The sequence below is a fragment of the Cornus florida genome, unplaced genomic scaffold, assembly GCF_030987335.1.
Source record: "Cornus florida cultivar Cherokee Brave unplaced genomic scaffold, ASM3098733v1 CherokeeBrave_3.0.0_Hap2_Chr06, whole genome shotgun sequence".
NCBI classification, from domain to species: Eukaryota; Viridiplantae; Streptophyta; class Magnoliopsida; order Cornales; family Cornaceae; genus Cornus; species Cornus florida.
Window position 1 is genome coordinate 60903135 of NW_026775576.1, and position 72089 is coordinate 60975223.

General features: G+C 35.7%; 2 protein-coding genes across 2 annotated transcripts; one reads left to right on the forward strand and one right to left on the reverse strand.

The window, feature by feature from the left end:
- The first annotated feature begins 35471 nt into the window (after positions 1-35471).
- On the forward strand, positions 35472-46260 carry LOC132311660 (probable UDP-arabinopyranose mutase 5). Its single transcript, XM_059809683.1, has 3 exons — positions 35472-35723; positions 44611-44740; positions 44962-46260. Exons 1-3 carry the CDS (start codon positions 35610-35612, stop codon positions 46014-46016), a joined length of 1299 nt encoding a protein of 432 aa, XP_059665666.1. The 5' UTR covers positions 35472-35609; the 3' UTR covers positions 46017-46260.
- An 11286-nt stretch (positions 46261-57546) lies between these two features.
- On the reverse strand, positions 57547-58356 carry LOC132314185 (agamous-like MADS-box protein AGL90). The gene is made up of 2 exons (XM_059813080.1): positions 57949-58356; positions 57547-57699 (listed from the first exon to the last, which is right to left on the reverse strand). The coding sequence occupies exons 1-2, from the start codon at positions 58354-58356 to the stop codon at positions 57547-57549; spliced, it is 561 nt and encodes a 186-aa protein (XP_059669063.1).
- Positions 58357-72089: the final 13733 nt, after the last annotated feature.

Below are 72089 nucleotides of genomic sequence, written 5' to 3' on the forward strand. Positions count from 1 at the left end.
CTCTTGGCCGGCATCCGTGGCAGCTGCCACCTTCTCTCTCCTCCTTTGGATCTCTTCCTTTTTGTAAAATGTTATGATGCCTTAGTGTTTATCGTAGGGCTTAGCGAGGCGGTCTTTTAACCCTTATTAGAATCCGTTTTCGGCCATTTTTTGCGTTTGGGTTTGGCGCCAAGTTAGGATTTTGGTGTGACTTCCTTGGGGTTTAATGTTTACCGTGTTATCCCCGACAAAACCCTGAAGTATCGTTGGATTCGGAGCACTTTTCATTTGGTGACTTTTAAGATTTTTATCTCAAATTGAGGTAGGGAATGTCTTAGGTTTATATAAATGTTGTAATGATTGTTTTACAAGCTTATACAACTTGTATGCATGCATTTTTTCAAGTTTTAGAATTTAATTTAATTATTTTCTATATATAAGATTTAATTCTCATGGTTGTGTATAGCTTAGAATTAAATTGTGGTATGCTATTAAATTAGGTCTTGATATATTGATTAACATATATTAAATTGGGATTATTTGAATAAGTAGTGAAACTTTTATTTAATCTTTCACTTGTAAGAAAGTTTAATTCACATGGTTGTAACTAGTATGAAATCAACTTCAAATGTGACATAAGAATAGACCTTGGTATGTTCTTTAATCTATGTTTATTTGAGGTCATTTGGAGTTGTTTAAAAATCTAGAGAAAATTAATTAATTAGCTTAATTAATTTTATTTTTAAGTGTTTTAGTTACTTAAATTGACATTGGATGTAATATATGTGAAGACCGTGCCATATCCTTTAACATATATTAATTTGAGTCTATTTGGAATTTAATTGAAATATAGAGACTTTTCATGTTAGGTTGATAACCTCTTGAAATTTAGTATGTTTAATTACCTCGTGAGCATGTTACTAGGCTTGTGTAGAATTAGTACTTGTGACCTCTTAAAATGGTAATTGAACTTAGCATGATAGAGGATATCATTGTCTTGTAAAGCTTGTTTAAATATTTCTTGCGTAGGTATATAGCTTAATTAGAATATTACAATTCATTACCTTGAAAGTTAGTCACTAAATTGTAACTTATTTAGTACTTGTGGCTTAGGATGGTAATATGGCTCAATTGTTGTAAAATATTTTTGCTTTGTGTATAAATTGTATATTGAAGACTTGACATGTCATATACCAATTAGACTTGAATTTTAGGACATGGTTTGTGTCGATTCAACTTTACTTGTGCATGGAAAATGACTTTTATGCAATATTTAATTTCTATAAGTTTGGTTTAGGTTATTGATTTTGCGTAAGTTTTGAACTTATTGATTTTGGAAAGCTTGTAAGGATATGAAATATGTGATGGCTAGCGTTTTGCTCTAGTAAGGGGACAAGAGTCTCTCTAAGTCATAAGTGCGCACTAGGTAGTTCCTTGTGGGTCGTAATTACCCGGAATAACTTGTATGGTCTTTGTGGCCGCATATCCTAGTCCTTCCATTATTTGATTTCGTAATCAATTCCAAGTTGTTAATCATGGATTATTTGTAGCTTGTGAATTGGTATTTGCCTTGTGTATTTAAATATCATTTAGTATACTTCAAACCGTATACTTGCTTCGTGTATTTAGATTTCATTTAGCTTAGTATACTTGTGCTTGTATACTTGATTTACGAGTTTTCCATATTAATTGTATATTCGTGTATGTATGCTTAGACATTGCATAACTTGTTTAATATGGTTTAGTATACTTGTAGATGTATGCGTATATGTTGTATATCATGTTTTAGCATTGTTTTGTATACTCGAGCATGTATATTTGTATGTCGTAATTCATTTTAATTGCATGAGTAGCTTGAGATGATCCCTTAGTTCACCTTGGAACATAGACGTTAGGTGGCATTACCTTTTGAATTGTTTCACGTTAATGTGATAAACTTGCAAAAAGTTTGGTCTATGCATGCTCATTCCCTACTAGTAACTTGTTTACTTACCCCAAAGTTATCATGTTATTTTTCAGGAAAGAAGACGTGGTTTCGGGATGCACAATTTTCTTAGGTCGTTTTGTTGATTTGAAGTTCCTTTAAATGTATTTTTGTTCACATGCAAGTGTTAGCATGTTCGAGTTTTACTTTTAAAGTTGTAATGTATAGTTAAGTTAAAGTGTCGTTTTTATCCTAAGACTTGTAATGTGTGCCTAAGCACACTTTTTGACATTTATTTTATGTATATGATATGTGGTCAAGGGCCAAACTTTATTTGAAACCCATGTATATTCATAAATGTAGAAATTTGTCTTTAATGTGAATAATATGAAAAACTAGGGTTTAGTATGTCATTTATGCACCAGAGTGTGCATTGTGTATGAAAATTATCATTTGGCATTCATTTACCATGTATGAGGTGTAGCCAAGGGCTAAACACCATTTTGTTTTAGGTTTTGCATTTTAGTTTCAAATATTGCATTTTTGGACTAAAATAAGAAAATCCGAGCCTTTAAGGGTTCATTTCCAAATTGGATGGTGTAAAGTGTGCATGAGCACATCCATTAGGACTCATTTAATATGCATGAAGTGTGACCAAGGGCCAAACGGTCATTTAATTGCATTAAATTTTGGTTGTTGCATTGTTTACCTTTAAAAGGCATTTTTCACGCATTGGAGGTTTGGCATATGATTTTGTGAATTTATCATGTATTAAGGCCATGAGCCATTGTTACACATTTCAATATGTAAGGTGCATTTGTTGGCATACTTGCACATCTTTAAATTTTGTTTTTGGACTATTTCATGATGGGGATTGAGGCTTGGGTGAAACCTTATCATTTCTGGTGCATAACAAGTGGTTTTGCATTTGTTCGAGATGGACCGAAATGCCATTTCGGTCGACCGGTGACTTTAGGATTTCATTTGAACAGTTTAAATGCATATTTTAGTAGTTTAGGTACTGTTTTGGCCACAACTAGTCGACCGATTCATTATTTCGGCCGACTGAAGTGTTTTTCCTCCATTTTCCAGGTTTGTGGTCATTTTGGGGTCATACAAAATGCCATTTTGGCCGACCTAAATGTCCTAGCTCTCTTTCTCCTTCAAGTTTTGTATCAACTTTGTTTCTCTGACTTCAAATGGTCATAAATCCTTTATTCTTAGTGCAAATTGGGTGATTCTTGAGCCTAAACTCAATGATTTTGAGTTAGCTTTCCAATGGTACTAACTCCATTTTCATATACAAATCACAGTGAGAGTTATGCCAGTTTTAGTGAGATAGGGTTGTGGTATCTCTTAATCGAAAGATGTCGTTTGGTTCTATCTTCATATCTTTTCCGTCCGGTCTCCGAATCAAGCGATTCTTAAGTCTAACTTTGCTTATTTTTCGTTGCCTTTCCAATGGTGTGCACGGTGGCACCTATTTCATTTTATAATGACTATTTTTCCTTTGGTCCATTCCTTGGAGGGTTTTAAAACCCTAACCTCGGTCTCACTTCCACTGAGTCACAGTATTCCTTGGAAGGCCACTCTCGTGTCTTAAGGATGATGTACATCTCTATAGACTTGTTTATGTTTAGCTTCCATATTTTGGATCCGTTTCAGTTCATCACAGGACACACTGGGTTTGCAAAATCTAGAGCCGTCATATGAGGTATCAGAGCATCCGGGTTCGAAAACCTTGGGACAATGGGTTTCGGGTGCAAATCATGCTTATGTTGCCATACTCTATGTTTTTAGTTGCTTTTTGATAATATGTTTACGTGCTTATATGGATGTCTCTTTCGAAGTTTACTTTAACTGTCTCAGTATGATATATATATGCTTGTTTACTGGAGCACATTGTATATGCCTGTTTACCTTATCGTATTTGATAAGTGCATAAATGTTACACATTTCAGTACCTAAGTTAGGGTATTTTAGTCTTTGCATTTATCTTATTTTAATGTTTTAGTCCTAATTTATGTTTATGTGTATTTCAGGGCAATAAAGTTCAAACGGATTTAAATCGGTGCATTACTGCATTTTTGGAGTCAAACCAGAAAATCAGGACAAGATTCAGAAGGAAGTAGAAAAATGCGTCCGGACACCATTCCTTGCGTCCGGACGCAAGCCTTCCATACACTACATCCGGACACCAAGCTTCTGGCAGCAATTTAAGTTATAGGTTTGACATGTTTAGGCTTATTTTTGTAACCTATTGGCTCTAATAGGGTTTGTATTAACGGGAAAACAAGGACCCATTTTAGAGGGGAGTTTTTATTATTAATTTATGAATTTTTTTGGAAGTCATATATCACGTTCTCTCTGGGAAAAAGGAGAAAGCTAGGTTTTCAAGAAGATTGACAGTGTCTCTGTCTACAATTGAAGGAAGAAGAAGAAAGAGACAAAAGATGGGGATTGGCCCACCATGATCATCTCCTTTATGAGCTAGTTCTTCACTTAGGGCTTGGATGAGCCCTAAGTTCATGTAACCTAAACCTTTGTATTTCTTTTCTTGGGGAATTATTCTGTTGTAATTAATTGTATAGCGTTGTGATTTATTTGTATATATATGCTTGATTTGACAAATTAGGGCTTGTATTGATGAATTCTTCCATTGAAATCTCTAAATTGATTGTTTATCTATATACGATTAATTAGGGATTTTATTCTTCATTAGATGATTAAGAATTAATTCTTTCATTAATTCTATATGTAATTTGCATGTCTATGTGCGATTACTTTAAAATTATATTCTATACTAGATACTTCTTGTAATTGTGTTTAGTGATGGCCATAGCATGATACTTATTTGATACAATTGTCAATTAATTTGATGAATAAAGGCTTAATCTTGATGGGTTGTTCTACAATTTAGCTTACTTATCATTAGCTAATTATAGTAAAGTAGGCAATTCGTGCTTGATTATGTTAATCCATGCTTCTAATTACAATTAGTATTATCCTTTTGATTGATGTGTGCTCTTATCGGATACATTTATGAATGTGTATGGTAGGTTATGATGTAGTCTTGAATGGGTTCTACACTTTAGTTTAATTGTCATTAGGTAGATAATTCATTCTTGATGTTGATAATCTATGCTTACAATTGTGATTTGTGATGATAATGTGACCACATCTATGATTACACTAATGATTACCCCATTAATTGAATGCAAATGGTTAATTGCATGAGCTTAGTGGTGAATCCTAACCCTAAGACTCTCTTCCTATCTCTTTAATTCTTAGTTTAATTTACTTATATTGTCATTTTTATTTCCATGCTTTCAATTGAATTCTAGCTTAATCACTTTACTAAAATCTTTTTCTCTCAAACTCTCTCTCTCTCTCTTTTATAATCTAACTAACTTTGAAACCAAGTTTAATCCCAACACATGTTCAATCCCTTAGGAACGATCCTTTATCACTTCATACTTGACGGTATAAGTGTTAAGCGGCTTTTATATAAATTTAAAGTATGATGCCCGTTTGATACCATTTCTAAAACTAAAGTGTGGTGCATTATTTTGTGCACATGCTCGGGTCGCATCAGTATTGTATGTGTTTGTTTGCCTTAGCATATCGTATATGTTTGTTGACTTTAGTACATTGTATATGATTGGCTGTCTTAGTTTGTTATTTCACGCTTGTTTGCTTAGCATGTTGGATATGCTTGTTTGCTTTAGCATGTTATACGTACTTGTTCATTTAGCATGACTGTATGTTGCGAGTATCAACATGCCTTATATGATTTTACTCCTTGTGTAAGTATGTTGTCCGTTGCTATGTTGCTTAGTAGCTGTTTATTTCTATGTCTTGTTTAGGCATTATGAATTGTCCCAGCTTGGTTGGTTGAGATAAATGCTAGGGCATTGTCTCTTGGAGTCCGTTATATCCCTTAGGATACATTCTTGTCTTGTGGAGTTTCCTCCTGGAGTAGGGGAAACTTATTTTGTGATGTCCTCACGACAGGAACCTTCTTGTCTATTTTGTTGGTTTGGGTGTTTCAAGACTTTAGTCTGTCGGTTGATACGAGTAAGGCTCGTGTGAGCGTAGAGTCATAGTCCTTGTCTGGTGGGATGAGACGTGGGCCAAGGAGGTACCGTTTTATCTCATTTTTCTTTATAGCTTCACGATGTGGTCGGGGATTGTCTAGGGTGTTAGTATCATCTCTTGAGGTTTCGTGGTGACCTTGATGTGATGACGTCATTGGGGTCTTGTTTCTAGTGTCATGGGACGATGAGTCAGATTAACTCGAGTCTTTCCTTGGGGATTGGGAGGTTTGTCTTCGTGAGCCTCAATGGCAAGGTTCTCGTGGCTCTTCTTCTTAGAGTGATGGTTAGGGATCTGATAGGTGCATTAACCTAGGATTCTTTTTGTCTTGCCTTGGACTATTCTTACGAGCTAAGGTTGGGGTGTGAGTGTTTCCATGTAATTAATTGCATAGGTAAAATTAATTACCCTCCCTCGTCATCGGAGACTTGGGGTGTGTTAGAGTTCTGATAGGATCCTGTAGAATTCCCATCGAACTCATTGGCGTCTTGAGGGGTATTCACTTGTTGATGTTTTGTAATGGCTAGTGTCGGAACTATTTATTACATCATTGGTTGTTTTATGTGGCGTTAGGATTCCACCTTAGGTTGAGCTAGTCTTGGGAAAGACTTGAAAATTTTTTATGTCGGGGACCTTAGAGTTCATTCTAGTAGACGATTCCTTTCCTCACGGTGAGAGATTGGAACTATTCAGGTTTTTGGGCTTTACTTTCAGTAAGTTTGTCCTTTTGAGAGGCATTTCATTCCTTCTTGCTTATGATTTTGCAGGATTGTTATTTGCATAATCATTCTTACATGTTTATATGCCTTGCTATTTTGAGCATGCCTTAGAAACATGTTTAGAGGATGTGACTATTTGGTAGTTATGTGCTGATATAGATGATGTGTTTTCCATTTACTGTATCTGTTTAACATGCTAGCGTCATAAGTGATGTGTAGCGTGTCTCTGATGCTTGACCCATGTGTGATAGGTAGCATATTTGATTGCCCTTGTACACTATGTGTTTAGTTGTATGGTGCGTATATTTTCATTTATGTTTAGTATACTTGTACCTAGTATGCTTGCGCGTTGTGTACTTCATTTCGTTTTGGTATAGTGTAATTGTGCCTATATATTTGTATGCCATGGATTTAGTACTGCTTAGTATACTTGTGAATGTATACTTGTACATATAAATTTTGTGTTTCCGTTTCAATATTGTGTAGTATACTTGTGAATGTATACTTGTATATATATATATATATATATATATATATATATATATGTTTTATGACTAATTGTTTTAGTTAGTTCATTTCTTTTATCATTCCTGTATTGCACTTGGGATTGTCAATTTTTCCAGTATTGAGGATTTGAGACCTTTAGCGTAGTGATGCCTATGACGTTATTGTCAGAGTTTTGGGATTGGCCAGAATGGTCCGGCCGGACATCTTTGGACCATATCTCAACTCTCACAAAATGCCTGGTTTCCGTGGTGCTTTTGGTAATGATCATTTTGACATTGATGTATATATATATATATATATATATATATATATATATATATATATATATATGTTTTATGACTAATTGTTTTAGTTAGTTCATTTCTTTTATCATTCCTGTATTGCACTTGGGATTGTCAATTTTTCCAGTATTGAGGATTTAAGACCTTTAGCGTAGTGATGCCTATGACGTTATTGTCAGAGTTTTGGGATTGGCCAGAATGGTCCGGCCGGACATCTTTGGACCATATCTCAACTCTCACAAAATGCCTGGTTTCCGTGGTGCTTTTGGTAATGATCATTTTGACATTGATGTCATTTGTATCGATAGGTTTCACGGGTAAACTTGTTGGGGGCAGGTGACGAATTAGGGCTTTATACTGTCATGCTTCCGTACAAGTGTGTGTGGTGGGCAAGTGCTAGTTAACGTCGATGCTACCTTGCATTACCTAGCTAGTAATGTGAGTGTGGGCAGGCATTTGATGCTGTCGATGCTACCGCACCTTGGGTACGTAGTGGGCGGGTTCCAGTCATTATTCGTGTTGCAATGTTGCTTCTGGTTGTGTTCCTTGTTTTGACTTGTAGTTGCCTTGGCCTCCTTTGGGTGGTTGATATTGGGTTAGTATGTTAATTCGTTTGGAGAGGTGCCTCACTGTTCATGGTTACATGTCTCTTCGTTGATTTTGAGACCTTTGGAGTTGTCCTTGGGTACTCTATCATCAATCATTCGGTGTGACCTTGTGTACAGTCCTTGCACGGTTTTTATGGGGATATTCCTGATTCCGGGGACAAAATCTCTTTAAAGAGGGTAGGTTGTAATGACCCGGTTATTTTCTTTCCTTTCCTTTTTTTTCCATTTTTACGGATTAATTTTTTTCGTTAAAATTTCCTTTCGCATAACCTCACTCTTCGTGGTCGGATTTGATTTTTGACTTCACGTACTTTTATTCTTGTTGGTTTCCTTGAAAGGCGTAACTTTACTTTGGAGAAAAGTTCACCGGTTGTTTCTTTTTCCCGCAAGGGCGTGGATGAAAAGATTCTTCAGAAACATTTTCGTTTCTTGAGGTGTTTTTCATAAATATCTTTTCAAGATATTTAGTTTTGGGGGTTTTTAAAAAAATATCTTTTGAAAGATATTTTTATTTGGGTTACTTACGTAGTTATCCTTTTGTGTAAGGGCCTTTGTGCAATTAATGAAAGTTAACTACAAAGTGTCTCTTTGGGGCTTGAATCCTCGTACGGGATTCATTTTCACATTTTGTCAAGTCATGTACTCTTAGAATTATCTTGCGGTCGATCTCCCTAGTTGCTGCCAAACTTATTTGGGGCATATCTCTCTGCTCGGGACTCGATTTTTTACATCGTTTCTTCCGTTGTTCATTTTTTCTCATTTCGGTTCATTTTTGTTCACGGTGTTTTGCTATTTGAGTACATCTACTCAAATTCCACTTTTCCGGACCCGACGAGGCTCGTTTGGGGTACTTTTAGGGTTTTTCTATAAATAGGGGGTTAGGAAATGAAAAATCAAATTTTCTCATCTTTTTCCCCTCTCTTGGCCAGCATTCATGGTAGCCCAAGGGGCTGCCACCTTCTCTCTCCTCCTTTGGACCTCTTTCCTTTAGTAAAATGTTGTGATGCCTTAGTATTTATTGTAGGCCTTGGCGAGGCAATCCTTTCCCCCTTATTAGAATCCGTTTTTGGCCATTTTTCAAGTTTGGGTTTGAGGCCACGTTAGGATTTTGGTGTGACTTCCTTGGGGTTTAATGTTCACCGTGTTATCCTCGATAAAACCCGAAGTATCGTCGGATTCGGGGCGGTTTCCATTTGGTGGCTTTTGAGATTTTCATCTCAAATTGAGGTAGGGAATGTCTTAAGTTTATATAAATGTTGTATTGATTGTTTTATAAACATATACAACTTGTATGCATGCCTTTGTTCAAGTTTTAGAATTTAATTTAATTATTTTCTATGTATAAGATTTATTTCTCATGGATGTGTATAACTTAGAATTAAATTGTGGCATGTTGTTAAATTAGGTCTTGATATGTTGATTAACATATATTAAATTAGGATTATTTGAATAAGTAGTGAAACTTTTATTTAATCTTTCACTTGTATGAAAGTTTAATTCATATGGTTGTAACTAGTATGAAATCAACTTGAAATGTGACATAAGAATAGGCCTTGGTATGTTCTTTAACCTATGTTAATTTGAGGTCATTTAGAGTTGTTTAAAAACCCTTTTACATTGAGTAGCCGGGATTCTAGCCTCATCAAACACTGAATTTCTCGCACTGAAAGGTGGAGGGCCGAAACTCTATGTTAATAATTGAACTTGCTACAAAAAAAAAAAAAAAAAAAGAAAAGAAAAAGAAAAAGTGAGGACTTCTCCCAAAAGGTGAGAAGTAGGAAATGATTAGATAGAGGTTATTTTGATTTGTAGCCTAGTTGATTTGAGCTTGTAAGTCCTTAGGGATGTTTGAACACCTAGTGCCCTAAAACCGTCCGGTTTAGGAGTCATTGACTTAACGCTCGACCTCATGGATCACTAGAAAGCTTAATAGATCAACACATTGCACCATGTTTCTATCTTTGATCCTCTAGGATAGTAAAAAAATAATAATAAAAAATAAAAATAAATCAATTTCGAGTGAAAAGAATAAGCGCACCTAAATCAATAAAGTTTTAATAAAATGTCCACTCTTTGTCTTGATGTTCGATACTAGATTTGTGTGCTAGTTTGAGGGTAAGGATGTGATCATTTCTTTAGTTGGCTTAGATAGCAACATATTTAATGCCGATTTACTCAAAAAGAATTCTAGAGTTGATTTGATTTGCATGATCATTTTCTTGATGTGTGGAGGACCATACTTGCTTGCTTAAAGTTGAAATTTTGGGAGATTGTTTGGAAATGGTTGAAAAATTGCATACTTGAGGTAGTTTTCTCCTAATGCTTGTTTGTAATATTGGTGCCTCTTTAGTGAGAAAGAGCTTAATGTTTGTGAGTATCATTTCTGGAAACCCTTACGAGACTTCACTCGTCCATTAGGGGTAACCTAGGGGTTTAAAAGGCTTGTTGCATATGCTAAATGCAATCGTGTTTCCTACGAAAGTGGCATTGTCCATTTATTGCTTTCTAATTCATAGTTAATTAGTTGTTCATTTCATTCATTTACTTTGTAGTTCATTGCTAGGGACTAGCAATATTTAAGTTTGGGGGTGTGATGAGCACTGAAAAGTGCGCATTTAAACCCCCTAAGCGAGGGTATTTTAGTTTATTTATCTATCTTTATTTACCCGTTTTAGTACTTATTTGTGTTTTTGTCTATTTTAGGTCAATAAAGTTAAAACGGGCTAAAAATGGTTTCTTAAGGCCATTTTGGAGTCAAACTAAGTGTTGGTGAGAATTTGGAGCAAAAGGAAGCTGATCTGGAGAAAAAAGAGACTGATGCTGAAAAGCTGCCAACAGAGATCGATCATAAATCGATCGAAGAAAAGTGAGATCGATCGAACTCTGATCGATCGAACTTTTCTCTGATCGATCGAACTGTTCGCGAAAGTTATTAAAAAACATATCTGAATCTCATTTCGAACCAACTCAGGCAGAGCTTGAAAGGGAAGATCCTAGGGCCGAGTTCTCACATATTTGGGCTCTTAAAGCCTTGTATATAAGAGGGATTCAACCATTTTTGTAGAGAGATTCATATATTTTTCATTGTAATTTTTATATTTTCATTACTTTTTCTCTCTAGAAAGTTAGAGATTAGGGTTAGAAGAAAAGAGTAAAGTGGAGGCACATCTCAAGAACACATCTCTAGATCCATTCACTCTCTCTCTCTAGAGCTTCAAAGAAGAAGAAGATGGAGCCATGTTTGGAGCTTACCCTTAAGGGTTTCATGACCACATCCACATCTTCCATGATTGGCTAGATCTACACTTAGGGCTTGGAAGAGCCCTAAGTCTTGTGTAATCTAAACCCTTGTATTTCTATTTTTGGGGATTTATATATATATTGTTGTGATTAGTGTTTAGGCTTGTGAGTATTGATTTAATTCTTCCTTATGATTCTCTATTTTAATTACATGTTGTCTTATGTGTGATTATTTGGGAATTAATCTACACACTAGATTCTATGTGTTGGTTGTATGTCTATATATGATTAATTAAGGATTTAGTGATGGTTAAGTATGGGTTTTCATTGAATGGGTTTGTCAATTAATTTGATGGATTATACTTAAGCTTGATGGGTTGTTCTACAATTTAATTCATGCTTGTAGGTAGGTAGACAATCTATGCTTGATTTGATATTCCATGGCTTATTATTGCAAATTCCATGATTCTTTAGATTAATGTGTGCTCTTATTAGACCCATTTGTTAATTAATTAATGAATTATGCTTTTGTCTTGGTGGGTTGTTCTACACTTAGTTTACTTGTTGGTTAGGTAGACAATTCAGTTTTGCATTAGATAGTCACACTTTTACATGCAAATTCTGTTTATGTTTGTGGCCACATCTAGATTGCAATAATGTATTCCCCATTAATGGAAAACAAGTAGTTAATTACAAGAGCTTAATGGTGATTCCAACACCCTAAGACCTCTCTTCATATCTCTTAGATCCCTATCTCTCATTAGTTTACTTTACTTGCATTTTAATTTCATTGCATCTTAGTTTAATCAACTAATCTCTTTCTTTGTAATCAATTGGTACATTAGAGTCGAAGTTAAATTCCAACACGTATAATCTCTGTGGATGACTCCTACTCACTATACTTCATTAGTTGTAGTAGTGGTTTTATAAATGTAAATTTGACTAGAAAGGCTTTTGAAACTACATTCATATTTTGACCTTGCGAAGCGACCTCTCGCATTAAAAAGTCTCGTTTTCTATCACATAGAAAGGGGCTCGTCAAATTTTGGCGCCGTTGCCGGGAATTAACGGTTTTGGTGGAATTAAACTAGACAATAGTGTTCATTTGATTGCTTCTATTTTTATTTTATTTTCCATTGTATATTATTTTCTTACTCTTGATATTATTTGTCAATTAGGTACTTGACTACAAGAAAGGCAAACTTTGGAACTTGAAGCAATTGTTGGAGCTTAAAGCTGACATTAAAATTTGAAGTTGCTTAAGGACCGTTGTGAGCAATTCTTGGAACTCTTGTATTTTAATTGTGCACTTCTTTGCATGCTTATGATAGCCTTTGTTGAGGCTCATTATATTACTTAAATCTTTGTCCAAGCAACAGCCCATGTGGAGGCCATATTATTTGTTGTATTTGGATTTTGAATGTGGATGGAGCTATTGTCTGATCCAAGTTTGGGGGAAAATTACTTCCCCTCACCTCATGTCCCTCCATCATATTTTGATCCTTATGAGGTTGAGTCCAATTCATTTCAACATGCATCATTTTATTATGGACTTGGCTATTCTCATTATCCTCCTTGTGACTATTACCCTCCCTCACCATTTTATGAAGAACCAAATCCACCACCTTCTAGGTACTCACCCGGATTTGAAGAAAAAGTGTTAGCTTTACTTGATGTGCATATTTCATAAACTCCACTTATTAATTCTCATTCTCAAATGTTAGCCAAGTTAGAAGCTCAAGTTGAGCAAATTGCAAGTACTCTTTCTCGTCAAGAGGAGGAGGAAGAGGTAAATGAAAAAATGGCAAGAACTTCAATGTATATAGATGAGGATGATGAGAGTGAAGAAGAGGATGAGATAAGTAAGTTAATGCCTAGCACTCTGTCTTGTATAGAGGAGGAAGTGGCAAGTGAGGTAGTGGCTAATCCAATAGAGCACAACATGATTAATGAGGACTTTTCTTATTTTGATCATGATTTTATCCTGGCCATTGTTGCTTTAGAGAGTGAGGAGATGTTGACCACTATAGAGGTAGGAGAGGAGGAGGAGGAACTTGTTGAAGAGAACCTTCCTTCTATTATCTTCAAAGACCTTCTTAAGACATGCCTTTTTTAAATGTATAAAAATTGTGGTTTTGACCTTGAAAGCTCCAAAAATGAAGTGAACTCTCTAATGGACTCCTTAACTAACTTGGAAGGTAAAGAGATGGTTATTTTTGAGGAAGAGAAGAGGGATAAAGAGAATGTGTTTCTTAATATTCCAAATGAGTCTTTGAAAGACATTACCTCACCAATTATCAAAGAGAATGATCATTTGAATGTGTTTCAAGAACATAATAAAGAGGCAAGCCTAACCATGATTGATTTTGTTTTTAAGACCGTGGATGAAAGGAATGAAATCATCTCTTTTAATTCTTTTGAAGTCATTCTTTTGGAGGATGTTTCATTGTCGTAAGTAAGGCATTAAATGAGAAATGTGAAAAGAGGATCAATAAGGATGTTTCATATCCAGTTTTTGATACGTTCGACTAGTGACTCGAACCAACGTCTTGCTAGAGACGTTAAACACTAGTATTCTTAGAGTTTCAAAACTTTATTCCTCCCTCATTTCTTTTTATTTTTCGTTCTTGTGTATATTCTTCCATTTATTTTTCAATCTCTATTCTTGTTACCATCATTGGGGCTTAGCATAGGATTTTTTGTACTTTCATCTCAAAATTAGGCATTGGTGCCAGTTCAATCGATCACAAGTGTCCATTCGATCGATCGAACCTCTCTGCAGTTAATTTTCTACAGAAATCAGTTCTTTGTGTATCGAGCGAATTTCTTTTCAGATCGATCAAGATTTTCCTCAGATCGATCTTCATTCCATACTTAGAAATTTTTTTGGAGCTCTGCATTTGTCACCTTTCTGTGTATCGATCGAGCTTGTCTGCAGGTTTTCACATCTTCGATTAATTGAGTTTAGATCGATTATCCTTAGATCAATCACAGCTTTGTCCCTTTGACTTTTTGACTTTTTCTTCTTTCTATTTTTATTTTATTTTATTTTTTCATTTTATTTTACTTTTGTTATTTATTTATTTATTTTTTAGTTACTTTTCTCTTTGAAAAAAAGAAAAAGAAAAAGATTTGCATTCTTTATTTCCTTACATTTTTATTTACTTGCCTTTTTATCTTTGTTTGTGTAAATATTTATTTTCTTTAGAAAATATAAAATAAATAAATAAATAAATAATCTTTCAAAGTAGCATTCCATCTTGCTAGAAACGTTAAACTTAGCACTCATTTTGTATATTATTTGCATTTTTTGTTTTTCTTTGTGTGATTAAAAAAAAAAAATTTAAAAAAAAAAAGAGTTTTTATTTTTTATTTTTCATTATTTTGTTCTTGCATCATTTCTTAGTTTTTGTTTTTCATTTCTTGCATTATACATATTATTTCATTGCATTTTTTCTTCTTTGTTTTTCTTGCATTTTGTATATACTTGCTTTCCTAAAAAGAAAAATATGAAAAATATAAAAAAAAAATCACCATTGTGCCCTTATGTGTAGTCATGCATACTTTATGCTTTAGTTAGGGCTTGATCTCATATCTCTTTTTCACCTTATGCTATATTATCTTAGAATGCACGATTTGATTGTTCTTATACCATTTGATATTTGATGTGAGTTTGTTAATGTGGTTATTCAAATAGGTTATTGATTCCAAGTTTGGGGGATACCCTTTTCATACTGGATCATTACTGAGCTTCATATCTTTCACCACCACGGTATACTCTTTTCATCTTCTCCATTGTTCTCATTGCACATTGAGGATAATGTACGGTTTAAGTTTGGGGATAAGGTGTCTTTGTTGTATTCTACATAAGTTTGAGACTTAATTACATAATTGAGATTTGAGATTATGTTAGCGATTATTTTAATATTTTGAGGACTATATTGTTTAAAATTTAAAAATTGCTTGACTTGAGAGGCCAATACTCCTTGTATGCCTTGTGGATGCCATTTAAAAGTAAATTTTTTGAAAGATTGATATTTTGCTTGCATTTGTGGTCCACATTATCCTGATTTGTGATTGTTTTGAGATTCACTTTAGGATTCTACACTAGCACAGGCACACACTAGCATTCATTTGTGGGGTGCATGCTTTGTTGATTATTGAATTGGTTGTATCCCAATTGAGCTAGTAGTGCATTGAAAGCTTTCATTCTTGATAAAGGTGGATAACAAACTCTTTTCATTAAGTAACCAGGATTCTAGCCTCATCAAGCACTGAATTTCTCGTGCCGAAAGGTGGAGGGCCCAAACTCTAGGTTAATAATTGAACTTGCTACGAAAAAAAAAAAAAAAAAGGTTGCAAAAAACAATAAAAAAGTGAGGACTTCTCCCAAAAGGTGAGAAGTGAGAAATGATTAGATAGAGGTTGTTTTGATTTGTAGCCTAATTGATTTGAGCTTGTAAGTTTATAGGGGTGTTTGAACACCTAGTGCCCTAAAGCCCTCCGGTTTGGGAGTCATTGACCTAACGCTCGACCTCATGAATCGCTAGAAAGCTTAATAGATCAATACATTGCACTATGCTTCCATCTTTGATCCTCTAGGATAGTAAAATAATAATAATAATAATAATAATAATAATAAATAATAAATAAATGAATAAATTTCGAGTGAAAAGAATATGCGCACCTAGATCAATAAAGTTTTAATAAAAGGTCCACTCTTTGTCTTGATGTTCGGTACTAGATTTGTGTGCTAGTTTGAGGGTAAGGATGTGATTATTTCTTTAGTTGGCTTAGATAGCAACATATTTGATGCCGGTTCACTCAAAAAGAATTCTAGAGTTGATTTGATTTGTATGATCATTTTTTTGATGTGTGGAGGACCATACTTGCTTGCTTGATGTTGAAATTTTGGGAGATTGCTTGGAAATGGTTGAAAAATTGCATACTTGAGGTAGTTTTCTCCCAATACTTGTTTGCAATATTGGTGCCTCTTTAGTGAGAAAGAGCTTAATGTTTGTCGGTATCATTTCTAGAAACCCTCACGAGACTTTACTCGTCCACTAGGGGTAACCTAGGGGTTTAAAAGGCTTGTTACATATGCTAAATGCAATCGTGTTTCCTACGAAAGTGGCGTTATCCATTTATTGCTTTCTAGTTCATAGTTAATTAGTTGTTCATTTTATTCCTTTACTTTGTAGTTCATTGCTAGGGACTAGCAATATTTAAGTTTGGGGGTGTGATGAGTGCTAAAAAGTGTGCATTTAAACCCCCTAAGCGAGGGTATTTTAGTCCATTTATCTATCTTTATTTACCCGTTTTAGTACTTATTTGTGTTTTTGTCTATTTTAGGTCAATAAAGTTAAAACGAGCTAAAAATGGTTTCTTAAGGCCTTTTTGGATTCAAACTAAGTGTTGGTGAGAATTTGGAGCAAAATGAGGCTGATCTGGAGCAAAAAGAGGCTGATGCTGAAAAGCTGCCAACAGAGATCGATCGAAGAAAAGTGAGATTGATCGAAATCTGATCGATCGAACTTTTCTCTGATCGATCGAACTGTTCGCGAAAGTTATTAAAAAGTAAATCTGAATCTCATTTCGAACCAACTCGAGCAGAACTTGAAAGGGAAGATCCTAGGGCCGAGTTCTCACATATTTGGGTTCTCAAAGCCTTGTATATAAGAGGGATTCAACCATTTTTGTAGAGAGATTCATATATTTTTCATTGTAATTTCTATATTTTCATTACTTTCTCTCTCTAAAAAGTTAGAGATTAGGGTTAGAAGAAAAGAGGGAAATGGAGGCACATCTCAAGAACACATCTCTAGATCCATTCACTCTCTCTCTCTAGAGCTTCAAAGAAGAAGAAGAAGAAGAAGATGGAGCCATGTTTGGAGCTTACCCTTGAGGGTTTCATGACCACATCCACCTCCTCTATGATTGGCTAGATCTACACTTAGGGCTTGGATGAGCCCTAAGTCTTGTGTAATCTAAACCCTTGTATTTCTATTTTTGGGGATTTATATATATAGTGTTATGATTAGTGCTTAGCCTTGTGATTATTGATTTAACTCTTCCTCATGATTCTTTATTTTAATTACACGTTGTCTTATATGTGATTATTTGGGAATTGATCTCCACACTAGATTCTATATGTTGGTTGCATGTCTATGTGTGATTAATTAAGGATTTAGTGATGGCTAAGCATGGGTTTTCATTGAATGGGTTTGTCAATTAATTTGATGGATTATACTTAAGCTTGATGGGTTGTTCTACAATTTAATTCATGCTTGTAGGTAGGTTGACAATCTATGCTTGATTTGATATTCCATGGCTTATTATTGCAAATTCCATGATTCTTTAGATTGATGTGTGTTCTTATTAGACCTATTCGTTAATTAATTGACGGATTATGCTTTTGTCTTGGTGGGTTGTTCTACACTTAGTTTACTTGTTGGTTAGGTTGACAATTCACTTTTGCATTAGATAGTCACACTTTTACATACAAATTGTGTTTATGTTTGTGGCCACATCTAGGTTGCAATAATGTATTCCCCATTAATGGAAAGCAAGTGGTTAATTACATGAGCTTAGTGGTAATTCCAACACCCTAAGACCTCTCTTCATATCTCTTAAATCCCTATCTCTCATTAGTTTACTTTACTTGCATTTTAATTTCATTGCATCTTAGTTTAATCAACAAATCTCTCTCTTTGCAATCAATTCGTACATTAGAGTTGAAGTTAAATTCCAACACGTATAATCTCTGTGGACGACCCCTATTCACTATACTTCATTAGTTGCAGTAGTGGTTTTATAAATGTAAATTTGACTAGAAAGGCTTTCGAAACCATATTCATATTTTGACCTCGCGAAACGACCTCTCGCATTAAAAAGTCTCGTTTTCTATCACATAGAAATGGGCTCGTCAAAATGGTAATTGGACTTAGCATGATATAGGATATCATTGTCTTGCAAAACTTATTTAAATATGTCTTGCGTAGGTATATAACTTGTTTAGAATATTACAATTGATTACCTTGAAAGCTAGTTACTAAATTATAACTTATTTAGTACTTGTGGCTTAGGATGGTAATGTGGCTCAATTGTTGTAAAATATTCTTGCTTTGTGTATAAATTGCATATTGAAGATGTGATATGTCATATGCCAATTAGACTTGAATTCTAGGATATGGTTTGTGTAGATTCAACCTTACTTGTGCATGGAAGATGGCTTTTATGCAATATTTGATTTGTATAAGTTTGGTTTAAGTTATTGATTTTGTATAAGTTTTGAACTTATTGATTTTGGAAAGCTTGTAAGGATATGAAATATGTGATGGCTATAGTTTGGCTCTAGTATGGGGACAAGAGTTTCTTTAAGTCATAAGTGCGCACTAGGTAGTTCCTTGTGGGTCGTAATTACCCGGAATAACTTGTATGGTCTTCATGGTCGCATATCCTAGTTTTTCCATTATTTGATTTCGTATTCAATTCTAAGTTGTTAATCATGGATTACTAATAGCTTGTGAATTGGTACTTGCCTTATGTATTTAAATCTCATTTAGTATACTTGAAACCGTATACTTGTTTCGTGTATTTAGATTTCATTTTGCTTAGTATACTTATGCTTGTATACTTGATTTATGAGTTTTCTATATTAATTGCATATTTATGTATGTATGCTTAGACATTGCATAACGTGTTTTGACATTGTTTAGTATACTTGTAGATGTATGCGTATATGTCGTATATCATGTTTTAACTTTGTTTTGTATACTTGAGCATGTATACTTGAATGTCGTAGTTCATTTTAATTGCATGAGTAGCTTGAGATGATCCCTTAGTTCACCTTGGAACATAGACGTTAAGTGGCATGACCTTTTGAATTGTTTCATGTCAATGTGATAACCTTGTAAAAAGTTAGTTCTATGCATGTTCATTCCGTACGAGTAACTTGTTTTCTCACCCCAAAGTTATTGGGTTATTTTTCAGGCAAGAAGATGTGGTTTTGGGATGCACAATATCCTTAGGTCGTTTTGTTGATTTGAAGTTCCTTTAAATGGATTCTTGTTCACATGCAAGTGCTAGCATGTTCGAGTTTTACTTTTAAAGTTGTAATGTATAGTTAGGTTAAAATGTTGTTTTTACCCTAAGACTTATAATGTGTGCCTAAGCACTCTTTTTGACATTCATTTTATGTATATGATATGTGGCCAATGGCCAAACTTTATTTAAAACCTATGTATATTCATAAATGTAAAAATTTGTCTTTAATGTGAATAATATGAAAATTAAGGTTTAGTATGTCATGTTTACACCAGAGTGTGCATTGTGTATGAAAATTATCATTTGGCATTCATTTACCATGTATGAGGTGCGGCTAAGGGTCAAACACCATTTTGTTTTAGGTTTTGCATTTTAGTTTCATATATTTCATTTTTGGGTTAAAATAAGAAAATCCGAGCCTTTAAGGGTTTATTTCCAAATCGGGTGGTGTAAAGTGTGCACGAGCGCATCCACTAGGACTCATTTAATATGCATGAAGTATGGCCAAGGGCCAAACGGTCATTTGATTGCATTAAAGTCCGGTTGTTGCATTGTTTACCTTTAAAAGATGTTTTTCATGCATTGGAGGTTTGGCATGTGATTTTGTGAATTTATCATGTATTAAGGCCATGGGCCATTGTTACACATTTCAATATGTAAAGTGCGTTTGTTGGCATGCTTGCACAACTTTAAATTTTGTTTTTGGACCATTTCTTGATGGGGATTAAGGCTTGGGTGAAGCCTTATCATTTCTAGTGCATAACAAGTGGTTTTGCACTTTTTCGAGTCATTTCGGCCGACCGAAATGGCATTTCGGTTGACCGGTGACTTTAGGATTTCATTTGAACAGTTTAAGTGCATATTCCAGTAGCTTAGGTACTGTTTTGGCCACAAACAATCGACCGATTCATCATTTTGGCCGACTAAAGCGTTTTTCCTTCATTTTCCAGGTTTGTGGTCATTCTGGGGTCATTTCGGCCGACCTAAATGCCCCAGCTCTCTTTCTACTTTAGCTTTTGTATCAGCTTTGCTTCTCTGATTTTAAATGGTCATAACTCTTTCATTCTTAGTCCAAATTGGGTGATTCTTGAGCCTAAACTCAAGGATTTTGAGTTAGCTTTCCAATGGTACTAATGCTATTCTCATATTCGAATCACAGTGAGAGTTATGCTAGTTTTAGTGAGATAGGGTTGTGGTATCTCTTAATCGGAGGACGTCGTTTCGTTCTATCTTCACATATTTTCTATCCGGATTCCGAATCCGGCAATTCTTGAGTCTAACTTTGCTTATTTTTTGTTACCTTTCCAATGGTGTGCACGGTGGCACCCATTTCATTTTGGAATGACTATTTTACCCTTGGTCCATTCCTTAGAGGGTTTTGAAACCCTAACCTCGGTCTCACTTCCGTTGAATCACGGGACTCCTCGGAAGGCCACTCTCGTATCTGATGGATGATATACATCTCTATAGCCTTGTTTATTTTTAGCTTCTACATTTTGGATCCGTTTTGGGTCATCACAGGACACTATGTTTGTAAAATCCAGGGTTGTCATACCACTACCGTGAGACTTGTGCTTAATATTACAGTGAGTAATGGTTGGTCTCTTCCTCAATTGGATATCAATAATGCCTTTCTTCAAGGCAGGCTTTCTGAAACTGTTTATATAGCTCAACTTCTAGGTTTTGTAGATTCTGATCATCTTACATATGTATGTAAGCTTCACAAAGCTATTTATGATCTTAAGCAAGCACCTCGGGCTTGGTATCAAGAATTGCACCAATTTCTTATGGATTTCGATTTCTAGATTTCTCACTCCGATACTTTTCTATTTGTTCTCAAAACCAGCCATCATATCTTGTATCTCCTGGTGTATATTGATGACATTATCCTTACCAGTAACAGTGATGATCTTATTTCTCAATTTGTTGATTGTCTTGCTCAACGTTTCTCTCTAAATGATCTTGGCTCTCTTTCTAATTTTCTTGGAATTGAAGTTGTCCCACATTGCCATGGTATATTGCTCTCTCAATGAAGATATATCCAGGACTTGCTTAAAAGGACACATATGGAGGATGCCAAACATGTTCTTACTCCTTTGCTAACAAATGCATCCTCACTCTCCTTAGCCTTGGGCTCTCCACTTTCTGATCCTACACAATATCGTGTTGTAGTTGGAAGCTTGCAATACCTCTCTCTCACTTGTCCAAATAATTTTTTTTTGCAGTAAATAAGATATCCTAATTTATGCACCAACCTGCCAATGAGCATTGGGTTTTTGTTAAGCGTATTTTACGGTATTTATGTGGCACGTTGGATAAAGGAATTCTTCTTTATCAAGATTCTCCTTTATTTCTTCATGGGTTCTCAGATTCTCTTCATGCATTCTCGGATGCAGGTTGAGCTAGTAATAAAGATAATTATTATTCTAATAATGCATATCTCGTTTATCTTGGTCAGAATCTTATATCTTGTATCTCAAAGAAGCAACACATCTCAAAGAAGCAACATACTGTTGCTCGTTCTTCTACTAAGGCGGAGTATCATTATGTTGTTGCTACTGCTACTGAACTTCGCTGGGGGTGTTCTCTGCTTGCAGAATTTGGTGTTAGTTTGATGTCCTTTCCTGTTATTTATTGTGATAATATTGGTGCCACTCAGTTAAGCTCAAATCTAATTTTTCATTCTCGAATGAAACATGTAGTGGTTGATTATCATTTTATTAGAGATCAAGTTTAGTCTGGTCTCCTTCGTGTGGCTCATATTTCTTCTAGTGACTAGCTTGCAGATTTTCTCACTAAACCTTTGGCTACTACTTAGTTTCAGTTGCTACGGAACAAGATTGGCCTCTCTACTCATGTCTGTTGTAAACATGTAAAGTGTAGATGTCAGAGTTTAGTTTGAATTTTGTATCTTAATTTAAATGAGTCTGTTGAGTCTTCCTTAAAAATAGAACTCTTTGAGTCATGCTGCTATTGAGGTGTTATTTATTATTCTTGTTGCATAGTTGTATTATATATACGTTTGAAATCTAATGAAAGATATGATTCAATTGCCAAAATATTAAACTCTTTAGGTTGTATCATCCACACACATATATAATGGTGTTTTTATGATAAATAGAGTAAGCAAGAATATATGTGTAATTATGTTATTTAATTGGGGCGGGGCGAGTTTAATACACACCCATCCCTGTTTGCCATCCCTAATTGTTTTAGGGAGAATGTATAAGAATGTTTGTGATGATAGCGGAGATCAATGTCATTTTACAAAAAATGATAAATTCTTGTTATACCACCAAACCTGCGAGGATATAAATGTAATTTACCAATAAACCTACCATTTTGGCTCTCATTATCTTCTTTCTCATTTCATTTTCATCCATTCAAATAATACTTCTAGTAACAATTGAGTTTAAGTCGTCATAGAGAGATAGGGCTTGCTTGGTTTGTAATTATGAAAACAGTAGAAAACTGTACAAAAAATTTGTTCAGTTTTCTGAAAGTTGTTTTCTAAAAACTCAATTATAAAAATGACTGTTTTTAAAGAACTATAAAAGATTGTTCTACAGTTTTCTGTTTTCTAAATTTTTGAGAACTGCTTTTAGAATTACAAATCAAGTAGCCCGATAGTAATTGTGTTTCTTCATGCATTACAAATGGTGAAGCTTATGTCTCAATACATGTGTGAATTTGACCACAAAAAAAAAAAAAAAAAAAAAAAAAATAGTGTTTAGTTAGTCACCTTTAAATATTTTTTCAATAATTATTTTTCACGTGATTCCTCCATAAAACACGCGAAAATTTTGAACTTGCTTGATTTGTAATTCTAAAAACATTTCTTAAGAATTAAGAGAACATAAAACAGTTTTAAGAGAACATAAAACAGTTTTAAGAGAACAATAAAAGACAGTACTCTGAAAACAGACCTTTTTATAATTAAATTTTCAGAAAACAAAACTAAGTAAAATTTTTTGTACAGTTTTGTAATATTATAAATTGTTCTATATATATAAATATATATATATATATATATAGATATACATATTAAATTAAAAGGTTAGGTATTTTAATTGTGGTGGGACCCACCAATTGATTTTAGTGGCCAAAGGGAATTCAGCCCCATTCTTTCTCTCTTCCCATAATCTGTTCTCTCTCTCATTTGTTCTTCATTTTTCTTTTTCTTTTGCTTCAAAAATTCAATTTTCAATTAATCTCTTATCCTTGGAGTTTTTGGGAGCCGTTTGCGGCAAAACGGAGAGCACGATGAGATCTACGTGTGAGTACAAACAATTTCAGCTTTTGGCCTCCACTAGGATTTCGAATTTGAGACCCATTTTGAGGGTTTTCCTACAAATTTGAGGTAGGGGTCTCTAATCCATGGTCTTCTTGTACTTTTGTGAATTTATTTCTTATATATTGTGTAATTGCATGCTTAATTAGTAAAAGTTCTTGGAAATTGCTTAAATGCCATATACGAAATTGTGACAAGGCGTAAATTGATTATATTGTGTTTAAGCATGCTTATGTGAAATAAATTTGTGATTTGTATGCTTAAATTGCTAGCAAAAAAAAAAAAAAAAAAAAATGAAAGCATGAGTTGTGTATTTTAGTAATTTATTTGTAAAAGCATGTGGGAACTTTATAGTTAAATTTATGCAATGATGTGTATTTTAGTAATTTATTTGTAAAAGCATGTGAGACTTTATGGTTGAATTTATGAAATGATGTGTATTGTACTAATTTATTTGTAAAAGCATGTGGGAACTTTATGGTTGAATTTATGAAATGAAGCATGAAACATTTATGCATCCATTAGGAAAGAAAAAAAAAATGTTTTAAAATAAATGAAATTGTTTTTGGGAAAATATTTTCAAATGTGTTTGCGAAAACTGGACACCTAGGAGGCGCCTAGTGGTCCGTGTTGTTAGTGTAGTCTAGAAGGGAGTATGGTTGAGCTAATTAGGCCAGATGTGACGCCTTGGAGGTGCCTTGTGGTCGTGGATAATTAGTCAACCCTTCCTTCGTGACGCCTTGGAGGTGTCTTGGGTCAGATTACACTAACAGTTTGGAAGTCGGAAATGTTTCGGAAATGGGGAGCGACATTTGTGGGAAATTTGTGATTGGTTAACATTTTCTACATACTTCTTGTTATGGTTCAGAATATGTATTTCCTATGGTATGACCCCGTTCCTTTTTCCCCATTCTTTGTGCGGAATTCACGGGGATATAAGACTTGTGTCTTAGACGCTTCCTACTGAGCTCACCCCATTATTTTTAACATTTTTCAAGATACAGAAAAGAGGTGGCGGACGACGATCCACCACAAGTGTAGATGAGATTGGAGATCTATTTTATTTTGCTATCTTTTGTATTAGAAATCTAATATTTTGTAAATCTAATCTTAACTATTTTGTGAAACTTTAGTTTAAATGGGTATAATGTTGTAAGCTATGGACTTCTAAATTTTAGCTATATTTATGGATTGTAACTCGATGTAACTAAGGTGTGTTCCTTGTTTGGACGAGGTAGAGGAACGGGACTTTTTATATGAATGTAATCATTTTGGAAATGTAATATAATAATTGTATTGTGCATTGAGTGCATGATAATTGAGTTTTAAGCCCAGTGAGGCCATTACATTTTTATGTATTTTTAACAGGTTGTAAAGGGACTTTTTCTGCAGAGGTCATGCCGAAATTATATATATTTTATTGTTATTATTTTGGTATCTTTTTGGGTCATTACAAATTTGGTATCAAAGCAATGGTTCGAATACCATTAGGACGACGAGTAGAGGCCTACCTAGGATTGCATGGGGAGTTGAGTTATTTGTTCACTTGCTTAATTGCTTACATGATTTCATATTTATATGCTTATGTGTTAAGGTGTTTAATTATTTGAAAGACATGCTTAATTGTTTAACTGCTTATACGATTACGCATTAAGTGCTTAGTGTTGTTGTATATTATTAGCATGATCATGCTTATCATCGGTTGGATTTCTTTTTTCGGAAGTATGGAAAGTGTTTAAGTATTGTCATTTCCTGTCGAGTTATTTGTGTGAGGACTTAGTTCTCGGAAGTATTTTAGTATCATCGTTTTTGACCCGTTTCTTTTTTCTTATAGCATCATGCCACCACGAAGGGATCCCGGGGAGAGTTCTAGCTCCAATCCCATAGAAAGGGATCAGAAGCAAGTTGAAGAGGATGTGTTGTTACGGGATTTGGTCCTACCAAGAGGGGGATAATCGAGGGGGACCGTTGATCCACCTCTTTAGATAAATGAGGAACAGTTGAAGTTGGCCGTTCAAGCAGTTCTTTTCGATGCATTTCGGCCAGCAGGGGCATCATCGTCATAGGTGGTGCCACCACCGGCACTACCTCCAAAGAAAAGTTAGTCGGATGAGACTCTTTACCACATCGCTAGGTTCGTGAAGTTGATGCCGACCTTGTTTGAGGGCGGTCCAGACCCGCTTGTTGTGGATGGTTTCATAGATAGGGTGGAGAAATATCTTAATGCCATGAATTTGGTGACAGATAAGTTGAAGTTCACTTTAGCAACTTACAACTTTGTTGGGGATGTAGAGATTTGGTGGAAGACCATTTCCCACACCCACAATTTGGACACAATGACCTATGCTACATTCAAGAAGTTGTACTATGAGAAGTATTTTCCGGCACCTAAGCGGAGAGAACTAAAGAAATAGTTCAATGGGTTGAAGTAAGGGAATATGACAGTTACAGAATATGAGAACAAGTTTACGACGCTTTTGAGGTTTGCACCTGGGATTGCTAATAATGAGGAAGGAAAGATAGAGAAATTTGTTGATGGCCTTGATCTTACCATCAGGCTAATTGTAGCTGCCTCAGAACCGATAGAGTATACAAAAGCAGTGTGAAAAGCCTTAGTAGTTGAGGCTGAAAGTCGGGACAGTAAGGCTATCAGGGAGTCCTATAAGCACAACAGGAGTATGGGTGCTTTCTCCGAGGGTCAATCAAGTAAGAAACAAAAGCATGAATAGTCAGGGTTTAGGGGACATGTAATACCCCGTATTTTATTAAAGAGTTTAGTTTATTTAAAAAATTCAATTATGTGAGGATTTCTTTACTTATTATTGTGCATGCTACATTATTATATTAAGTTCATTTAAATGTGCATGTAAATTAATTGTGTATGTTAAAATAGTAAATTTATTCATTTAATTATGCATGTATTATTATTAATAATTTTATTTGTTGGTTATGCTTATATTAATCATTATTAGTTAATTAAAGTATTATATTTGTGTTATAAAGTATTATAATGTTATAATGTATTCTTATGTAATAATAATAATAATAATAATAATAGTTTAATAATATAATAATAATAATAATAATATAATAATAATAATTATAAAAGTTTTATTAATAATAATATTAGTAATAATAATATTAGTATTAAATCAATGTAATGATGAAATTAAATCTTAGGATAGGATTTACCTTAGGACATCTTACTTGACTTGGCTTGCTTGCCTTAAAGCCATATGGTTGGGAATGTGGTTAATTAAATACAAAATAGATATTTGTATTATTTATATTATATAATTTGTATATAAATTAGCTAGCCTACCTTAGAAGGAAGGAAAGGGAGTTAGACACAAATTATAAATTTTAGTAAGCCATTGTAGAAGTGTGGAAAGGAAGAGAGAGAAAGAAAGGAGCTTGGACCGGTGTAGGGAATTTACCCGATTACGCGCAACCGGCGGATTTATTTTAAATCCAAAAAGGCAAGTTATTATCTACTTTTTCCCTTTGAGTCCATAAATTATTCATTACATTTATTCGGCTATTTTTTTTAGTTAGAAACCATGCTAGGACAATGCTAAATTAAATATTTAATTTATTACAATAATGTGATATTAAATATTTAAGGGTTAAATAATTTATTATTGGTCTAGGTAATTAATTGAATCTTAAGAATTGTTATTTAAAGCTTTAGAATTTTTTCTAGAATTTTTGGGCAATTTTCGGAATTTTTCTGTATTTTCCGGCGACCTTCCGGCGAGTTTTCCGGTCGCCGGCAGTGGGGGAGATGACCGGAGTAATCCGGTGTGATACGGCGCACTATAGTTACTGTGCGCATGGATATCCAGCCGTTAGATGAGTAACTAATCAGCAGATTGATTCGGTGTAGTCCAATACACCATAGGATGGTGCGCGCGCGAACCAGGACCCTTGGATTAGAAGAACTAAGATAGAATTATCCAGTGTAGCGCACCCACAACAAAGTCCATGCAACCACCGAATCAGGAGCCGCCGCGTCAGCAAGAAGCATTAGAGGGCGCGTGGAAGCGCGTGCGCGCGCGTGGCTGATGCAAGACGCGCGTGGAGGCGCGTATGAGCGCGTGAGAGAGTGGAAAACATAGGACTGCGCGTGGGGGCGCGTGAAGGGCCCTGTCAGCTGCTGAAAATTACCAGAATACCCCTAGGGCCTGTTTTGTAAATTCCAGAACCTTAAACTTGGATTTTTAGGTACTGGGTTGGTAGTTACGGGTTTAACGGGCCACGAAATTATTATTTTAATACCCGTTAATTATTCTTATGGCCGATTAGTCTTTTCTAAGCATTTATTTGCTCGTTTACAGTACGGATATTAATGTGATTTATTTAACGACATTGTTAAATATAGATGGTGTTAATAAATGGTATTAATCATTGCTTTGAAATTAAATAATGCCATGGTTTTCGTCATATAAATTATCCATTATATTATGGGATATTTATACTGTTAATCATATATCAACCATGATTATTATGCTGTGTGCATTTCAGGGAATAAATGGACTGTTTATTATGTCGCATTTATATTATATGGATGTGTTGCCATATAGAACCATGTGAGCTGGCTAATAAGTTTAGACTCATTTATACCTTATGCATTCGTTGCTATAGACAGATGTGTGGCTGTCGGGGTATGTGGTTTAATATTATTGGCATGTGTTGCCTAACTTATATGCTCAGTATATTCATCAGTACTTTGCGAGGTGTTATCACTGTGTAGTTCGTTATAGTCTGTGTTGTCAGTACCGTGCACCATGTATAATAGCTGATTTCCCGGGTGGGGAAAGGCGACACTTAACCACCTAGTGTGAGTCTAAGTGATCACCGTCTATTCTGGTTGAGGTCATGTTATACATGGGATAGTTCCCTTAGGATGTATACAGATATAGTACTCAACCGATTCATAATGATTAATTTATTTGATTCTCTGATTTGGGTCATAGTAGAGAGGATTTGCTCGTGGGATTGACCCACCATTGTTGTTATTTCAGGATACGGTCAGTACCCGTTCCAAGGTTGAGGTTAGCAGTGTGGGACCACCATCCGAACTCATCTACTCTTACGATCCAGTTCAGGGTAGAAGTTTTACGTATTACTTCAGTTTCAGTTTTTATTTACTTTTGACGTCGAACTCTCAGGTTTATATTTAGGGATCCTTGACATAGGATTTCCAAGTTGTAATGGAGGACTGTATTTAAATAAAGGATGGATGGATGTTGTATTATTTAATGTTTCTTTCCTGTCTAAATTCTTTTATTTCCATCATTTTGTATTCCATGCTTGTATATTGCCAATTGTTTTTGATATCCCTCGTTTTTCGTGCATAAGCCTGATCAACTTATGCGTGGAAAATGTGGGGGTGTTACAGGACAGCAGTCAGTCAGATCCGCACCCGTAGCTTTAGTGTCCATGGGGTCTTCTAGACCGAATGTTACTTATTTTAGATGCGGGCAGCTAGGACATTACGAGTCCCAATGCACTCAGACTCAGGTAGCTCAGGTGATTTGTTTCAAGTGTGGGCAGCCAGGGCATCACAAATCCCAGTGTACTCGGATTCAGGTGGCGTCTGGTGGGTGTTTTGGGTGTGGCCAGTAGGGTCATATGGTGAAGGATTGTCCATAGCGGGGTAGTAGTTCAGGCAGGGGTGGAAGTCCATAGTAGAGGCAGATGCAGTATGCCACAGCTCAGTCAGGGTTTCAACCGCCACCACCACCTCAGCCATCTTAGTCAGCTATGGTAGCTCAGAGTTCTCGACCAGGTATAGGGACTTCTTTGAGTGTACCCACTCAGCAGTCGGGTTATCGGACAGGTGGTTCTCAGGGGCAGAGGGCTCAGGGTCGTGTGTTTGCACTCACTCCAGCCGAGCAATCATCCAGTCCTTCAGTTATCAGGGGTATGTTTCTTGTGTCCCATTCTTGGGCTCGTGTATTGTTTGATTCTGGTGCTTCATATTCATTCATTGCTTCATCATTTGCACAGGCATTGGGATTGGAGGTCAGTTAGTTAGATATACCACTTTGTGTTGACATGCCTATTGGGGGTTCAGTCACTCTTGGTAGAGTTTGTCGGGTTTGTTCCATTACCATTGCTGAACGAATACTGGAGTTCGGTCTCATCCTTTTTGAGATGACAGGGTTTGACGTCAATCTTGGGATGGACTGGTTGTCGTCCTTCAGAGCTGTTATTGATTACTTTAGGGGCAGAATTTCAGTGTGTACCCCGGATAGGGATTGTTTCTGCTTTGTGGGAGATCGGTGTGATTCTCTCATTCCTGCGTTTTATGGTGTTAGAGGTCGGGATCGACATGGGTTCTTCTTGGCTAGCCTTTTTGCCAAGGATGATGTTGAGTTTTGTGGGGTTGATTATCCAGTGGTTGTGCGCGATTTTCTGGATGTGTTTCCTGAAGACTTGACTGAGTTGCCTCCACACTGAGATGTGGAGTTTGTTACTGATTTGATGTCTAGTACTACACCAATCTCTATGGCACTGTATCGTATAACACCGATTGAATTAGAAGAATTGAAGAAATAACTTAATGATTTAAGAGTGAAGGTTTCATCCAACTAAGTGTGTCACCGTGGGGTGCACCGGTCTTGTTCGCTAAGAAAAAAGATGGTTCTTTGAGGTTGTGCATTGATTACCGGAAGTTGAATCATGCCACTATCAAGAACAAATATCCTTTGCCAATGATAGATAATTTGTTTGATCAGTTGAGGGGAGCCAGTTATTTTTTGAAGATTGACTTGAGGTCAGGCTATTATCAGTTACGGGTTAGAGAGGAGGATATTCCAAAGACCGCTTTCCGTACGCGGTATGGACATTATGAGTTTCTTGTCATGCCATTTGGTCTGATTAACGCACCAGCAGCATCCATAGATCTAATGAATCATGTCTTCCACGATTACTTGGACTAATTTGTGGTAGTTTTCGTGGATGACATTCTTGTGTATTCACGGACTCGGGAGGATCACGAGGTCCATTTGAGTATAGTGTTGCAGATTCTACGGGAGCACCGTTTATATGCCAAATATGAAAAGTGTGTGTTTTGGCTACAAGAGGTGAAGTTTTTGGGACATGTTGTCTCGGAAAGTGGGGTTTCAGTTGATCCTTCAAGATAGAGGCAGTTCTGAATAGGGAGCAACCCAAGAATGTCTTTGGGATCCGGAGTTTCCTTGGCCTAGCGAGTTATTATCGGAGATTTGTGAAGGATTTTTCTCGTTTTGCAGCTCTTATGACTAGATTAACCCCGAAAGGGATCAAGTTTGCATGGAATGAGGCCTGTGAATCATCCTTTCAAGAGTTTAAAACAAGGTTGACTACGGCTCTAGTGTTGGTGATACCTGAGCGTGGCTTAGGTTATGTGATATATTGTGACGCCTCATGTGATGGTTTTGGTTGTGTACTGATGCAGGATGGTAGAATAGTGGTTTATGGGTCTCGACAGTTGAAGACTCATGAGCATAACTACCCTACTCATGACTTGGAGTTAGTGGCAGTCGTGTTTGCCTTGAAGTGTTGGAGAAACTATTTGTATGGTGAGAGATTTGAGGTGTTCTCGGACCACAAGAGTCTCAAGTACCTTTTTTCCCAAAAGGACTTGAACAACAAGCAGAGGCGATGGGTTGAGTTCTTGGAAGACTATAACTTTGATTTGCAGTATCATCCGGGTAAGGTAAATGTGGTAGCTGATGCCTTAAGTCGGAAATCTCGTGGGACCTTGGACAGTTTAGCCACTCGAAAGTGGAAGATACTTGAAGATTTGGCATAAATGGGGTTGTATTGCTTTGATGATGATGATGGCAGTGAGTCAGCATTCTTGTTTAGTCTCATGGCTCAGCCTACTCTTGTCAGACTGGTGATTGAGTTACAGAGACATGATTCAAATTTGGATGCCATTTACACTTTAATCTCTAGTGGCGAGACTGTGAAGGATTGGACCTTATATGCAGATGGAGGTCTACGGTTTAGGGGTTTGTTGGTTGTTCCCACAGTTGATCGTGAGGATGTTTTACATGAATTTCATACTTCCTGCTTTGCAGTTCATCCAGGTGGTACCAAGATGTATCACAATTTGATACGTTAATATTGGTGGAGTGGGATGAAAAATGATGTTGCACAGTTTGTGGCTAAATGCCTCACCTGTCAGCGGGTGAAGGTTAAGCACCAGAGACCAGCTGGTTTATTGTAACCATTGCCGGTGGCGCAATGGAAATGGGAGGAGATTGCCACGGATTTTGTGACAGGTCTTCCTAGGTCACGGAGGGGAAATGAAGCCGTATGGGTCACTATTGATAGATTGACCAACACGGCTCGCTTCTTACCTATTAAGGCAACAGATGATGCAGAGGCACTTGGTGTACTTTATGTGAAAGAGATTATAAGATTGCACAAAGTTCCAGTGGCTATTGTTTCAGATAGGGATGCCAAGTTCACTTCAAAGTTCTGGGAAGGACTTCAAACAGCGTTTGGTTCATCGTTGCACCTTAATACGACATTCCATCCATTGACGGATGGCCAGTCAGAGCGTACCATCCAGATCTTGGAGGATATGCTTCGGGCCTGTGTACTTGACTTGGGTGGTAGTTAGGAATATCACCTTCCACTTATTGAGTTTGCCTACAACAATATTTATCATGCGAGTATTCAGATGGCTCCATTTGAAATGTTGTATAACAGACCTTGTAGGTCTCCTCTTTGTTGGACTAAGGTGGGCGAGACAGCCGCCTTAGGACCCGACATTGTACTCGAGACTACTGAGAAGATTAAGTTAATCAGACAGAGGTTACTCATAGCTTAGAGTCGACAAAAGAGTTATGCAGATAGGCGGAGACGACTGCTATCCTTTGAGGTGGGAGACCACTTTTTCTTCGGGTTTTTCCACAGAAGAGGTTGATGCGATTCGGGAAGAGCGGCAAGTTGTCGCCACAATTCATTGGACCTTTTGAGATCTTAGACCGTGTAGGAGAGGTTGCCAATAGACTAACATTACCACCACAGATGGACAGGGTCCATAATGTTTTCCATGTATCGATGCTACGGAAGTATGAGCTGGATCCATCTCACGTTTTGAGTTGGATTGGGGTTGACATTGATGAGGATGTTTCCTATAAGGAGGGACCAGTTCAGATTCTTGATACACGACAGAAGGTGTTGAGGAAAAAGATGATACCGTTGGTAAAGATTTTTTGGAGGCATCACGGAGTTGAGGAGGCTACTTGAGAGCTCGAACAGGAGGCTCGCTCCAAGTATCCAGAGTTGTTTTCTCCCTCAGGTATAGCTTGATTTCGGGGACAAAATCTTTTAAAATTAGAGAGAATGTAATGTTGTGAATTGTTTTATATATATATATATATATAATTAAAAGGTTAGATATTTCAATTGTGGTGGGACCCACCACTTGATTTTAGTGGCCAAAAGGGCCGATTCAGTCCCATTCTTTCTCTTTTCCCATAATCTGCTCTTTCTCTCACTTGTTCTTCATTTTTCCTTTTTCTTTTGTTTCAAAAATTCAAGTTTTAATTAATCTCTCATCTCTTGGAGTTTTTGGGGGTCGTTTGTGGCAAAATGGAGAGCACGGCGAAATCTACGTATCAGTACAAACAATTTCAGCTTTTGGCCTCCACTAGGATTTCGAATTTGAGACCCATTTTGAGGGTTTTCCTACAAATTTGAGGTAGGGGCCTCTAATTCACTGTCTTCTTGTACTTTTGTGAATTTATTTCTTATATATTGTGTAATTACATGCTTAATTAGTAAAAGTTCTTGGAAATTGCTTAAATACCATATATGAAATTGTGACAAGGTGTAAATTGATTATATTGTGTTTAAGCATGTTTATGTGAAATAAATTTGTGATTTGTATGCTTAAATTGCTAGGAAAAAAAATGAAAGCATGAGTTATTTATTTTAGTAATTTATTTGTAAAAGCATGTGGGAACTTTATGGTTGAATTTATGAAATGATGTGTATTTTAGTAATTTATTTGTAAAAGCATGTGGGAACTTTATGGTTGAATTTATGAAATGAAACATGAAGCATTCATACATCCATTGGGAAAGAAAAAAAAAATGTTTTAAAATAAATGAAATTGATTTTGGGAAAATATTTTCAAAGGTGTTTGCGAAAACCGGATGCCTATGAGGCGCTTAGTGGTCCGTGTTGTTAGTCTAGTCTAGAAGGGAGTATGGTTGAGCTAACTAGGCCGGATGTGATGCCTTGGAGGTGCCTTGTGGTCGTGGATAGTTAGTCAACCTTCCATTCGTGATGCCTTGGAGGTGCCTTGGGTCGGATTATACTAACGGTTTGGAAGTTGAACGAAAATGTTTCGGAAACAGGGAGCGACATTTGCATAACATTGCACTTCATGACATTGTGGGAAATTTGTGATTGGTTGACATTTGCTACATACTTGTTGTTGTGGTTGAGAATATTCCCCATGGTATGACCCCGTTCTTTTTTGCCCATTCTTTGTGTGGAATTTATGGGGATATAAGAAGTGTGTCTTAGACGCTTTCTAATGAGCTTATGCACACTCCATTATTTTTATTATTTTTCAAGATACGGAAAAGAGGTGGCGGACAACGATCCACCACAAGTTTAGACGAGATTGGAGATCTATTTTATTTTGCTATCTTTTGTATTAGAAACCTAATATTTTATAAATGTAATCTTAACTATTTTGTGAAACTTTAGTTTAAATGAGTATAATGTTGTAAGTTATGGGCTTTTAAATTTTAGCTACATTTATGGATTGTAACTTGATGTAACTAAGATGTGTTCCTTATTTGGATGAGATGGAGGAATGAGACTTTTTATATGAATGTAATCATTTTGGGAATGCGATATAATAATTGTATTGTGCGTTGGGACATGATTGGTTAGTTTTAAGGCCCAGTGAGGTCATTGCATTTTTATATATTTTCAACAGGTTGTAAAGGGACTTTTTCTGCGGAAGTCATGCCAAAATTTTATATATTTTATTATTATTATTTTAGTATCTTTTTGGGTCGTTACTAGTTTTTAGTTTTCTGAGTAACAAACCAAGCACACCTTAGTTTCGAGTGAAAGTTGTATCATTATATGTTCATTTACTCTTATACCCTACAAGTTGTTTCTCTTTGTTAACAAAAGGAGAGTTTTTTTTTTTTTTTTTTTGCACAAATAAATATTCCTAATTTGGTTACAACTCCCGTGCTCTTCAAATTAAAGCTCTTTGCTACACTTAGAAAACAAAGTAAACTAATATAATAGCATAGTCCTAATATACAATGCAAACTTTCCAAAACAATTAAATAAATAGATAAATAAAAATATAAAGAGACAAATATCAAATATACATCTAGACATATATACATATATATTTATTCATAAATTCAATTGTATATATTATTTTATTATTATTATTATTATTTTATTTATTGCGTGATATATATATTATTAAGTACTGTATTAAATTCACAAGAGTAATTTTGACATGTAAAATCTTTTTTCTTTCACATTCTTACTATCCAAATTAATTTAACAATATTTTCTCACAAATAACAAATTTCTTCATAAAATTTCATGCTACCAAAATGCATAATAGTAAACTAGTTTATTTTTATTTTTATTTTTATTTTTTTAGCTAACAAAGGACCTATGAAATCGGACACAATTCTCGTATTAAAAAAAAAAAATAAATAAATAAAAAACGTGCGAGCATGTGAGTGACACGGGTAAACGCAATGGGAAACACAATAGCGCCGGTTGTGTGTGATTAGTGACGGAGAAAACCGAGTTTTGGACATGCTGAGAAGGGTCTGCAGTCTGCAATTTCATAGCAAAAGTTGGACCACGTCACACTATTTTGTTTTCTATAGAGAGAGAGAAAGTAGCAGCAGAGAATGAATGAGAACCCCGCCTTCTCTTCTTTCCCTCACAATTGACTCTGCCCTCATTAACCTCCTCAATATCTCCGATCTCTCCTTCTTACCCGAACACATTCTCCTTGAGCTCTTTACGGTACTCTCTCTCTCTATATATATATGCATACGGTGTGTATATAACTATGTGCATGCTTTTTGTTTATTACCTGCTTTAATTCATATGAAACAGTGGAAATGAATTATTTTTTTCGGAAGTTACTGGAAATGAATTATTAGTTTCTGATATCCATGATTTAGGTTATTCTTTGTTCTTGCCTGAACTGCACACTTCTTAAGCTGGGATTGTTCTAATTTATTTTTTAGGTCAAAGTTCTTCTGATAGAACTGTGTATTAGTTATTAACTTTACAATCTAGAAATTTCAATTAGGGTTTGATTTGGAAAACTGGGGTTCACCATCTCTCTCTATATAGAGCGTATAGTAGGCGTTTGCCATTTGGGTGAACAAGGAGAAAATTGATAAGTAGATATTTAGTGATTTAAAGACAGTTGAAGCTGTCGAATTTCATTTTTCTTCTGTTCAATTTTCTGTTTCCAACAATTGATATTAGAATGTTATATCAAAGAGTATGCCAGAATTTCTCTGACACATAATTGGTTTTGTTTGAACTTAAATTTACTCTGCTATGATACGTAATTTCAAGATCTTGTTATTATTATTTTTTGGTTCAGTTTAGTTCTGAATCACTGTTTTTATGGACTTCTTTTTGGTGATTCTCTGTTTGGCAAAGCAATGCTTATATATTGGATAAAAATCATAAAAGTTTTTGAAGTTACTTCTATGAATACAAAAATTACACCTTTGCTGTTTAGTCAAAGCATACTATTATTAATTTGGGAAGTGAAACTTTTGAGTTCCTGCTATGAGTGCCACACCATGATCAAGTCACAAAACTTTTAATACCCCAACAGAAGTGCTTCTTTTCCTGCTTTCTTGTTAAGTGTTTACACTTTGTTATACAAAAATATAGTCATATATGCCTTTGTGTATGGATTAACAGCAAAATGAAAGGGGAAAAAGAAAATGTAAAATTGCAAACTGTTGAACCAGGATAATTCCCTTTTTATTTTTCTAGCAATGTGTTTTGGCAAACCCTTGAGTACACTGAAAGCTATCCTGTAGGATCTGTACATAGATATATGGAATACTCTGTAGATTGATTTATGGAACTTCTATGAGGAGACCCCAAGAGGCAGGGCTGAAGCTTTATCGATTTTTCAGTGATTGACATAATTTCACATGTGGTTTTTGTTTTAATAACCCGTTTGGAAACATATTGGTTTTACGTATGTCATGAAGAAATGTGATCCAAGTTATAGTGTTATTTGATTGTTCTCTATTTATTTTGTTTTGAATCTTATGCAGGAACTAGGAAGCCTGGAACTACTACTTAGCTGTATGTTTGTTTCTTATTTGGAATAGTTACAAAATTACTTTCTATGTCCCACATATATTGTTTAGCTAATATTTTATGTACAATAGTCCATTATCAAAATTTAAATGCATTATCCTAAAAAGAGTCATAATGGTTGCATTTGTTATTATGGATTTGAAATGAAAGGATATAGGATTGCAATTTGCAAATATATTGTACACTTGACTATTGGAGTTGGATCGAGAGAGATGAGGGAGTGAATAGAGTAGAATTGGAGAGTTTTTTTTAACTAGAAACCTTCTGCAATTAGGATATTTGATTCTATGGGTTCAAATGACTCCCTTCACGTTGTTATTTTGAAATTTGAATTCATTGAAATAAGGGTGAAAAATCTATCTGTGGTTTTGAATCCAGGTCATAATCCTTAAATATTAGAGTTCAATCCTTTCAATTGAAATCCATCTAATGCAAACTTAATGTATAAGCCCAAGCAAATTAAATTTGAAATTCATCAATAGTAGGCTGTGTGGGTTCTAAATGATGAGTAAGATGAGAGATATTACACGTAACACAAGGTTATCCAGTCATTGTTAGATAGGTGGAGAGCTAGACATATTGAGGGCTCAAAGACTATAGTTAGTGAATCATTTAAGCTTAGGAAGAGTACCTTATCTCAAATATGTTAATGAAGTCTTTAATGGATTTCCCTTGTCTAAAATGTCTTACGGGAACCAATATATACTCTTGAAAAAAGGGCTTTTTGTACGCTCAAATTTGAGCTAAAAAGTGAATGGCAATAAATGAATTGCAGACATTGGGCTCACATGTTTGCCATTGCATGCCATTCAACAAATCTCTACCTTGGTGAAAATTCTCACATGCCAACCATATCCGCCATTTAAATTGTCTTCTTTACAAAGCCCCCAAGGGCAACTTTCAGTGTTTTTTGACTAAGTTGTTTTGTGGAAAAGACATGATTAGTATGGAGGGTTTTAAATCCTCATTGAACTATTGGGAGTTGAGGAAAAAGGTGTTTGGGAATAGTGGAGATCAACAGGCCGAAGGGTTATTTGTGAAGGGATGAGTAAGAAAAAAGTTCTGGTAACAAGGGTCAATCTAGATCAAAATCTAGATTTCACAAGGATATAGAATTAAGGGCAAACTTAGTGGAATTGTCCAATACGTCAAATTATGAAGAAACTATAAGAATAAATCCACTAATAATTCTTCTAATGTTGCTAGAGTTGCCAAGGAAAATTCCTTTTCAGTTGTTGTTAATGATTGTCACTCCAGTGGTGAGTGAATTTTTTTATTATGGTTGTTTGTATCCCAACAAGGTTTGGTTTGCTGCTTAACAGTCTATTGATGGTGGTAGTGTCTTAATGGGGAATAATATGCTTTGTAAGACTATTGGCAGAAGCACGATATGAATTAAAATGCAGGATTATATCGTCAGAACCTTGATTTATGTTCAACATTTTCTATACATAAAAAAGAATTTGACTTCTTTAGGTACAATTGGCTCTAACGGTTGTAAGTTTTTAGTTGAAGATGGAGGTTTTAGAGTTACCTCCGGATTTAGAATCTTTTTTGTCTATGGCATATGCATTTAGGGCATAAGAGGGAGAGGGGTTTGATATAATTGAGCAAATGAGGTTTGCTCTGCAGATAAAAGAATGGAACACTGGACTTTTCTGAGCATTGTGTCTTTGTTTTCTAGACATAAAAAAGAATTTGATTTCTTTAGGTACTCTTGGGTCAAACGGTTGTAAGTTTTCAGTTGAAGATGGAAGTTTTAGAGTTACCTCCAGATTTTAGAATCTTTTTGTGTATGGCATATGCGTTTAGGGGATAAGAGTGAGAGGGGTTTGATATAATTGAGCAAATGAGGTTTGCTCTGCAGATAGAAGAATGGAAAACTGAACTAAGAATGGAAAACTGGACTTTTCTGAGTATTGTGTCTTTGGAAAACAGCATTCACAGAACGAGGGGCACTGTGATTACATCCATTTGGATCTTTGGGTCCTTCTCAGGCTCTCAGCTCTCTTGGTGGTTCTCAATATATATTGACTTTTATTTATGACTTCTCTAGGAAGTTTGGGTGCATACATCAAAGCACAAAGATGAAGTACCACTCAAGTTTAGGTAGTGGAAGGCCATGATTGCAAAACAGGTAGGGAAAAAGATCAAGTGTCTCAGAACATATAATGGTTTTGGAATTTTTCTCAAGAGAGCTCAACGAGTTCTTGAAAAATGAAGGCATTGCTAGACATTCTAAGTTAGGATCACTCCACAGCACAATGGTGTAGTAGAACAGATGAACATGATTTTCTTGGAGAGATCGGTTGTATGCTTTTTGATGTTGGGATGTCTAAGGGATTTTGGCCTAAAGCAGTCAACATCACATGCTGAGAGTTGCCTTAAGGGTTTTGTAGAGAAATAATGTTGTATGATAGATATGGTTGGCTAATCAGAATTTTCGCCAAGGCTGAGATTTGTTGAATGTCATGTAATGGCACAAATGTGAACCCATTTGTCTATCAACCCGCTTTTGTTAACAAAAGTTGCAAACATTTTTTAAGTCAACAAATGCAGTTGGTAGCTGTATTTGTGTGAGAAGGAAGCAATTTTTAGCCGCCTCAATTTGCATAGATGCTCATGCTATACGTGTTGAATTTGTGTGAGATTGTTGGGTGTATTTGGATTTTGAGTGTGAGCTACTATCTGTATCTTTTTGTTTATATTTTCATAGTGAAATTCTGTTTGTCTTTTTTGTGGACGTAGGCCAAAGGGCAGCCAGACCATTTAAATCCTTATGTCTTATTATTTTTTTCCTCTCATTATCATAAACTCCATTCGATCCTGTCATAACATGGTCATATTCCACAAAGACACCCTTTCTCATGGTTTGGGAGACATACTTCTGCCGACACTCAACTATCTCTTCCCCAAGGTAGTATTAAATGTATATGTAGTTGGTCAGTTAATGTGGTTGTTGGGAGTCGGACGAGCAATATTTCTAGGTTTTCTAGTTCTTGCTATATCATGCCATTGCCTTGCTTTTTTTGAATCTGGAGCTCTGACCCTCAGCCTCTAATCCAAAATCTACGAAGGGCTCGCTTGGTTAAGTTTTCTACAGAATAGTTTTCTATTATTAGAGAACTAAAAATAGAAAACAATTTAAAAATCTGTTTGCTTGATAATATAGTTCTCTAAAAAGTGTTTTATGAAAATGAGAAAGGCACATTTTTAGAAACACGCTCTGAAATTTGTTTTCTGTTTTCATAGTTATTGACAACTGTTTTTAAATAATTGAACCAAACAAGGTCTAACTTTGCCATAGGACTTATTTTAAGTCGTTGAGCTACAAAGGTCGTTAAGTTTTGCTCCCAACTTAATAGACTCTTTGCTCTGTTGTATAAGGTTGTGGTATTCCCTTGAGGTAATTATCACAAGATTTATTTGTGGGAAAAACTCCTCAGAGTGCTTCTTTTGAGGTTATCTGTGGAAAAAAAAAGTCCTCTCGAAGTGCTTAGTTTGATGTTTATCTATGGGAAAGAGTTCCTCCAAATGTTTGTCGTGTCTCGAGGTCTCTTTATGTGGGAGGATTCCTGGAGGAGGTTATTTTAAGGCTCAAGGTTTATTTGTGGGTAAAAACTAAAAACTTCAGCGATCTAAGGGGGAGAGTTACTCGAAGTTGTTTGCTCGTTGAGGCTTATCTATGGAGAGGAGTTCTTTGGGAGAGACTCTTAAGCTTCTCGAGGGGCTTCTAGACTCCCTAAAAACTTACAAGGTGATGATGTTGACTCAAAATTTCTTTGTTGACACGTGGAGTCCACATGGTCCCATTTGTGCAGATCATTATGCCACGAGTAACCTTTCCCCACCTCCCAACAACCACATTAAATGACTAAATACCTGCATTTAATATTTGAGCTGACACACTTGTAAGCCAACTACCTGTGAGGAGAGAGAGGTGGGTGCATTCAGAATTAGGTCCCTTGAACCACGGGAAAGGGAATCCTCACAGACTCTGATAAGTCACGAAAAACCTCTTTCGTGACACTATAATTAGGAATGTGTCGAAAGCATTAAACGAAGGAGAAAACCATTAAAGACCCCGTTAACATGTATAAGAGTCCTCCTGCCAAGCATATGTGTTCATTAACTTCCAGCTTTTTAGCCCTTAAATTTGTCTTGTTCTCAACCTCTTGTTCTCAACCAATTGTGTTGTTAGAGAGTTGTTATATTTTGTGTATTTTTCATATGAGGGTAGCTTTGTCTTTTCTTTTATTTTAGTTAGAGCTTATTTTAGTCAGGGCTTATTGGCTTATTTCTTTCTTACCATGTAAAGTATTGTGCAACCAGAACAGAAGAGGAAAAGACGAAAGATCACAATACATGTTAAGTTGCGTTATGTGTCTCTCATCTTACTCATCATTTAGAATACACTTTTTCGTGTTCACGTGTGTACTACATGCATCAGCATGTAACATATACCCACATGACGAAGGGATTATTATGGTATCATGGTCAAGTTGAACTAAGAATAAGATTTCACTTATCAAAAAAGTTGAAATAAGATTTCAAGATTACGGTCTTTGTAGAACGAAGAATGTATTGAAATTGATATATAATTGGTGGTTGGATTGTCTGATATTCTGTTGTGAAACTGTTATAAATTTGTATCCTTTTTGTTGGATCTTGTATGTATAGTTTTGAGGTTTTCGGGGATATGCCATATCTGATATTTCAATGTTGTCTTTTTGAGAAATTGAATGTTTCCAGCTAGGTAAAATGGTTAGAAACTATGTTACTTCGACTCTTAAAAAAGGCTTGAAGTACCTGTGTGGGTGGCACGACAACCAGATTTGATTATGGTTTTGTGTCTGACAAACATCATTTTTTGAGTAAAAGAGAAATATTAAGTAAGATGAATAATTAGCAGTGCCCCTTTGTTGTTCTTTTTGGAGATTTGAATCATGCCCGCACCCGAGACACATACCCGAGTTCATGTAAAATAGTCTAGAAATTAGATTGTTCCTGTCGATTTCTCATCTTGCCTTGCAAAATCACACCCAAATTCTAGTGTTGTATGATGGAGCTAGTAGTGATAGTTGGTTTTGCTTATGGAGTAGTTTAAAGAATCCAGGTTTTTGTGTTGGATAATACACGAAATACGCGGCAACTACACTAGTTTGCATTGGAAGTCCCACTTAGCAGCAGAACTTTTTTTTTTTTTTTTTTTTCTTTTCAATTACCTCAATGTGTTACGTCTCCTTTGATTTCCAGGCCCCAGTAATTTTGCTCATCTCAACTCAACTCAACATTTTCCCAACTACTTGGGGTTGGCTACATGAGTCCTTAAATTTTTTTTTCTTTGCTCCAAGGCCATAGCAGCAGTCAAACCATATGTTATCACAAATAAAAAACTAGCAAAGTGACTAATAAGAACAGAAAACTACCCTCTGATTAGTTTTGTTTATATAAAGCAGAGGTCTCTTTTTTTTAGCGGCCGAGTCTTGGCATTAGATCATGCTGGGCGAGTGTTGAGCATTCAGGCTCATTCTTTTTATGTCTGATTTGGCCTTAGCACATAGTATTAGCTGATGTCTCCTCCTTGCTTGCCCGTTGATGACGACTAATTCATTATATGAGGGTCACCTGTTTCGTAGAGACTCCTCTGCAAAATTCTTGCTCTATTTCTCATGGGCGCAGAGTGTCATTTGGATGTGACGAAAGCTGTTCTAGTAGCTTGAAAAGCTTGCACCTCTATTTTATATTGCTCTGAGAGTGTACTTAGTATTATTATTTTCTTAGAGACAACGTCAATATCTTTAGCTGTCTGATGAGAGTTTAATGGAAAGATAACTTAGTGGAAGGTATGAAAACTATATGTAATGTCATTTAAACTATTGTACTTATCCAGAAAGGTTCTCCATCAAACAATACCCCTATGAATTTCTTTGGTTATGAATAGGGCTCGCATCAAAACCAAACACATAACTTCTCCCTCTAAATGGTCACTGGAGTTGATAAAAATCCTTGCACTTATGAACTGAGCGATTTTTTTGCCCCTCATTATTCAGTTGGATGCTATCTATTACTTGTGCATCTTTTTTGACTCTTCATGTTCTCTGGTTTCTTCCATTATCGTGCCATAGAAAAGCTTTCAGTGTCGTAATAGTAATGATGTTGAAAGCCTAGACTTCAGTTGGGAAATAGGGCATTTTATTAGTTATCTTTTGTGTTTTTTCACTTTCAAATTTTGTATGGAGTCCCTAAGAGAAACCCATAGCCAAGATTTCATCTTCCCTGATGAGTTTATAGCAGTGCTTTGGAGACTAGATTGCTTGAACTACCCTCATGGCGAGGAAACTGACACTGGGCCCAAGGCCAGAGATATGGGCATTAGAACGGGAGTTTGAATTATATGCTGGTTGATTTTCATTTAGTTTATCAGGTAAATGACTTATATTATATAAATTTCCTTGCTTCAGTTTTCTCAGTTTTCCTTTCTCTGGTTTGTTGTTTCATTTTCCTCTTTTTTTTTTTTTTTGGGAGGGGTTTGTTTTGAGCCTTGCCCATTAATAACTTTATTACGATAGATGTCCAGTGGAATTGCAGTGGTGTGTCCAGCTGAGGCACCCTAACTGACTTGTAGACTTGAACTTTGTTCCTACATGACCTGATCAATTTGATTAGGCAATAGCCATCTAGTTTTATTGTTCACTCTTTGACAACACTGAAAAACCATTGTTTAACTTGTTGACAATTTGAAAAAACTAAAAGCTCTGGCCCCCTCTCTATCCATCCAAGGGATGGAAGGACATAGGCCTTTGGTGTCCCTTCCAGTCAAGAATTTGGGCCTCACAGTCACTAGCCAATATACTTTTCTCTCATGCCTGCCTTTGTTCATAGTTTGATATTCTTGTCAACAAAACATTATGTGGTAGACAAAATTAATTTGAATTAATGATAATTTGTGATTTTTAATTTTGGATTAGTGATTATCTTTAGATTAAGTGAAGTTTTTATTCCTGTTACTAGTGGCGATCAGCAAGTCATCAACGAATGGCCAGTCCTTGCTTCTGAGGATGTCAATTTCATCAAATAAATTTTTTACTTTCATAATTGTAGCTGGTTGTTTAGGATCCGCATGTATTCCTCTCATTTTTATTTATATTCCCAACTTTATTGAATTTGAGGTTCACCATTGTGTGTCCTACAAGGCTATTTTTGAGAGTGGTCAGAGTCCTTTGTACAGCCAAATTAGTAAACCATGTTCTTTTGCCTTTAAATTTCCCACTATTTAAATTTTACATTTAGTGTAATTGCTTAGTGACACTCTGCAATATTGAATAGAAAACTGAATATAAAATGATCCCATTTAGCAAATTGTTTACTTTCATAAGTAGTACTCTTTTGGGTTGGCTCTTAGGGAACCACATGATCGAGTTGAATATTGAATCCTTGTTGCATGTTACATGTATGCATCTGAAAATTGCCTTTCTACAGTTTATAGGTATTCCGTTCCCTTTGATAATATATATATCCTTTTGGAAATAAAAATTTTCTTGACCAGCAGAGAACTCTGAGAGCTGGAAAGCTGAATGAGAAGGTTTTGAAGCTGTTCATGGCAACTGGCAAAGAAGAAATCCTTTCTCTCATCCGGGCACTTAACATCCAGCACATCCTCACTCCTGTCCTTCCTACTAGTAAGTTTTATATAAAAATGTCCATACTATTTAGATGTGGATCGACTCTTTCTTGACCTCCATAATTATCTTGACAGGATGCTCAGAGAAATTCTAATAATTGGTTGACATTTTTGAGAACGTGAAATTCTTGGAATTCAAACACCAGTTGTTTTTAGGAGGCCACATTAATTCTTTCCTTTTGATTATTTTTTTACCAACATCTGACAAAATGTCTCAAGTGAGCGTCAAGGACAATGAAGTTGACATTGTGATTGGTGCACTCCACTCTGATCTTACTTCCTTCATGGACGAGTGGAGACCTATATTCTCCCGGTTCCACCTGATAATTGTCAAGGATCCCGAACTTGAGGAGGAACTCAAAATACCAGTTGGCTTTGACCATGATGTCTATACTAAGTCTGACATACACAAAGTTGTGGGCTCTTCTTCTACTGCTGTTCTCTTCTGTGGTTACTCATGCCGATATTTTGGCTATCTTAAATCCCGGAAGAAATATATTATTTCAGTTGATGATGACTGTGTCCCAGCCAGGGACAATCAGGGCAACTTAGTAGATGTTGTGGCCCAGCATATTGCTAACCTTACAACCCCAGCTACTCCTTTTTTCTTCAATACACTCTATGACCCTTATCGGAAGGGAGCAGATTTTGTACGTGGTTATCCATTTAGCTTGCGGAGTGGGGTGACATGTGCTTTGTCATGTGGACTGTGGCTAAATGTAGCAGATTATGATGCACCAACGCAAGCCCTCAAGCCAGGACAGAGGAATTCTCGTTATGTTGATGCAGTTCTGACCGTACCTGCTAGGACGATGATGCCTGTGAGTGGAATCAACATAGGTTTTGACCGTGAGCTGGTGGGTCCTGCCTTGTTGCCCGCTTTAAGGTTGGCAAGGGAAGGAAAATTGAGGTGGGAAACAGTGGAAGACATATGGTGTGGCATGTGTGTTAAGGTAGTGTGTGATCACTTGGGGGTTGGTGTGAAAAGTGGGCTACCATATGTGTGGAGAAAGGAAAGAGGTGATGCCATAGAGAGCTTAAAGAAAGAGTGGGAAGGGGTGAAGCTGATGGAGGAAGTGGTCCCCTTTTTTCAGTCAGTGAGGTTGTCCCAAACAGCAGTCACAGCGGAGGATTGTCTGGTTGAGATGGCTGCAGCAGTGAAGGAGCGGCTGGGCCCATTGGATCCTGTGTTTGCTAGTGCTGCACAAGCCATGGTGGAGTGGGTCAAGCTCTGGAAGGCAGTCAGAGCTGGATCGTCAGCATCAACTGCCTAAAGGGCGGTAATAGTTTGTTCTTCCCCCCTCCCCCGCCCCCCCGGGCGAGACTTCCGAATTTCATATGATACCTTTTTGGATCTCCTTTTATTACTAATTCATACTACATGGGAGTTTGGAAATAATAATTTTATTCAAAATGTTATAGAGATAACAGCAGATATCTTCTGGTTTGCTTTTAGTTATTATGTAAGACACTACAATTTGGTCAAGTTAATTTTATTATGCTGGCTTTTGGTGTAAATTTTTGTGTCAATAAATAACCCATACTACTGTTACTACTGAATTGGTCACAATTGAAAATATCTCTATCTTGGTATAGCGACCTTTTCATCCAAGTCTCCCAGAGGGAAGGCTCGTGCTGCCGCAAAAATCTGAGTTACCGATTTTGATTGCATCAATTATATTAGGTGATTTTTGGTTTTATTTGAATATTATACTGCCTTTGCTATGGAGGATAAACCCAAGGACTGAAAATCCTATCGTCTTAGTCCATGCTTCTAGGGATAGTGTTTTGCTGTTTTGTGTTCCGAATGCTTATTCATTTCACCTTTTTATTTCCGTCTCATTCATTCATGCCCTTCAATTTGTTGTCAGCTTATAAAACTGCCATTGTTTTGCTTTTATATGCTCTTTTTGTTGTTACATTATATGAAACACACCTGCCTTCCAACATTGGCAGGTATTTTATTTTTACTCTCAAGGAGATCGAACCGGCTTTTTGGGTGACTCGTGCAATCTGTAAATCTGGGATCAATTTTGAGTAAAGGGTTAATTTTTGTCATACGATGTTTGCATATATATTGTCTTTTTTTCTTGTCAATTAGAGGAATTTGTAGAACTGTTGACAGTTTAAATGAACAAATTACTTTGTGTAGGCTATTTCAGCCTATAATCTTTTTCTTGTTGGGGGTCTATCGAGTAAGCCGAAGGATGTCAGGAAATTGGAAGATCTGAAACTTAAATTGTTGGAATTTTATTATGAAAGGATTGAGGGTTATCATGGAACCTCTTGGTTGCCACTTAGTTGTCACATATCAGCAGTCATATGGTGCCTGCATTAATCAATTGTGGCTTTGATAAAAAAATGTTTTTTTTTTTTTTTTTTTTTTTCAATTCTGTATGGTACTTCATTATTATTATTATTTTTTTATGCTGATTAAATATATAGCGTACTCGTCTTGCTTCTCAATCTTCCACTTTGAGAGGTCTAGGAAATACCACCGAGTTACATCTATTATCTAGAAGAACATTTATTTCATTACCCTATGCTTATTGAGAAAGTTATGTCAATTCAAAGCTCTCAATTTGAAACGGGGAGGTACCAAGTCCTGTGGCCTAGGGATATCCCTTCTTCTTTCAAAGTGAAAGGTAGACGGTTCAAGTCTCTTCAAGCATGACAAGAAGACAGAATTGGGAGGGTCGGACTTGAGGGATGAAAATAGTGAGGGCTTGTTTGGCTAGCCCATAACAAAGGAAGTTAGTGGATTTCCACATTTTCTTTCAAAGTGGAAGGTAGAAGGTTTGAGTCTCTTCAAGCATACTGACAGTTAAAAAAGCCAGAAAAAGACTGTCTGAATTGGGAGGGTCGGACTTGAGAGACTGTCCGAATTGGGAGGGTCGGACTTGAGGGATGGAAGTAACGAGGGCTTGCTTGGGCTAGCCCATAGCAAAGCAAGTTAGTGAAGTCATCCTTAATAAATAGGCCTTCTCTTGCTGAGGTCCAAGACCAATCCCAAAAAGTTATCAGGGGTGATCCAAGTTGAAGTCGAAAGAGGAGAAGTTAAGTCGAGTTTAAAAAGGTCATCCGATTGTGTTCCAGTCAATCACATTGATGTCTAGTTTGCTCATAAAGGTGGTCTTGTAGAGAAGTTCGGAGAATGGCAGATTGGAGTCCCAAGCATTGGTGGCTTGCAGGGGTGACCAATGATCGAATCGGTTCGGTTTAGACATTAAACCTAAACCAATCTGATCTGTGGAAAGTTTTAATTCGAACCGACCTGCTCAAGCTGAAAACTCAAGTGAGGAGTTGTAGGAGACAGTCATTCACCATCAAAATGGCTTGCCTAATTGTTGGATTAAATAAACAAGTATCTTGCAGTATGGAATTTCTATCAGGCAAGAAACTTTAATGTTCAGCTACTGTTGGGTTGCTAACATTATAAATATTTCAAGTAGCTAAATCAACTTCATCCCACAATTTATTTCTAGTCCCAAGTCCTGATTAGTGAAAAAATACAATATATAAACGTGTAGATACATGTATTAATGTCTGTGTTTGTGTGCATATAATAAAAATTAGAAGTGGATTTCGAAATTGACATTTTTCTAGGGCATAAATGAAACAAGATTTAGGAAGAAAAGTAAAGGCTTCTCAAAATTATATTGTTATTCCTTAAAAATTTAAACAATATCACGCTCAGGATTAGGTATTGGGTGCGCCCGATGTACCGTGCACCGGGCTCATTTGAGCCGTACGTGTTGTGCACGCGTAGGCGCATGTTGTGCACATACGGCTCAGACAAGCCGGTGCACCGTGCACCCAGCGCACCCAATATATATTTCAAAAAGAATATAAGCTTGCTTGATTTAGTTTTCAAGGTGACCTTTATGCTTGGTTTAGTTTTCCGAGATGGAATAGAACCCTCTATTCGGGAGATGGAATCAAAGGGTGTGAGGAAGAGGAAGAATGGAAAAAAGTTGAAGAAACCCCAAGTTAGATGTAGTGGAAGGTATGAGGGTCTTTGCAATCAAAACAAAACCTCAAAATGATCACCCTAGCACCCTAGAACATCAAAGGTATGAACAACCACCCCTTAAAACACATAGAAGAGGGAAAATTGATCCATGAGTTTAATTTTAACATTGTGGCTGTTTGGAAACCAAAATTATCCCAGCAATTTGTGATTCTACCATTCAAGAATTACCAACTGTTGGAGCAAGCAATCCACTGTTCAAAGGTAATGTTAATTATTTCATGAGAAAGGGTATTAACTATTTTATGCAAATAAATTAACGTCTAAAGGAAAACCAAACACTAAAAACTAAATTAATGTCAAATTTTTGGACTCCATGTCATTCTTGTCAATAAGCTAACGAGTGATACTTGTTTAAATCTCAAAGTGAATTATTTAACGTACAACTTTTAATTGATTATCTTTATCAAATATAAAAATATAAAAATTTCACTTTCTTTTCTTTTCTTTTTTTTTTTTTAATATGACCTATCAAAAATTTATAAATAATGCCCGAAAGAATCATTTTCCTAATTCATTTAAGTTTTACACCACATGCCATTTATTTTGTAACTGTATATATGAACAACTCTGCAGAAGTCAAAAAATTTAAATGTTTAATGCAGACATTACATGTAATCTATCTTTTATCTTCTTTATTATTAATAGTCAGAACTTAATTGTTATATATATTAGAAGACTATGCTTGGCCAAGACACGTGACAGAAACACAAGCTTCCAACCTGGCCTATTACAACCTTAAATGATGTTTTTGTATTTTCTTTTTCGCATTTTTATTTAAAGAATATTTTTGTCCATGCCTCGTGTGAACTTGTGAGCAACTGTATATCACCGCAAAATTAAAATTTTGGTAAAATTGCTGCAGATTATATAAATTAAAAAAATGAGAAAATTGTTTTTCATCGGATGGATTAAATAAAGAGTAGACATGCACATTCATAGAGAATGATGTATACCAACTTAATATATATATATAGGTAATTAGAATATCAAGGGTGAACTAAATTTTCAGAACACCGTGCAAAATGTCCCTCGCAAGACTTTTATCAGCATGTGTGGCGCCTAAGGTAAACACATTTATAGAAAAGTGAATATACTAAAATTTAATGAATACACAACCCTTTTACCACTTCTCAACACTCAATATACCTAGGATCTCATTATCCATCACTGCAAGGTGTTGTCTAGCTCATTCTTAACTAGTTATTGAGGACCAATATTTGAAAATATTCAAGTACTAACAAGGCTAGCTGTATATAACCATGTTGCAAACATTTCCATGTAAAACAATAACTAGAACTCCTTTTAATTTGTGTTATAATTGATGTTTTGGAAGTCAGAAAAAAGTGTACGTAGGAATGATGTTAAAACAAATTGCTGATGACTTTGGAACTCGTTTGGATGGTAAAAAGGTCAAACAGGCAGGCTGACCAATTTTTTTCGGGATAATTTCGATGACTTCTTTTTGACATGAAAAGGCCATAGTCTGATCGGAAACGACCTAATTCACAAAAATCAATAGCTTTGCTAATGAGGTAAGGCACTTATCGGCCAAATTCAATTGTTTAGGGCTCAGGAATTGTATTTTCCTAATTTTGAATATTTCAAGATTTTCGTTAGGAGACTAAACTGATTCGAATCACTTTCTTTGTTGCTATTACTATTTTTAGCAATTAGGTTTCTTACTTTATTTTTACAAAATTTGATTTTGAACAGTTTCCTCATATTGCTAGTTTCCTAATGTTTTTAGGATTTCTTTTGCTGATTAGGGTTTTTATTTATAAATACATGTATCGCATAGTAGATCACTCATTTAATTATCAATACTATTTTAGAATCCTTTGTGAATTTTCTTTACTTTGTGGATTTAAAGCAACCTCTGTTCCTTGTGAACAATACCCAGCCTTCCGTTACGTCAGTTGGTATCAAAGCCTTGATTGACCTTGGTCTGATGGTTGAGGATGGTAACGACAACACCCACTCTGGTGACATTGATCATGGAGTGCAGGTCCTTTGGGCAGCCTTACAAACTCAAGCACAAAATAATGAATGGATGGAGCGCATGTTGCAGGATCTCCAACGGGCTGTCGCTGGACTTGGGATTGGTGGCAACCAGGTCTATGAACCAGCTTGACTTTGCGTCGATGATGTTCCTCGCGACCAACTGGATATGGTTGAAGCTCCTATACCTCTACATAGGCCTCCAGCTTATACAGGGTTTTCCAGTGATGAGGAGTTTGGGGGATTTGATCAGCGTGATCGTGTTAGGAAAAATAGAAACCGAGAAGACCCAGACACTCGTAATTACTAGATGAAAATAGACCTACCTACTTATAATGGACATCTTCACATTGAAGATTTCCTTGATTGTATTATTGAGGTCAAAACAGTTTTTTCGAGTATACAAATATACCTGAAGAAAAGCAGATTAACTTTATTGCATACAAGCTTCGAGGAGGCGTTTCAACCTGAGCAGGAACAGAGTAATCGAAGAAGGCAGGGAAAACAACATGTTCGGACCTGGCACAAGATGAAGTAGTTGATGAGGGCCAGATTTTTTCCACTAGTCGACAAATGTTGTATCATCAGTTTTAGAATTGTAGACAGGGAAATCGATTTGTTAGTGAGTATATAGAAGAGTATAACAGGCTGAGTGTACGAAATAACTTATTAAAAACTGATAGTCAGTAGAAAGCAAGGTATACCGGGGGGTGACGATCAATGATCAAATCACTATGAATACGATCTGGAGTTTATCAAAAGTTATTAGCATGGATTTTAAGATTGTGGCGCAATTGGCACGATCACCCTCGCGATTTCAGGAATTGAATAAATCGTACTTTGATTTTGGGTGAATTGCGTGAACGAAGGCAAATAAACTGCAATTTCTCACCAACAACAACCACAACAACAGTAATGTTCCTCAGGCACCAGTGATAGTAAGGGACAAGAACGGCAGCATACTGAACTTGGGTAGAATAAGGGTAAGAATGATAATCCTTATGCATGTCCAGTCCCAATTAAAGGCTATTGTTGCCAATAGCTTGGTCACCACTCCAACGAGTGCCCTAACCGGGGGGTGAGTGAATGTGTTAGAGGTTGATAACGGGAAGAATAGATTGACGACGGCTAGGATGAGTATGATGGTGTTGAATCTCCTTTTTGCGATGATGGTGCTTCGGGTTAACTGCATAGTTCAGAGGTTATTGTTTGCGCCGAAGTAGGAGACTAAAAAGCAGTGACATAATATCTTTCGTACTAGATGCACAGTTAACCAAAAGGTTTGTGATATAATTGTGGATAGCGGCAGCAGCGAAAACATTGTGCCAAAGGCTTTAGTTAAGAAGCTGGAGTTGAAGACTGAGAAACATCCACCCCCTTACAAAATCGGATGGATCAAGAAAGGTGTCGAGACTAAGGTAACTGAAATTTGTCGAATTCTATTTTCTATTGGCAAATACTACAAAGATTAGATATTATATGATGTGGTCGAGATGGACACATGTTATATATTGTTAGGCGTCCTTGGTAGTATGCTCATAAAGGGAAGGATAATATGTATCTATTTTGGTGAGTGGTTGGAGGTTTGAAGATTCGGGGACCCACCCAAAGCTTCTAAAGTTGAAGGGCGTTATTTTCTTAGTATTTCTAAAGAGTAGTTCACAGATGCAATGAAGGAATCAGGCGAAGTCATAGTACTCATTGTTAAGAGTGAAGAGGGGAAAAAAGATTCACCCATTCCTACGATATTATATTTATTGCTGGCAGAATTCCAGGAATTGGTTTTGGAAGAGTTTCTAGATGGCTTATCGCCTTTGCGAGACATTCAATTGTGATATAGATTTGGTGCCTCGAGCGAGCTTACGAAATCTGCCGCATTACCGTATGAGCTCAGCAGAGAGTATAGAGTTGCAGAGGCAGGTTGAGGAGTTGGTTTATAAAGGGCTGATAAGGGAGAACACGATTCCTTATGCAGTTCCTGCAATGCTGAAGCCAAAGAAGGATGGCACCTGGAGGGTGTGTATTGATAGTTGTGCAATCAACAAAATTATAATGAAGTATAGGTTCCCAATTCCGTGGTTGCATGATATGCTGGATATGATAGAGGGTTCGAAAGTCTTTTCTAAAATTGATTTACGGAGCGGGTATCATCAGAGTCGGATTAGGCCGGGCGATGAATGGAAGATGGCCTTCAAAACAAAAGAAAGGCTATATGTCATTCGGTTTATCAAATGCATCAAGTACTTCATGCAATTGATGAACCAGGTTATGAATCCGTTTATTGGTAGATTTGTGGTTGTTTATTTCAATGATATTCTGATCTACAATCGTAGTGACGAAGAACATATGGAATATCTACGGGAAGTCTTGTAAGTTTTATATACCATCTAGCTATATGTTAACTTAAAGAAGTGTTGTTTTCTGACCGATATATTACTGTTTAGGGGATGGTGGTATTTAGGTTGATGAAGAAAAGGTTTGTGCTATTCGAGAATAACTTACATTGATAACAGTAAGTCATGTTTATAGTTTTCATAACTTAGTGACCTTTTAATACTGTAGGTTCATAAAGACTTTCAGTAGTATTGTGGTTCCTATTACCGAGTGCATGAAGAAGGGAAAATTTCAGTGGGGGTATGAGCAAGAAGTGGCCTTTGCTATGATTAAAAAGAAGCTATTTATTACTCCGATTTTAGCATTACCAAGTTTCAAGAAGATGTTTGAGGTTGAGTGTGATGTTTCTGTTATGGGCATAACTACTGTTCTTTCTTAAGAGGGCAGACCAGTAGAATTTTTCAGTGAAAAACTTAGTGAGGCGAGATAGAAGTGATTTATGCTGTGATCTAGGTTTTGAAGCATTGGGAGCACTATCTGATTCAGAGGGAGTTCATGATTTACAGTGATCACCAAGTGCTAAAATTTATTAACACACAGAGTAGTCTAAATTGCATGCATGCTAGGTGGATTTCTTTTTTGCAGAAATTTACCTTCATGCTGAAACATAAATCAGGGCAGTAGAATAAGGTTGTTGATGTGCTGAGTTGTTGGGCAGCTTTGTTGATAACCTTGGGTTATGAGGTTATTGGTTTTGATTGTTTGAAGGAGTTGTATGAGGCTGATGAGTATTTTTAAGCAGATTGGGCAAAGTGCAGTTCACGATAGCCTACAACAGATTTTCATATTTATGATGGTTATTTATTTTGTGGCAATCAACTTTGTATCCTGAGATCATCGATGTGAGAACAAATCATTCACAAGTTGCATAGTAGCGGTTTAGGGGAACATTTGGGCAGAGATAAAATAGTTGCTCTAACCGAAGAACATTACTAGTGGCCATAGTTGAAACAAGATGTTGGCAGAATAATGGGCTATATACTCCACTGCTCATGCCAAAAAATATTTGGGAGGACTTAACCATGTATTTTGTGCTTAGACTTCCTCGAACTCAAAGATGTAAGGATTCTGTTTTGTGGGTTACTGATAGCTTTTCAAAGATAGTGCATTTTATTCTATTTCGGAAGACTTCAGATGCAACCCATGTGGTTAGTCTGTTCTTTTAAGAAATTGTGCATTTATATGTGTCCCAAAGTTAATTACTTCAGTTCGTGATGTGAAGTTCCTCAATCATTTTTGGAGGACTTTGTGGAAGAAATTTGATACTTCTTTGAAGTACAACAATATTAGTTATCCGTAGACTGATGGTCAGACAGAGTTGTGAACAGAACATTGGGAAACATAATTCGATATATTTCGAGTGATAAGCCAAAATAGTAGGATTTTGCTCTTCCTTATACTGAGTTTGCTTTCAAAAGTATGTTTAACCAATACACTGGAAAGACATAATTTGAGACTGTTTATACTAAAGCACTGAAGCATGCCCTAGATTTGGTCTCATTGCCTAAACTTCCAGGGGTGAGCATTGCAGCAGAAAACATGGCTGAAAAGGTCTAGAAAATTCAAGTTGAAGTCAAGCAAAATTTTGAACAGTCCAATGCCAAGTACAAGCCTACTACAGACAAGCATAAGAAAGTAAACATGTTTGAAGATGGTGATCTAGTGATGGTGTATCTGCACAAGGGCATATTTTCAGTTGGAACTTATAACAAGCTAATGAATAGAAAATATGGGTCGTGTCGTATATCATAAAGAAGATTAATGACAGTGCATATGTGGTGGAAATTCCTGATAATAAGTCAATCTCTAATACTTTCAATGCAGTAGACTTGTTTGAGTATTCCTGATAATAAGTCAATCTTTAATACTTTCAATGCAGTAGACTTGTTTGAGTATCATCCTCTTGACGTGTCTCTTTATCCAGAATTAAACTCGAGGACGAGTTCTTTTGAAATAGAGGGGATTGATATATAACGGATTGCTGATGACTTTGGAATTCATTTAGACTGTAAAGAGGTCACACGGGCAAGTTGACCAGTTTTTTTTTTAGATAATTTCGACGAGTCAGTTTTGACCTGAAAAGACCCTAGTTTGATAAAAAATGACATAACTTGTAAAAATTAGCAACTTTGCTATTTTGATAGGGCGCCTTTTGGCCGAATTCAATCATTTGGGGTTCGGAAATTGCGTTTTCACAATTTTGAATATTTTGAGATTTTCGTTAGGAGGCTAAATGGATTCGAATTACTTTCCTTTTTGGTATATAATTGGTAGGTTTTAGTAACTAGGTTTATTACTTTATTTTTACAGAAATTTTGAAGAAAGTTCAATTTTGAGCAGTTTCTTTATATTGCTAGTTTTCTTATGTTTTTAGGGTTTCTTTTGTTGATTAGGGTTTCTATTTATAAATACATGTATTGCAGTGTAAATCACACATTTAATTATCAATAATATTTCAGAATTCTTTGCAAATTTTCTCTATTTTGTGGATTCAAAGTAACCCATGTTCTTTGTTAACAATACATAACTTTCCGGTATGTCAAGGAACTAAATAAATAAAATTTTGTATTGATCCCATCATTACTCACAAAAATAATACATAATTCCAATACTATGAACAACAAATCCTTAATTTTTTTTTTTTTGAAGGTTCTCAATGATCTGGCTTATAACCATTACTCGTAGAGAAGAAAATAATAAATATGATAAATAATAAAATAATATATATATATATATATATATATATATATATATATATATATATATATATATATTCGTATAAGGTGCTCGTCCGTGTTTTACTCGAAAAAAACAAAGTACTCGTGGAAATGGAATGGTTAGACTTTTAATGAACTCTATCATTATGGAGGAAAATATTGAACATAATATCTTAAAAAGGAAGTGTAGGAAAATGCTAAGCATATTATCTTAGAAAGGCGGCGCATGTGATATATTAGATAGGCGGTGCAGAAAAATACTAAACATAATATCTTAGAAAGGTGGCGAACGTGATGATACATAATATTTTAAAAAGGCGGCGTAGAAAAATACGAAACATAATATCTTAGATAGGTGGCGCACGTGACACAATAAACATTGTTTTCAGAAAATGATACATATATATATATATATATATATATATATATATATATATATATATATATATTCGAATAAGGTGCTCGTCTGTGTTTTGCTTGAAAAAAACAAAGTACTCGTGGAAATGGAATGGTTAGACTTTTAATGAACTATATCATTATGTAGGAAAATATCTTACATAATATCTTAAAAAGGTAGGAAAATACTAAACATAATATCTTAGAAAGGCAGCGCACGTGATATATTAGAAAGGCGGCACAGAAAAATACTAAACATGATATCTTAGAAAGGTGGCAAACGTGATGATACATTATATTTTAAAAAGGCGGCGTAGAAAAATACAAAACATAATATCTTAGAAAGATAGCGCACGTGATATAATAAACATTGTTTTTAAAAAAGCGTAAAAAATCCGATTCAGATTCTCTATCAACACTCTTGTTTTAATTCCATGCATCACACGGGAAATTTGAATAAATGTTAGAGCAAGGTAGCTTTTCTTGTTGCAGCACTAGTATTTTTAAATTTTTCCTGGTTTTGTGAGCGAAACGAAATTTCAGATTTACCTAGAGTTGGCCTTCAATTCATGTAATTTATAATCCTCAGTACATGATTTTTATATATTTTTAGGGAAAATTACATATAAATGGAGTCAAAATTTCATATTTACTTAGAGACTGAGTCAAAGTTTCATATTTCTCTAAAATGGATTGCTGAGGTGGCACATGGTTTTTTACTGTTTAGAAAATTGTGGTGCCTAAAATGTCCTTCCCTAACAAAAAAGTAGTACCTTCAGTGAAAAAAAGTAGTACCTTCAGTGCAAAAAAGTAGTACTTTCGGAGAAAAAGTAGTACCTTTGCGGGTGTTTAAAAAACATGGTACCTGGATGCCAAAAAGTAGTACCTTCAGTTCAAAAAAGTAGTACCTTCGAAGAAAAAGTAGTACCTTCGCGGAAGGGTATTTTAGGCACCACAATTTCTAAACAGTAAAAAACCATGTGCCACCTCAGCAATCCATTTGAGAGAAATATGAAACTTTGACTCAGTCTCTAAGTAAATATGGAACTTTGACTCCATTTATATGTAATTTTCCCTTATTTTTAAATCTAAATAAAGGAAAGAATAGAAAAAGAAACAATATCATTTGACAGAGAATCCAATAAAGGAAAACTACTATGTACTTGAAACAAATTAACATCCACCCAAAAATGATTCACACACACACATATATAAATATATAATTAGAATCAACAATATACATATTTAAAATATGAACCCTACATTTCAGGGAGAGTAAATGTGAGGCCATGCACTATCTAGGTCATCAGGCAGCAGCTCCTTGTCCTTTGTACCACTTGTGCCGCCGGCAGCATACTCCGGTGGCAGTCCCAAGTCATTCCCTCCACTACTACTAGGACCACCAATATGATCCATATACTGGTGATGGGTCATTGTATCCATGAACCATTGATCATTCATCAATGGTTCCATTGATGTTGGAATGCTCAAGGCCCTCACATCTCTAGTGGCTGAAGCCTCTTCTACACCTGCCGGCGCCACCGGAGGAGGAGGAGGAGGAGGAGGAGGAGGAGGAGGAGGTGGTGGTGGTGGTTCTTGGTTCTGCCTTTTGCGAAACTTGTCACGCATGTCAGCTGCCAACAAAGACAAGCCATGAAGTTGCTTTACATCAACTAGTCCATTTACATCCACATTATTAATACCTTCAACTAGTTCCCACAAGATTTGCTCCATTTCCTTCTCATCATTCTTCTTCTTAGCTTTGTTCATCTTCACCTCCTCTTTCTCTATCCTCTCCTCGAGGTAGTTCTCAAGTGTACTACTTTTTCTGGCTCTTTCGGATTCCGGCATCCCAAGAAACTTCATCATTAGTCCTTCCATCTCTTCCCGGGATGGCCACACTCCCGGACCTGCTGCAGTTTCATCCGGACTGTAAATGGCTATGCCGATCTGCACGTCGCATAGGACACACAGCTCCTCCGCTTTCTTAAACAAGCCAGCCATTCTTTTTCTAAGACGAGCTTTCCTAGCACTCTCATTCACAATCCTCGCAATTCTAACCCTCTTTCTTGCCATGTCTAGGTGTGTATCTGTATGTGTGTGTGTATATATATATATATCATATGTTGTTTCTCTTCTCCTGATTAAATCCTAGCTTGTTTTTGAGTGTGTATATGTAAGTATGTAGTAAATCTGTACATTTTTAGGACCACGACTGCACAGATAGTCCGGATTCGTGTGAAAGAGTTACTTTACACGAGTCCTGGAGATTAGTCGGGTCATGGGTGAAACCCGGACACCTGAACAAAAAGATATATTGAGAGCTAGAGAAATAAAGAGAAATACTTGCGGGTGAGATAAGAATCCAAGTCCCTGCAGTGTGTGTGTAAGTAGATAGTATATCTGTTAATATTGTGTAAGCACTATGCACTTATGTTTGTGTGTGTCCATATATATAGAGATAAGAATTAATCACGTTGCTTAAAATGTCGTTTGAGTAGAGAAGATTACAAGAATTTGGGGGGAGATTTTAATTTTGTGGCTATGGAAGGAAAAAACCTATTAATATTTAATGTTGGGTTTAAAGATTACATCTCCACTACCATTAAATGAATTAACAGTGATAATGATAACTCATATTAGGGAGGGGAAATTGGAAAACCTAATGTCTTCTATGCACAATCAATGTACAGATTGACCAAAATTATTTTGATATAATAGAATTTATTTACTTAGAAATAACCTGACATTTTTCGGACCAATTCTTATTAGGTAAAATTATAAATACATGAATTTATTAGGGGCTCCATTTTAGCTAAGGTAAAGTCAAAGACTTGAATATTCCAAAAGATAAAATTCTTAAAAATAATGGTATGGACATGAAAAAATACTGCATTCTTCCGAAGTGACCAATCTGCCCTTTTTACTTTCTTTTTCATTCTTGCATGAAAAATGGTACATGAGGCACAAAAGATAGTACTTAGGTGCATGCACACAGGGGCGGAGCCAATTAAGGTCTAGAGGGGGCACGTACCCCCCTCACTTTGCTCCAACTTACTATACATAGGTATATATTTTTGGTATATACATATATTTTTATGATAATTTTAAATAGTGCTCCCCTTCAAAATTTCAAATTCTTCTAATTTCCTTTCGAAAAGAAGAGGTTATATATATTCCTTATTCAAGTATACAATATTTTTCCTTTTCTAATTTTTGTTTCCTTTTTCAAAAAATTACTTTTTTTACTTATGTATAATTATGTATTTTTCTATTTTTTTTAACTTATTTCTTTTTATGGATGACATTTGTGATTGTATTTAATTAAAATATTATTAATTAATAATTTGATTTTTATATTTGAAACTATATTTTTTTTACAGTATTTATTTAGTATATTATTTTACAACTATTTTTTTTTTCTTATTTTCCTTTTTGATTTAAAAAAATTATACTTCCTATTTGTCATATTTATTAAATTTTTTTTTTTTTTTTTTTCAACAAGTGCATTGTGTCCCCTCTGAACTAAAATCCTGACTCCGTCCGTGCATGCACAAAAGTAAACAAAGTAATAAACATTTGTAAATCCTTAGGGTGTCATTCTTGTTCCATACTAAAAAAATTTAGCTCACAAATTCATTACGATAAGTGGTACTTGAGTGCACAAATTAAAAGTGGTATGCAGGTGCACAAAATTGATACATAGGTAATTCCGCAAGTACAATAAAAATGGCAGATTGGACACTTGAAAAAAAATGCATAATAATTTTTTCATGTCGACATCAGCATTTTTGAATAATTCAAGACTTTGACTTCACGTGACTGTAAAATGAAACCCCCAAGTTAATGTATTCATAATTTTCTCTGGGATTTATAGCTAGAATCATACTTTTTATTGCGAAAATCATATATACAGAGAGTGGAAAATCTAATGTTCATCGAAATTACATGAAAGAAGTAAAATTAAAATTAGAATTTGGTCAAACCATGGTTATGCACAACGCATGTATTCAATATTTATTCACCAAATCCAATACAAATTACACAATTAGTCTAATTCTTTTATTTAGAATTTATTTCACTTAAAAACAACATTGACCTTACTAATAACTGTTGAAGGCAAATGAAATTAGCCAGCAATGGGCCTTTTCTTTGGGCTTGTTAAAATCACTTGTTATATGTTGGGCCTCTCCCATTGTATCACCCTCACCTTCTTGCTTGTTGGCCAATTTGCTCATGGGCCCAATCATATTCTAAATACACACTTAATTATACAAATTGCTTGAATTTCTGGAAAAGGCCCAAAAAAAAAAAAAAAAAAGAGGTAGAGGAGAGAAACAAAAAAAAAAAATTATTTTAACTAAATTACTATCATATCCAGATAGGACCACATGCCTTGTAAATTTCTTCTTTAAAATGTGAATGTTATTTTTGTTATATATATATAAAGAAATTATATTAACTAATTTATTATCGTAGTTTGGCTGGGCTTGCTTTCATTCTACAGTACTAATTAATATACTTCATTTACCTTACTGGGAAAAAACAAGGGCAACTATACAGGATATTTTATACTCTTTTAACTTTTTGAGATATTAAATGTAGATAAGATTTGAATGGAATTCAAAATTTTGAATCTTGACTCCTTTGTTAGATTTTAGAGACTATGTCTTCGACTTTATGAACATTTCTCATGGTTTTTTTTTTTTTTTTTTTTTTTTTTGAATTATTTCTTGTTCTAGTTTATGAGCCTTTATCATATATTTTGCTTACTATCTCAATTCATTTTAATGTGGATTACAATTTACATCTTTTTGTTTTTCGTTTTTTTATTTTTATTTTTTGGAATTTCATAAATATATTTAAAGCAGACCCAAAGAAGTTGCCCAATAAGCCCAGAGCATTACTTCTATCAAAATGTAATCTAATTCGGGATAAGTGCAAAAAACACCCCTATATTTTAAAAAAATGTGCAAATAACATCCCTATTGTTCAAATGCCACCCCTCTAATTTCAAAAAATTACAAATAAGGACTTCTGACCAACAAATTTGACATGTGTCGTGCATGTGAGCAAAAGTTGGCCTTTAATACTAAAAATACCCTTTTGTACTATACAAAATGCCCAAAGGTTAATATTTGCACATTTTTAAAAGCACAGGGATTTTTTTTTGTAAATAATGAACATAATGATAAAAAATTTGTAATTGACTATCATTACATCAAAACCAAAAATTAATGATGAAAGATTTAGAGGTTTCGATTTAATTTCGATTTATTTTAGAGGTGTCGGCACTTATCCAATTACACCAAACCCTTGTATATTGGTGAACCATGAACCATCGGTGGCTCTTGAAGGAGGTTGAAGAGTAACTGAATAACCGCCTTTCTGAATCTGATCTTTTGCGGATTTGAGATGCGAAAGGAATGGTTCAAGTAGTCCAGACGCAAGCTTCTCGTTCGCGCCACCAATAAAGATAACCAGATCACATCTTCATACGATAACACAAGAGTAAGAACACATAATCAACACAATGAGAGAAAGAACACATAATCAACACAATCAAATAATTCACAGTACCTGGTCCTGGTTGGCGTGAGCTGAAACAAAGCATGATCAAGACGAGTTCTTGGATCCATAATTTTAGAGAGAGAAAGAGATTCAAAATTCCATCTTGTCAGTTGCATACATTCTTATTGTCGATTTCTTCTAATCTTCGAAGTCTATTCAATTTTCTTCATCTGAATTACACACAGTCACACACACAAACAGAGAGAGAGAGAGAGCTGGGGCACATGCGAGTGAGGTTGGGAGGGATTTGATTATTCAAACGTGGGTCCAATAAATAAATGCCGACACCTCTGTGCATAGAGATACTGAATCAGTGCATACAACATATAAACGCCAGTAAAGCTCTTCCCAACCGCCAGGCCGTATACTTTGATAGCCAAAATCACCGCCAGGTACAGTTTCGTCAGGTTCCCGACCACTGCATCAGAGATCGCCATCTCTTTTTCTCTCTTTAGGCTTTCTCTCCCTAGAATTGGGTTGGATACAGCTTATTCGCACTATGGAGAGCCGAAAAAATCAGCAGCCACATGGCTTGTTTTAGCATCTAGATTTTCTCGCGCTTCATGCTCAACGCGTTGCTATTGTGCGCCACCGGCGTCGGTGGAGGGGCATTTACCTTCAGAACCATCGCGTAGATCTGGTGACTCCATCCGACGGAAACCGCAACCTCCGGCATGAGCTTCACCTCCACATTCATCGAATCTTTACCACCGTTGATCACAGATTCTTCTGTACTAGACGAAGAGATTGGATTGACTAAGAGACCTCGAAACTCTTCGTTTTCGTGTTCTTCATTCTTATCTTCCTCCGGTACCGGAACAAATCGACCTCCGGCGGTCGGCGACAGCAATGGCTCATCGTTGTCGTAAGTCCTTACTTGAAACAACTTTGTAAACCACGTAGTTTGTGTGTGGTGTTTCATTACCCAAAACGACTTAGTTTTCGTCAATGTCCATGTGGGGGGTATTTTTGTATTTTTACTTACCTCTCTGACAAAAAGCCCTTATTTGCAAGTTTTGGAAACTAAAAGGGTGGCGTTTGAACAACAAGGGTGTTATTTGCATATTTTTAAAACTATAGGGGTGTTTTTTGCACTTGACCCAATCTAATTCATTAGATTTCTATTTTAGACATTATTTTAATTAGGATTTATTTATTTATTGGAGGGGTGGGTGGGAAGCTATACTTAGGCTTGAGCAATTACAATCTTTTTCCAACAAGGAATTAAGTGCAGGACCTATATAGATGCTTGGGTTGACATTTATAAGCATGAGAGAGTGGGAGATATAGTTTCATGAGAGAGTAGTTAGGTGTGTGAGGTTTTTAACTCTTCTACATTGCAATCTATTATTATTATTTGTTTACTTTTTTGTATGTAATTTTGTGTAAGGGTCTTGACTCCTCTACCATCCCTTACCTCTAAACCTGTATCTCATGTTTCTCGACCGCTTAAACCTCCATCTCGTTCTACAACAATACCTTTAAATCCCTCACTTCCTCGCAAAATTAGCTCAAGGAAAACCACAATCATCTCTGTCTCAAGTCAACCGATATCACCATCCCATTCTGTTGCTGAATCCACCTTTCATTGTCCAAGATCACCGCTTAAACCTCCTTTTCGTTTTGCTCATTTGACCTGTCAAACACAAACTATGCCTTTCCTTATACTTCAGCCTCCAACTCCCATACCCAAATATGTAACTTTCTCCCAATACCTGTCACCTTAAAGTAAAGTTGACTCTACCTACTGATAAAGCAAGTTTGCCCCCAACAAAGTACATCTCTGCACCCACCTCCACTTACCCTTCACCGTACAGACCCTGTCACCTCTTCCAACCCTCAACCAAGGGCATGGGCATCCATTGTTCAGCAATTCCCACTGAAAAAAATGGTGTTTCAGTTCTTCAAACCATCCTCTATTGATAATGATCGTCTGATCAATCCATCTACAGAGATTGAAGAGGAAGAAAATTGCTAATGGAGCAACATCATGGTAGGTCATTTCATTCACAAAAGACCTCCCTTTAGAGTGGTGCAACCTACAACTCTAAAGCTTTGGAAGTGTAAAGGCCTTCTACAGGTGTTGACTGATGGTAGAGGGTTTTACGATTTTAAGTTTGAAAACATTCACTCCATTGAAGCTATTATTGCCTTAGGTCCCTCCCATATTGATGACAAGTCTTTATAGTTGCATAAGTGGCATACTAACTTCTCAGCTAAAGATAATAATAGGAATGTTGCCCCTATGTGGGTTAGGCTCTACAATATTCCTCTTCAATTTTGGACTGCAAAGGGGTTTAGTCATTACAACTGTTTTAGGGAAACCTTTAGATGCCGACCAAGCAAATGAGATAAAAATAAAACTTCAAGTTTGCTAGGATTTATGTGAAGCTTAACCTTAATGCCCACTATTGGAGGTCATTTCACTCAAAACTTGTAGTAGGATAATGGTTGCCATCAAGGTGGAGCACCAGTGGCTCCCAAAGTTTTGTATAACTTGTATAAAGGTTGGACACATCAGTTCCATATGTTATGCTCATAACAGTGTAGGTTTTTCTACTCCAGCAAGGAACAAGCGCATCATATAATGGAAAATGGTCCCTTTAAAAAACTCAAACCCTAATTTTCATGCAAAATCCCACTCAAATATCCACTACAGCTTTTCTCCCCTATCCCACCATATTGGCTTTACCGACGAAGTCACTAATACAACCCTCCTTCCCTGAATCACCACATCAGCCTTGCCAACATAAGTCTTTAACAGTCTCAAGATCGTATACCAGTCTTTGATAACCCATTAAAGACTCTTGCAACCATGTCCATGCACCAATCATTTGTTGATTTAAATAACCACAAGCTAGTGGTAAACCTTTTCCTTATCTTCTACTTATCTCATGCCACCTGGCACCTACCACAACCTAGCCTCATCTTCTATAGTCTGCAATAATAGGTTTGATCCCATTACTTTTCCAACTAAAACATATGATTGTTTAGAGGAACCCTCTGATGATATAATCCACTAATAGACGTAGTCTAATTCATTATCTTAAACTCCCACAATTTCAAGCACCAAGAAAGGAATAAATCATCCTCTAAGAAGAGCAAGCCAAAAAGAGGTATGCAAATGCACAGCTATCCCTTCAAGGGTTTGAGATATATGAGAGGTAATACCAAGCCCTTTCATCAATGGTTAACCTTGCAACTTGGAGTATTAGAGGCTTGAATAGCCTCTCAAAGCAACTTGAAATATAAAAAAAAACGCATTATCGTCAAGGTGCAATCCTTGAAACTAGAGTCAATATGGATAATGTTAAGCCTATTCACAGCTAGGAAAATGGTGTATTCTACAAAACAACTCTCATTCCTCACTTGGGGAGATATAGATCTTATGGAACTCAGAGAAGGTTAACATCAATACTATTAGTTCATCTAGACAAGATATTCACTACTCAATAGCATCACCTAGGCAGTAATTCATTGTCTCTTTTGTCTATGGAGTTAACATAATTACACGTAGGAAATCACTATAGTCTAGCCTTAAATCCCACTCCACTTTATTCTCTGACTTTCCTTGGCTTGTACTTGGCGACTTTAATGTTGTTACTGATTTCAATGAGAAGTTTGGTGGTTCACAAAGACGGGATAGTGCAAATTTGATTTCCAACAATGTATTTATGACTTAAGTCTTGAGGATTTGAGATATTTTGGAATCCACTTCACTTAAAATAACCACAACATGGGAATTGTAAATATAACAAAGAAATTAGATAAGGCATTAGTGAATGATAAATGGAAAATAACATTCACATACTTAGAATACAAATTTTTACCTTCTTATATTTCTGATGTAGCCCAACCCTTATAAAAGTTTGGTGCATAGTCCAAGGAAGAGAATTCCCTTTAGATACTTCGACCCATGGTCCCATAATGCACTATTTTTACCCACTATTGAATAAGTTTGGCCTATTATAGTAAGAGGTTGTCTTATGTTTCAAATCAATCAGAAGCTGAAATGGCTAAAAGGACTTCTGAAGCAGAAATGCAGCATTGAAATTAGTCATCTTTTCACTTTAGTCACACAAGCTAAGCATAACCTCTCATCTTGCGAGTTGCATTTGGACACAAATCCAATGGAAGATCATGAGCCTACAATCATTCAATGGTGATCCTATTGATGATGAAAGTCAATTCAAATATGAGGTACTATCTTTCATAATTGCTCAGGCAGTCCTCCACCTTATTACCCAGTAAAGGACTCTTTATAGTCATTTATTTGTAAGACCATCCTTAATCACCTCCTCCTTACTCTTCAACCTTTCCCATTAATAAAGAGATCCAAACTTATTACTTATCTTTGAATAGGGATAAAGCACCAGGGCCAGATGGTTACAATGCTCACTTTTACCCTAAAGCATGACACATCATAGGAAAGAATATAGTTCAAGCCATCAAATACTTCTTTATAAATGGAAAGCTATTAAAAGAAATCAATAACTCATACATTACATTGGTTCCTAAAATCCCTAACTAAACCACTGTAAATGATTTTAGATCCATATCCTGTTGTAATACCATTTACAAGTATATTGCAAAAATTCTATCAAATAAGCTTAAGCTTGTACTGCCTAGCATCACTAACCCTTGTCAAAATGAAATTTCCAAGGCAGACAAATAAGAGATAGTGTCATTCTTGCACACAAACTATTACAGGGCTACCACAAACCAATCAATCCTTATAGATGTGGATTAAAGGTTAACATTAGGAAGGCCTCTGACTCAGTTGGGTGGGAATTTTTACTTGAAACACTTCCCCTTTTTGGCTTTCCAAAATCACTCATTGGATGGATTCAAACTTGTATCACATCCCCTTCCTTCACCATCTTAATAAGTGGTGAGTTTCATAGTTATTTCAAAGGAACCAAAGGACTTAGATAAGGTTTCCCAATCTCATCTCTACTTTTTGCTCTTATTATGGAGGTATTCACTTTAATAACTAAATATCTCATTTATACCTCATCCTCTTTTAAATTTCATTGGAGATGTAAGAAGCTTTCCATCTTTCACCTCACATTTGCAAATGACTTGCTTTTATTCTGTCATTGAAATCTTACCTTAATTACTATCCTCAATAATGCACTCTCTCAGTTCTTAGAAGTTTCAGGACTCTCCATCAACTAAGCAAAGAACAATTTTTTCTTCTCTGGTATTGATTCAAACTTGAAATATAAAGTGTCCCCACTTGCATACATGTTTTATATGGTGTTTAATCCAATTCCAAAGTATGAGGCACTTTCAATTCAACTTCGACGATCGAAACTAAAGATAAACAAAAAAATTACAACTTGTTTAACAAGTTTTTGTGAGTCGTACGCAGCAGAATATTTAGAAAGTTTTATTTATTTTGAAAACAGATCTTGTTAAACAAAAATTGAGAAAGCAATTAGACAGGTCTTTTAGAGTAGAATCAATTTTAAACAGAGAAAACAGTAATCAGTTTATTACATGTCAGCGGTCAAAAGATAATATCCAAAAAATATCAAGTCATGACTATGTAAAAACTGAACAAAATATGATGCATGTATGATATGAACATGAAATCAAACATCAATATCTCCAGCAAATGGAACAGTACTAGTCGGAATGTCCTCATCACCACCATCACTGTCACTACCACTACCATCCTCATCATCCTCTGCATCCTCATCTGTCTCATCATCCTCATCTTTCTCAGCCTCAGGAACAAGTGACGGATCTGGAGGGGCTGGTCTGTAGACGTCCTCAGAAGTACTGCCTACCCTCTGCTCTCTAAGCAATCTAATTTCTTCTTGTAGATAAAGAATAACATCCATCATGGCCTTCTGATTTTGAAGAATCAGTGAGTAGAGCAAGTTTACATCCAGTGTGGTGAAATTTCATTTAGAAGGAAAAAACTGAGTAATCTCAGGAAGAGATGACGAAGAAGTTGAACCCCTGTCAGCTTTCTTACCTGTAGCTCTGGCGGATTTAGACTTGTTAAAAGCCTTAACATCCATCCCAGACATAATCTAAATATGATGAGCTTAGGGTAGAAGTGGAATCTCAAACTTCCGATACAGACCCATGATGATCATAGGGAATGGAGATGATTTCTTCTTGGTGTTGCTTTTATAATGTGTTACCATTAACCCATAGATAGAAGCAGTAAGATGTATCTCTGCATTAATAGATAAAAGATACAGTACCTCTGCATGATTTGAGGAGATAACATCATTCTTTCCAAAGTAACCAAGATTGGAGATGGCAAACAAATTCAAAAATGCCGCATCATCCGTGAGATAATGAGATGGTATATAATCGGTATATCTCAGTGAGTTTGGGACACATAGAGCATTGCAAATATCTTCCCATTTCAGTCCTGAATGATCAAGTGGAAGACAGTAGCCCGTGCTAGTAGATCTCTTGTGTGTACCAAGAATTTTGCCGATTATCTCTTCATCGATCACATAGTCTTTGCCAAACAAAGAAACCTCAAAATAGCCTGAATCATAGACTTTCCGGATATTAGAGTAAAAGTAATGTACCATGTCTGGACTGTAGGTACTCTCTAACCTTGTGAAGAACAACCAATTGTGCTTCTCAATGTAGTTAACGAGCTTTTTCCCTGGACTATCTTTGAGCTTCTTCAAGTTCACATTTCATTCTGACTTTTCGGGCCATCCTTATACACTTTGGTGTATACCTTCCATGCATGCTCATTGTAAAAGTGTTCTTGAGCAAACTCAACCTTCCCAATGTCAGAAACTGAAGGATACCCAGTTGGTACCTCAGTAGAAGGTAAGCTAGAATGCATAGGAGAACTTGGTTCATCCTTAGAAGCATGTGAACCCTCTTGTGGTTCTCGGATGGAAATCATTGTTCGGGCTCTCTTGGGAGGTGGAGGAGTAGCAATACCCTTTTTTTTTTGGCCTTTTTCGACAATCTTGGAAGCATCTTGTGTTCAAACAATTTTGGTTTAAGGCCCCGAAGTTCACTCGGTAATTTTGTCGAACACTTAGAGTGCGCTTCAACACTTGTTCTTGGACAAACAAGTTTGAAACTTCAAAAAGCCCCACCAATTCACCAATAAGAGAACACACGTCTTCAAACAATCAAACCCAAGCTCTTCAATGTCAATCACAAGAATCTAGAACAAACTTAACCAAATCCTCTAAGTTTTTATCAAAAACCCAAACTCCTCTTTTAATCTTCAAAATTTTCTTCAAATCCCAATCTTCAATCTTCAATTTTCATCCTTCAATAAGTTGATTCAATTTGCAATGGAGAGTATGCAACAATATGATGCAAATTTGAAACATATATGTGAAGATATATATATGAGAAATATATATAGAGAGAGTGCATATATAGAGAGAGAAAGGTTGTGTGCAACAAAACCCAACAAAGAGCAAAAAGTAAAACTTTAAATCTCATTCTTGCTGCCAGGAACCGATAGCCCATGTGGGAACCAGTTCCCACAAGGCAGTGTGCCTTTGCAAAGTGAGGACCACTTTGGAACGGGTACCAAACTTGTGGTACCGGTAACCAAGCTCCAGTAAGGTATGACCTTGCTTCTTGGCACCTTGAACCGGTAAGGGATCTGCAAACCAGTAGGAACATGGCAGAATACTTTGTAGAATTGAAATTTTTCCAGAAAAATTTTCTAACAGACTTTTTGTCTTCACTTTTCTTTTTACTCATTTAGCTCCACTTCAAAGTCTAATGGGAGCTTTCAAACACATCTCAATAGGTAGCCTTTTCCTAAACAAAGAATTCAGCATTTTTCAAAATTTTCTTTTCTTTTCAAGCTGAATTTATCCATATTTTTTTTAAGCTCTTATTTTTTTCTTTTTTTTTGGGATAATAACCTTTATAGCTTTTATAATCAATATACCCTAGTCAACAATTCAAAGATTTTCAATCAAATTTTTCAGATTTGGATTAGTGCACAAAAGGTTATGAACTTAAGAGATTTAAATCTAAAAATCTCTTAATCAATGCAAATCAACTTTCATTGTGTAAATTACAAACCAAGAATCTATATTTAATCAAAAATCATGTGTCTCAATTTGCATTTACAAATAGATAATAAATTTAATGGAAGAATTTTCACAAATATATCATGAAGACTATGATCAGAAATTCAAACCTAAACCAAACCTTAGAAAGTGATCCAATCGCAAGAAATTTTCTTTTAAGCACAAGCCATGATCACTGAATTTTAGAGGACTCAGTTTGAAGGTGAAGTCCTTCTTGAACCTTGTTCCATGGACCCAACAGATATATAATTGATCAAATCAGACTTTTTGATCCACACAGTTCTCACTCTCACTTTCTGAAATTCTCTATCTTTCTTTACCTCTTTCTTAGGTAAATTTTCAGTTCTAAAAATTTTAGGTGACACAATATTCTTTTTCTTCTTAAAACGCACCTTTTTCTTAGCATGAGAATTTTGAGAATGAATTTTAGAAAAGTCTTTCTTTTTCCTGTAAAGGCATGAGTTATACTTATGTCCATTCTTTCCACAAAAAGTGCAATGTAACAATTTAGGCACATAAGACATATCAGAATGTGATGCATCAAGCAAACATGGTTTAGGTATAACAGTAGGTTTAACAAAAGTTATTTTACCTTGACTACTAGAAGAGCCTTTAACAAATCCTAACCCTGTTTTATCATTCACATCCTTCCCTATGTTGATTATCTTATTCAAACTATTTTGACTCAAATTGAATCCTTTCAGTTTATCTTGCTCAGATTTCAATTCAATTTTAAGATAATAATTTTTCAAAGCAAGACATTCCTTCAATGAGTTAACAATACTTACCTTATCCTCAAGAATGATGATTTTCTTCTCAAGCTCAGTGATGACAGAATTGCTTTCAAAAGTTTCCTTTTGCCTTCATCAATTTGTTTCTTTAGATCTTCATTCTTTCATTTTGCTTGGATAAGCTATTTTGCTAGCTTATTGATTGCCTGTTTGATTTCAATGGTTTCTTTGACCATCTTCTTTAATCTTTCATCATCCTTTTCAGCCTCTTGTACCTGTTCATCATTGTCTTCATTATCTGAAATATCAGAGTCAGATAAAGTAACAATATGAGGACCTTTTTCGAAAAGCGACATAAGAAAAATCATTAGTATCATCATGAGGAAAATCATTATCACTGGAAGCAGAATTTTCAGTAATAGAAAATTTCATTACTTTTCCTTTATTCCTATCATTTTGTTCTTTCCTAGGACTAGGATAAACATTCGATGTGTGACCTTTGCCACCACAATTCCAGCAAGTGAATTCAATTTCTTTTGATTCTTTTACTTTCTTTTCATTAAACCTAAATTTTGACGATTTGTCAAAATTTTGAGGATTGGTCATGTTGCCATTCCTTCTCCTCTGTTGTCTCTGCAAAATCTGATTAAATTGCCTTAACAGAAAAAAAAAATCATCATCAGAGTTATCATCCAGAGAATTCTCAACCCGTATTAATTTTAAAGCAAGTTTTTTTTTTTTCCTTTTGATTTAAATCAAAGTTCTACATCTTAAAAATTTTTAATGAACCTACCATCTCATTTGCTTTACAAGTAGACAAATTCCAATGTTCAGTGATGGTTTCAACCCTAATCTGGAATCTTTTAGGTAAAGACCTTAAGATTTTCTCACAGATTTTCTTATCACTAACTTTTTTACCTAAGTGACACAGTTCAGAAATTATTTCAAGAAGACTAGAATAAAAATCATAAAATGATTCATTTTCTTTCATCAAGATGTTCCCAAATTTATAAAAAAGCATCTGAATTTTCGACAACTTCACTTTTGAAGTCCCTTCATGAGTAACATGCAAAATATCCCAAGCTTCTTTAGTAGTTTTACAATAAGAAATTCTAACATATTCAGATGGAACACCAGAATTAATAATTGCATATAAAGCTTTTCCATTAGCATCATTACACTCAGTTTTAATAGCTGTAAAAGCAAAAACATCTTTTAAATCTTTGACCACTTCACCATCCATAGTTTTATCTACTATAGGAGGTGTATAATCAGATTCAACTATTCCCAAGTTTTACCACCAGAATTTTGCAAATAGGCTCTCATCTTTGATTTCCAAAAATTGTAATTATCTCCTTCAAATAAAGGACCATGTTGATTAGAATCACCTTCTTTCAACGCATAAGACATGATTATAAGTCAATTTTTGAAATCAAAACAAAACTTTCCAACA

Coding starts and splice junctions, on each gene's coding strand:
- LOC132311660 (XM_059809683.1), top strand. CDS start 35,610: ATGAGAACCCCGCCTTCTCTTCTTTCCCTCACAATTGACTCTGCCCTC. Junction 35,724..44,610: donor TTCTCCTTGAGCTCTTTACG/GTACTCTCTCTC, acceptor CTTGACCAGCAG/AGAACTCTGAGAGCTGGAAA. Junction 44,741..44,961: donor CACTCCTGTCCTTCCTACTA/GTAAGTTTTATA, acceptor AAATGTCTCAAG/TGAGCGTCAAGGACAATGAA.
- LOC132314185 (XM_059813080.1), bottom strand. CDS start 58,356: ATGGCAAGAAAGAGGGTTAGAATTGCGAGGATTGTGAATGAGAGTGCT. Junction 57,700..57,948: donor ATGTAAATGGACTAGTTGAT/GTAAAGCAACTT, acceptor ACCCATCACCAG/TATATGGATCATATTGGTGG.